This window comes from Nicotiana tomentosiformis, chromosome 1 (assembly GCF_000390325.3).
Source record: "Nicotiana tomentosiformis chromosome 1, ASM39032v3, whole genome shotgun sequence".
Taxonomy (NCBI): domain Eukaryota; kingdom Viridiplantae; phylum Streptophyta; class Magnoliopsida; order Solanales; family Solanaceae; genus Nicotiana; species Nicotiana tomentosiformis.
Window position 1 is genome coordinate 41,545,045 of NC_090812.1, and position 54,649 is coordinate 41,599,693.

A 54,649-nucleotide genomic window follows, 5' to 3' on the forward strand; every position below is an offset into this window, starting at 1 on the left:
TTTATTTTTATACGTAAAAGTTCTGTCTTTTATATATAAAAAATCTAAAAGTCATTTTCTTAAATTTAAAATTATAAAGAGACATAATATATAAATAACACGAGGAAATAACACCCAATCACCACTAATAAACAAAATAAAAACTTAGAAGATATAATTAATCGTACGTGATGTGCGCCGAAACTCAACATCATGTGGACAAACACACTGATACCAATCGGCCATACCAATCTAAAGCTACAATTTGAAGAAGTCCTAATATTTGGTCCAAACATTCCCCCTAAAAAAAGAAAAGAATAATTAAGGTCAATGAGGTAGTTCAGAAGAAATGATGTTACCTTGGCCTAACCAAAACGCCACATGTATTATTAACTGTGGGGGTTAATCCTTGTTGGACCTTACTTTAGTGTTTGCGTGGCACAAGACACCTATTTCTTGTTCCTTTGTTCCGTTCCTTTCACTTCATATAAGCAAAGACCAGAAGGATGTTCATGTCAGGCCATCTGTATAAGTAATAATTAACCCTCTTATCCTTATCCTCTACGCCAGATGGTTGTTGGTCATACTCTTCATCTCCGATCGTTACTTCTCTATGAATGCGGCCTTTTTAATTCATTATTCCATTCGTCTTAAATTGACCATTTTAGCTTGCAAAATATTTTATAAAAAAAATTGTCACTTTAGGAATTTAAAATTAAATTTGTTATTTATTTTCAACGATATTTTTTTATATTTAAAAAATAGTAATTCCTTTAATATTGTTCAATCTTATGAAATAAATATTTAATATGGGTAACTTAACAAATTATACTTTATATTTGTTGTTTTTTAAATAGGCGTGAAAAGTGTTAAAACGACAATTAAAATGAGATGAAAGGAGTATGTGTTTACGCACAAACTGGTTGACACTTTATTGCTATTTAATTAGGCTCTTTCATCTGTTTTACTTATCATTATTTTGTTGTAAATATTGTTTACCTTTAAAATCGGATAACAATTGAATTTGTAAGTGGTTTTAAGGATACACGGATTAACTTGATACAAAGTGATAAATTGAGTTGCAATAGAAATAAACAATGATAAAGTAAGTTCAAACCACACGAATTGGATAGTTTCAATTTCGGAAGGTTAGCCATGCTCGAGCCAGATGCGTTTTGAACAGTATCACGATATAGAAGAGCAAGAGCTTAAAGAGAAAAATAATAATGTATTGCTTTGGAATACGTGTTATAATGTGTTAAGTAAATCATCAAACCCCCTTTATATAGTAGAGGAGTCCTACTTTAGGTACAATTCTATAAAAGGTAAAAAATCTCTTGATTTGTCGATTGTCAGTTCCTCATTGATACGTGCCGAGATTCTCGCCGCAATATCCCACCAGTCACGGATATTTCAGTCTTTTGTTATGCTAACAACATTTCTTCGAGCTTGTTCAAGGCTAGGATCGATTCCAGCATCACGATTTCAGTCCTTTATTGCCATGTTCTGGACCTGACCTACCATGTCGTAGGCGAGCTCGATTTCGACCGTATACAGATAGTCCCTCATTTTTCGGAGAGTAGACAACGAGAAACGAAATGAGCTTCTGGTTCTTACTTCAACATCCCGCTACAGAAACGACAAAAACAAATAAAATGACTCGCCAGTCAAGTCTTAATAGCATTAAATGCATGTCAGCCGCTGGTCGACCATTACTGGATGTGAACCGCCACTAAAATACTATAAATACCTCTTCCTTTGTTCATTCCAACTTTACATTCAAACTTTCTACCCTTGACCTTTGAAATTTCAATATTTTCTAGCAGTTACACTTTGCTTATTTGAGATCCTTTGCAAGAAACCTTGTCCATTTCCATCTCAAGCAATTAAGTGTACTCCCTTAACTTCTTCTTTTCCCTCAATTTTCTGTCGTTTTCAAAGAAATGGCGAAGACTTCAAAAATCGTTCCCCAAAAAGAAACTCCTTCCATCTCGAGGCCAGCTACCGAGGAGACCGTTTCACATACTATTGTCGAGGAACCAGTACCGGAACCCCCATTGAAAATGCTTGTCCCTGGAGGATGCTCGGTAACCGCCGATTTCAAAGTTGAAAAACCTTCCCCCGTACAAGGCCGGTGTGAGGAGGTCTTGAGATACATATGCTCGATCAGCGAAGAAGTCCTCCCTACGGTCAAAAAGGATTGCAATCGGGTTGACAAGCATGTGCTGGTTCCCGGACCTGACGAAGACATCACCACCCACATCGAGGGATATTTAAGTGTTTACACTTATCCCTTTACACTGGGCCTATTGGATCCGTCATCATCAACTTCTGCAAAATATACGAAGTATGCCTCGATAAAATTCACCCCTCATTCTGGAGGATCGTGAACCTTCTTCGGTTCTTCGTGAGCAAGACGGATGGATGCTCGTTTACCATCGACCACCTCATGCACCTATACAGTCCCCGAATCTTTCAGGGGGGACTGGTCAAGCTCGCGCGTCGGGCCAGTAAAGCCCCGTTCTCGAGTATTGATGTATATCGGGATCGAGGCTGGCTAGGCCGTTTCGTCAGAGAAGTGGATATCGGGATTGAGCACATGTCGTTCCCCGAGAAGTGGAATATATCACGTAAGTAAAATTTTGTTTTCAAAATCTTATTTTACGCTTCTTTACTTCCTTCTTATCGGTGCTTTGTGGTGGTGCAGTTGTCGCTCGGGTCCCGAATGCAGTCCCTCGACTCAAGGAGTAGGTCGAGAACATCGTGTTAGAAAGGCCATATTCCGAGCGATCATGGCACGAACTTTCGAAGGGCCGGTGGGAGGCCCGCTCTCATGGTGAGATTCCTTTCCCGAGTAAGTAATATTCGGGTTCCTTACGTGTCATTAAGTTCTTACTTGTTTCATTTCCTTTTGTAAGTTTATCCAAGGACGTCACACCGAGGCCTTCATATGGTGGTGAGAACTTCCCCTCCAAGTCCCCTGCTTCGAGATAGGCTTAGTAGTCGAGTGAGTGATTTCGAACTCGAAATAATGTAGCCCGTAGGCTTAATAGTTGAGTGAGTGTTGCTTGAACTCGTTGATTTACCTTAAGCCTTTTGCGTAATAAATCTTGGATATAAGATATCGGTAAAGAAGAAATTTTTCTTTGCAAGTCATTGTACATGTGTCCATATTTTGTGTCAGGGCTCGGGGCAACTACATGAGCATGGTTCGTTTTGACCATTTAGCTCTTACAATTTTTCCTATCGAAACCCTGTTGTTATGAAGTAACTATATTGCATCGAACTTGATCTATTTGAGGGCTAATGCCCCCCAGTATTCGAGGTTGATTGTAAAGAGGCCTCAGATACTGTCGATTTATTTCTAAGTTAGCACGATCAATGGTTGCCTCATTAAAAACCTTACCGAAAAACTCATTTGGGATAAAACCGGTCTAAGGGAAAAAGAGTGCAACGCGTGCTTTCAGACCTAGGCCTTCGTATTAAAGAATCCATCTTAGCTCCTGATCGGACTCCTGCAGGGGTTAGTTTTGAAATATCAATGAATATGGGAGGGTCGTAGCTTAGCAGTAGTATCGTTTTAGGTGTGACATATTCCAATTGCTTGATAGTTGTTTGCTGTTTATGATACCGAGCTTATATGATCCTTTTCCGGCGTTTTCGAGAACCTGATACGGTCCTTCCCAGCTCGGTCCTAGTTTTCCTTCGTTTGGATTTCGGGTGCTGAGGGTGACTTTTCTTAACACCAAGTCCCCGAGTTTAAAATGGCGAAGCTTGGTTCTTCGATTATAGTATCTTTCGATTCGCTGCTTTTGGGCGGCCAATTGGACGAGAGCAGCTTCTCGTTTTTCATCTGATAATTCGAGGCTAGTGTTCACAGCCTCATTATTTGACTTTTCTATTGTATATCGAAACCTGACACTGGTTTCCCCGACTTCGACTATAATCAAGGCTTCGAAGCCATAAACTAAGGAGAATGGGGTTGCCCCCGTACTAGATTTTGATGTTGTTCGATATGCCCAAAGAACTTCGGGCAGAATTTCTCTCCATTTTCCCTTAGCTTCGTTCAGCCTTTTCTTTAGGTTTTGAATGATGGTTCTGTTCGTTGATTTGGCCTGTTCGTTCCTACTGGGGTAATACGGTGTTGATAATATCCTTTTTATTTTGTGGTCTTCGAGGAATTTCATCACTTTGCTACCGACAAACTGTTTCCCATTGTCACACACTATTTCTGCGGGTATCCCGAATCGGCATACTATATGATCCCAGATAAAGTCTATAACCTTTTTCTCTCTTATTCTCATGAACGCCTGTGCTTCAACCCATTTAGAGGAATAGTCAATCATAAATAAAATGAACTTAGCTTTAACTGGGGACGATGGCAAAAGGGCCGATGATATCTATTCCCCATTTCATGAATGGCCATGGGGGTAAGACCGATTGAAGTTGCTCTCCAGGTTGATGGATCATTGGTGCAAATCTTTGACATTTGTCACATTTTCGAACAAACTCCTTTGCATCTTTGTCCATATCTATCCAATAATAACCTGCCCTAATTACGTTTTGGACTAATGAATCGGCACCGGAGTGATTTCCACAAGTTCCCTCGTGCACCTCACGTAGGACATAGTCGGTGTCTCCTGGACCTAAGCATACTGCCAATGGTCCATCGAATGTCCTTCGGTATAATGTTCCATCCGCAGTTAATGTGAATCGAGCGGCTTTGGTTCGTAGGGCCCTCGAATTTTTAGGGTCCGATGGGAGTTTTCCATTTTTTAAGTATTCAATATACTTATTCCTCCAATCCCAGTTTATGCTTGTAGAATTTATCTCGGTATGACCTTCTTCGATCACGGACCTCGAGAGCTGAACGACAGTCCCTGAGCTTATCTCACCTTCCTTGACCGATGATCCCAAATTTGCAAGTGCATTGGCCTCGTTGTTTTGTTTTCGTGGAACATGCTATAAAGTCCATTCTTTGAAATGGTGCAAAGTGTCCTGCAGTTTGTCCAAATACCTTTTCATTCTATCTTCTCGAACTTCGAAGGTTTTATCTACTTGATTTACCACCAGCAAAGAGTCACACTTGGCTTCAATGACTTCTTCTCCCAAGCTTTTAGCTAGCTCGAGACCTGCAATCATGGCCTTATATTCGGCCTCATTGTTAGTCAACCTGGTAGTTTTGATAGATTGCCTAATAGTGTTACCCGTGGGTGGCTTTAAAACAATGCCTAGCCCGGACCCCTTCACATTCGAAGCCCCATCCGTAAAAAGGGTCCATACCCTCGATAACATACCCGATTTCAATAAGAGTTCTTTTTCAACTTCAGGTACGAGGGTCAGGGTGAAATCGGCCATGAAGTCCGCTAAAATTTGAGACTTGATGGCCATACGGGATTGATATTCGATATCGTACCCATTGAGTTCGACGGCCCATTTGGCCAATCGGCCTGATAATTCGGGCTTGTGCAAAATATTATGGAGTGGGTAAGTGGTCAATACGCATATGGGGTGACATTGCAAGTACGGTCTTAACTTTCTAGAGGCGCTTATCAGTGCAAGTGACAATTTTTCTAAGTGTGGATATCTAGTTTCTGCTTCTCCTAAGGTTCGACTTACATAATAGACGGAAAATTGCGTACCTTGCTCTTCTCGAACTAGGACACCACTTATCGCAATTTTCGATACTGCCAAGTACAAGCAAAGTTTTTTGTCTGGTTTTGGAGTATGAAGCAAATGTGGGCTCGATAGATATCATTTTAATTCCTCTAATGCTTGTTGGCATTCCGGGGTCCAATCGAAATCGTCCTTCTTTTTGAGTAGAGAGAAAATTTTGTGACTTCGATCTGACGACCTTGAAATGAATCAACCTAAGGCTGCAATCCGTCATGTTAGCCTCTGCATGGCTTTTACGCTGTCCACGATGGCGATGTCTTCGATGGCCTTGATTTTATCGAGGTTAATTTTGATTTCCCGATTTGACACCATGAAGCCGTGGAACTTTCCCGAACCGACCCCGAAAGCACATTTCTTGGGGTTGAGCTTCATGTTGTATTTCCTTAAAATCTCGAATATTTCCTGCAAATGGGTCAAATGGTCCTCTGCGTGCAGGGACTTAACTAGCATGTCATCAATATAAACTTCCATTGATTTACCTATTTGTTCCTCGAATATTTTAATTACTAGGCATTGGTAAGTAGCTCCTGCATTTTTTAGCCTGAAGGGCATCACATTATAACAATATGTTCCATACTTGGTGACAAATGAAGTCTTTTCCTGGTCTTTCAGGTTCATTTGGATTTGATTATACCCGGAATAGGAATCGAGAAAAGTAAGGATCTTGTGGCCGGTCGTGGCATCGATCATACGATTGATGTTAGGCAGTGGAAAAGAATCTTTGGGGCATGCCCTGTTTAAATCCTTGTAATCTACACACATTCTAAGTTTGTTCCCTTTCTTAGGGACTACAACTACATTGGCTAACCATTCGGGATATTTCACCTCCCGAATGGATCCTATTCTGAGAAGTTTAGTTAACCCGTCCTTTATTAATGCGTGCTTTACCTCGGATTGGGGCATTCTCTTTTGCTTTACTGGTTGGAACCTAGGGTACAGGCTTATCCGATGCATCGTTATATCCGGTGGGATCCCTGTTATATCTAAATGGGACCAAGCAAAACAATCCATGTTATCGATAAGAAATTGAATAAGTCTGTTCCTGAGTTTGGGGGTTAATCCCGTTCCCAGGTATACCTTTCGTTCGGGAAAATTCTCGATTAATATGACTTTCTCCAACTCTTCAATCGTTGATTGGGTAGCGTCGGAATTATCAGGAAGCACGAAGGATCGAGGAATCCTTTGATCATCATCTTCATCGATCTTCTGATATTCTGGTTGGGTTAAAGCTGGTGTCTATGATTGCTATTTGGCATCTTGTTCCCCTTTTGAGCTCGATCCCTTTATTGGTGAAGGCGAGGATATCAGATTCTCTTCCTTGACGACAACATTTCTCTTGCGGCCGGTTTCTCTCCGTACACTGTTATGACCCCCCTCGATGTTGGGAATTTAAGAACCCGGTGTAGGGTCGAAGGTACAACTTTCATGTTATGGATCCATAGCCTTCCAAAAAGGGCATTATACCTTATGTCACCTTCAATTACGTGGAACTTCGTTTCCTGGATGGTCCCGGCCACGTTTATCAGCAAAATTATCTCGCCTTTGGTAGTTTCACATGCCATATTGAATCCGTTTAGGACCAGGGTCGCGGGTACGATCTGGTCCTGTAGACCGAGTTGTTGTACGACCTTCAATCTAATGATGTTGGCTGAGCTACCTAGATCAATTAACACACGCTTAACTGTAGTTTTATTCATAAGTACGGATATTACCAGTGCATCGTTATGAGATTGTATGACTCCTTTTGCATCTTCATCATTGAAGGACAAAGTTCCTATGGGTGCGTAATCCTGAGTTCGAGATCATTTTTCTCTCACAATCGATGTCTTAGTGCATTTAAGCACCGGCCCTTGAGGGGTATCGACGCCGTTGATGATCATGTGAATGACGTGCTGTGGTTCTTCTTGTTCGTTTTGCTTGCCGAAATCCCTATTTTTGAAATGGTTCTTCGCCTTGTCGCTTAAACATTCTCGAAGGTGCCCTTTATTGAATAACCGGGCTACCTCCTCTCTTAGCTGCCATGCGGGCCATCAGATCGAAGGTTTCTCCTTTTTCTTCGAATTCATCCCTCAAGCGATAGAGTAAATCCGAAGATGGTGCTCAAGCGTTTAAGCTTTCTTTGGATTTACGCACCTACCTTCTCTTTGGTTTCTTCTTCTCCGAGCTCGGAGATCTCGGAGCCCTTTTTCTTTTCTTCTCATCACAACCCGAGGGGCAAGGGGCCTCCGAACCGGAGAGAGGCAAGACCGATTTGCCTCAAGTTAGGGAGGTCATGGTCGAAGCTTCCCGGGATGTGGGCAGTGCCCCAAAGGAAGCACATGGTGTGATAGACATCACTAAGTTGCCCTTGTTCACCGAGTCCATGTATAACAAGGCTCATACTGTGAAGGAATGTCCCATCGAGGGGGCCCACAGAGCGTACGACCCCTTCCGTGGCTTTTTTGATGGCGTGGATTCTACCGCCATAGAGGACGTCACCAGGTTAGGTGACTTGGAGGTGCCGAAGAAAAGTCCATATTTGGGAACAAGTAGGCCTTCCTCAAGCCAGAAACTGATCAACCGGTTCCAAGATCCGAGTGTGGACCCTAACTGAAAGCGATCGATCGTCATCTCCGTTCCGGAGGATGCTTAGGTCCTCTCTGCTCCCGTAGGGGTGGCCAGCTACCTTCGGTGTCTGGTGACCGAGGAAGACCAAGCTAAGATAAACTAGGTAGACGTGCCTTTCCTGTTCAATGAAGCACAACAGGCGCTAAACCGGGTAACTTCCAATATCTTTTGATGACTGCAATTTGTACTTAGACTAATTTTTAGGTGGTCCTAACACTTTTCTTTGTGTCTGCAGGCCTCAGTACCTTATGACAAAACTTTTCTTTGATATCGGAACGAGCTGAACCAGCTTGAGGCCGAGGTCCTAGGGCTCACTGAGAAGAGAAATACTTACAAACTTCTCAGCGAGCAGTATGAAGGGGAGGCTAAGAGCCTCCGAGCTGAGCTGGAGGTGGATCGGAAAGAGCATGCCGACCTGGCCGAGTATGTAAGAATATTCGAGGTCAATGACGATGAGCTAGACTCGGTGACTAATGGTCGGAATCCGCAGGTCCAACAGAAGATCAATCGGATCGACCAGCTCCGGGCAGAGATGGATGCGGTTAAGGCCGAGACTGAAGAATGGAGAGGCAGAATGATTCGTCTGGCCTCGAAAAAGGAGACGACTCAGGTGCAGCTGACTTCGGCTGAGGTCCAGCTTCGAGCGGCAAAGGAAAAGGCTGAGGTACAGGCCAAAAAGGTCAAGGAGCTACAGTCTCAACTAAGTGCGGTCGTCTCTGATCAAGAAAATCTTGCCAAGGAGCTTAAAATGACCAAGTCGTTGGTCTTGGTGGTTAAAGTCGATGCCGATGAGATGGTGGCCCAAAATAAGGTCGATGCTGAGGCATCCCAGGATCGAACGAAGGATATCGTCGAGCATGCGAGGCGACAATCCCGAAGGGGGGCCCTCAAGGAGATTCATGCTCGGGGTTTTGACTTGTCGGCCAAAATCAAGAGTGCTAAGGGGCTCGAAGCCGAGGCCAAGAAGTTGGCTTATCCCGAGGATGAAGAAGGCTTCGAGGGTTCGAGCGGATCTGAGGGTGGAGGAGACTCCGAAGACCCTGGCGATGAGGCGGGCTCCGGTGAAGAAAATGTCGTTTAAGTGCATTGTACATTTTATTTGTTTTTTGTATTTTTGTACTTTTGTACTTTTTTCTCAAGGACATTTGGCCCTTGTAACGGCTATATGTATATATAATACAAGGCTTCCTTTTCCTTTTGATAATTTTTGAGTTTTGTTTTCTTTTTCTTTATTCTTTATATATGCAAAGATCGAAATGCCTTAGCATGAAATAGTTAGGCCATATTCGGAGGTTCGAATAGGCCTTGCCTTCGATATTTTTCATTTAAGGCATCGTGGGGGTTCGGTATGACCGGAACCTTTCCCTAAAGTACTTATAACTTTTTAGATTATTGTTTGCCGAGGGTAGCCTTTAGAACCGTTTAAGAAATTTTTCAAGGCCTTGTTTTTTGTTATGGGTGTCGGACGTCTCCGAGCTGTTTTAATATGACCGTAGCCTTTTAGTTCGGGTGTTGCCTAGTGGGCTTGTCATCTCGAGTTATCCGGACTTGTCTAAGATAACAGTCCCCAAATGGGGATGGCCGTAGCTTTTGAGGTTCTGGCGCTGCCTAATAGGTCTTGTGCCCCCGGGCTCTGATAGCCCGGGCCGTCCGAGTTTGTTTTTGGACAGCAGTCCCCGAGTGGGAGTGATCATTTGAACCTGGATAAAGGCATCCCTTGGGCTCGATACCTTTAGGGGATCGAATGTAGGAAATTCATAAAGAAAAGAAAATTTTTAAGGGACAAGGTATTTATCCGCAAGGTAGAGACTTCCTTTTATTTCTGTGCATAATATATATGATTATACATATGTACAAGCTTTATGTCAGGTCTCGAGCAGTCTATGTGGGCACGATTCATTTGACCATTTGGCCCTTATAGTAAATCCTATCGATCGAGCCAAGACCATTCAATCACAAAGTTGCTTTCCTTGCTAAAGTCATTATCCGAGGGTAATGCCCCCAGTGTTCGGGGCCAATCGTAGAGAGGCCTCGAATACTATTGTAGTGATCATTGTTACCGGTTCATAACCGGCCTTCGATTCTAAGTTAGCACGATTTACTGTAGCCTCGTTAAAAACTTTGCCGGAAAACCCATTTGGGACAAAACCGATTCAAGGGAAAAAGAGTGTGACGCGTGCTTTCAGGCCTAAAAATTGTATCATTCTTTGATGGTTGCCTGCAAGTGTTAGTTCAAAATGCAAATAAATAAAAGGAATGAATGGGGTCGTACATTAGCAGTAGTATCGCTTCAAGTGAGTTATGTTCTAGTTGTTAGGTAGTCGTTCACTGTTCATTGCTCCGAGCTTGTATGATCACTTTCCGGTGATCTCGATAATTTGATATGCCCCTTCCCAGTTCGGCCCCAACTTCCCTTTGTTTGGGTTCCGAGTGCTTAGTGTGACCTTCCATAACACTAAGTCCACGATATTGAAGTGTCGAAGGTTGGCCCTTCGATTATAATATCTTGCGCTATTTTTGGGCGGCCAATCGGATAAGGGCAGCTTCGCGCCTTTTATCTAATAGCTCCAGGTTCGTGTTCATGGCTGATCTTGCCCAAATCACACCTAATCTTGGGGTTGTGAAGCGGTCGATTGCAATAATAATACCCAACTAGGAGTCGGGATCGAATCCACAGGGAGCATAGATGGGATTAAGTATATATTTGGACTAAGCACGTAAAGTGTCTAAGATGCAGTCTGATCATGGCCATCCCTTCACCACTATAAATTAGCGAGGAGTGGTCGATGCAATTTTACCCGATAGGTCGTGATCGACATCCACAGGGAGTTAATATTGGTTGGGAGTTGGGTTTCTACCTAATCTAGTTGTGCGTGTTATTTCCAATTACACTTCTAACTATGATTGGGATTGTTTCTATTCTACTTTTAACGCTGTTGATTACTAAAAATAATCTAAGTACAATATTTTTGTGAGAGTTTTTCAAATGATAAAAAGCACTAGGGAAGTGACTTCCGCCTAGGCGAATATCTAATGGGATTTAGAATATAGGACAAACTTGTTGTAATTGGGGTCGTGATATAACCTTCACACGTAAGTGCTCACTCTACACCTCTCGGTAGTTTGAGTGACTTTGCCCGATTTGGCTTTCTCAAGCCTAAATGGGTGTTCAAACAATGCAAGTGAAATTGGCTCAAGTCGGGTATTACTATCTCTAGGTTTAACCATTTAATTGAGGCTATCAATCTCTTGAATTCACCTTAATTCCTTGCTAGCCTATTTTTCCTAGACTTGGGCCCTCTTTCTCAAGAAGAGCCTAAGTCAAAAAGGCACGAAACAGTGTTTGCAATCACCAATTCTAATATTAAAGCATGAAACAAGCTAAATATCACTAACCCATAAATAATTAAACCCTAAAATTTAAGACCCATTAAATACCCACACTAGGGTTGGGTTACAACCCTAGCTAATGGATCTAGCTACTCATAATAATGATAGAAATCACAGATAGAGATGTAATATAAGCCATAAAAGTCAAATACAAGAACAAAATCTAAAGATAGAAGCTAAAACTACTTTAAAATTACTCAAAATGGTAAAGTACGGTTGTTCACGAGATCCCTAATACAAAATTTGACCTAAAAATGTGAAAAAGATCTATTTATACACATCTAAATTTTCTGGACAAAAATGCCCCTACGGAGGTTTCGCTGATAGCGTAAAAATAGGCGCCTTAGCGCTTTGATTTTTGCGTCCGCGCAATAACGAGCGCGGACCACGTTTCGTCAAATCTGGTCTTGGATTGGACTAGGTTTCGCGGACAACGTAAATACATTCGCGTCCTTGTCTGTGTCTGCGTCCGCGTTAGCTTCAATCGCGGCCACGTATTATGTTCGCGGACCGTGTTCCTCAGTTAGGTTTCACTTTCCAAGTCTCTGAACCTTTTATCACGCTCCCAGCGGAATTTTCACCGCGTCCGCGTCTGGTAACTTTGCGGCCGCGTAATTTAGACGTGTGCAACGTTCTTTGTTTGAGACAAGATTTCAAGGCCTCTGAACCTCGATCCTGGCTATCAGCGTAATTTCCCTCGCGGCCGCGCTTTTGTAGCACGGTCAGCGGTGGTGTTTTCTCTAGATTGCAGCTTCTCTGAACCTCTATCTCGCCAACCGCGGAATATTATCCGCCTCAGCGGTGAACCCTACGCGGCCGGGCTTTTCCATCGCGGTTTGTGTTTCAGTTTCAGCCTTTGGCTTGTGCAAGTTTGACTCCTTCATGAGCTTATTTTGGCTTCTTTGCCTCATTTTGACCAAATCCTACAAGCAAGCACATTATGTTAGTTTTCGGGACTACCTTTAGTATTTGTTTACCCAAACTTAAGCTTTTGCTTGTCCTCAAGCAAACAAGGTAATTCTCACCTCCGTAAGAAAAAGAAAGGAAAATATGAGCTGTCCTAAGGTGACTTCATCAAACATCAATTGGAACTAACAATTACCCTCAACACCAATGCATTATCAACAACATTATGCTACGACTTTTTGAGTTTCATAGGTCTAATGTGACACAAGAGCATCAAGAGTTGACTCAATTCATCAAGGAACCTCGCTCTCACGTAGGTCGTTGTGGATCCCAGACTCCTTCTCCTCTACTCTCCATGAGCTCATCTCACCTTATAGAATGTGACACTTAAAACCGGGATTGTAAAGAAGTGCGCTCATCACTCTCAAAAGAATGCCACAAGTCCGGCTCTAAGTACCATAGGCTTGCATTTCATGTAAATCACCACTAATGTAAGCTCACTCAACTTGAAATTCTATAGGGCTTTAGCGGGATGTAATGAAGGCTTTTTGGATCAAGGTTAGACCTAATGAACTACGATGGTATCATCTTTCCTTAAGCACTCTATTTTCTCAATTCGGCTCATGCTTTCTTGACTCTTTGAGTCAGTTTCTTCTTCCTTGAGGGAATTAGAGAAACACTTTGTCACTCTTTCTTCTCTATGACGATCATTGTTTTCCTTTTCTCATCATTCCAAGCCTTTCAACATTGTTTTCTTGAATCCTTTCAACCTTTGCTTTTCTTTTGACATGCTTCTTTTTGGTTTTTTTTAATCCTTTTCTTTGCCTTTCCTTTTCATAAATTCCTTTTGTTCTTTGCATCATTCATCATTTTGAAGTTCTTCCTCTCTCCCCCAAACTTATTTTTTTGACTATTGTTCATCATGAATGCTAAGGAAAGATTGGGTGCCAAGAGAGGGTCATTATAGAACGGATGAAGGCTTGTAATGTGGTTATTGAATGAAAAAGGCTTAGGCTCAAAGGAGTTGACTAAGGATATCATTGTGGTAGGCTATGGAAGTTTTCAAATTCACATGGAACCAAAGAGGGCCTATAATCACTTCTCAAGTCGAGCTACACTTAGAATTTCGCCTAGAAAAATATTCGGGGCAAGTTATAGACTTGTTGGCACGGGACATGGGCTTGCAATTCAAAACCTCACCTCTCAAGCTACTGGATTATTAAAGAGAATAGAGTCGAGGGCCCACAACAACCCTAGCTAAGATTGAAGATCACATATGGCCAACAGAAACCACTTGATGATAGTTTTAGTCAAATCAAGATTCTAAAGGTCACAACTAGAGCTAATCTCGTCAACAACTTGTCTCTAACCATGAGGTCGAAGGTAAATGTACTAGTGCGAAGTGAAGCTTACTTGAGTCACTTTTATTCATTACTACTATATATCAAAACAAAACAAAAAACAGACTCAATCCCTTAAGAAGGTTGTCACGCCATCCATCGTTGGGAAGAGCCACCCGGTTCACATAAATTCTATCTTTGGAAAGAACCGTGGCATTAAGAAAACCAAAGGCTTATTGATCACAAAAAATTATAAAAAGAGGCTACAAATTCAAAAAGAAACTACTAAATGAAATAAAAATCTAAGCTATTAAGGATAATTACAAAAGAAGTTATAAAGTAAAATACGGAAAGTAAACTGAATATGTACAATAGGGGATTAAAACGAATATACACAAAATGGGGATGAATATATACATGGAATGGTAATTTTATATACATACCAAAAGTGAAAAGTACGATAAGTAGAGAATAAAGAAAAATAGTATCAAAGTTATTACAGACCAATCATCAAAATCATCATATCAAAATAAGGCCACCCCCCAAATAAAAATTAGCATTGTCCACAATGCTACAAGAAAAAATAGAATAGAGGAGGGATATAGAGTAAAGAGAACTCCCTATGAGGCCTCTGTCTGCATGGGGTCACTGGTGGGGTCCTGTGGCTGGCCAGACTCATCGCCTCCCTCGGGGTCCTCCAGCTCAATCTCCAAGTCCTCCGTCTGGGGTATCACCACTCTCCTCACCGGATCTCTATCAGCCTCCTGCTCTGGTACCTGTGCTGGCTGAGCTGTCTGTGCTGCAGGGGCAGTCTCTCCCATAAGGAGATCTAGAGGAAAATCGCTGGCGAAAGTGAGCTTCTCCACCTCCTTCTTCAACTCTTCTTGACCCTTCTTCACTTTCCTCACTTGTTTACCCAGCTCCTTGATTACCTTTTCATGCGCACCCAGAGACTCCAGAATCTTCTTTTGGTTTTCAAGAATACTCTTCAATGACTCCTCCACTGATTGAGGCATCTGGAGCTGTGCTGGAACTGCCTGAGCTGCTACTGCACTGGATAAGGCAGATAGCTTTGATGTAGCTACCTGCATCCAGTTGTTGATGCCGGCCAAAGTTTGATTTACCCTCAGTGTATTCTGAGGGTAAGCTGATGAAGAAGGTACTGATGGTGGGATAGAAATAGATGGCCCGGAGGGTGGATGTGGCATGGCAGCAGATGACCCCTCGGCTGTGGAAGGCTCGGACCCAGTGTTCACTACCCCTGGCTCTTCAGACTGGCCAGTGGAGGTGGTGGCTTCGCCCTTGAACTTGGGGTTATCTAGACCCTAAAGGCTGTACCAGGAGAATGGCTTTTTTGGCTTCACTTTGGTGTCAAATTCCCTCCCTTCTACTCCCTGGTCCTCTAAGAACATGGTGAGGAAGTTTGGGAAGGGATATGAGCTTTCATTTTTGCCAATAGCTCTGGTGATAACTCTGGCCATAATGTTCCCCACATTCAACGGGAACCCCGCCATGATAGCCGCCACAATAATCGCCCGGGAGATCGGTATATCACTGTCATGCTGAGTGGGGTCTATCCGTCTGCACACAAAAGTGGACCACCCCTTTGCTTCAAAGCTCAAAGTATTCCTAAAGATTGGAACCCCAGGTGTAAGCCAAGCTGGAGTAGTCCCAGGAATGGCTATCACCGATTCAAGCCATGGGCGGGCTAATTCATCCAAATCTACCTTCTCTAGATAGAGCGACTCATCCTCATCATTAAACCTAGCATACTCATTTAAAGTCTTGCCATCAAACATAATCTTCCGGTTCCGGACCTTGGTAAAATATGTGCCCTTTTTGATATGGGCGACATTTGCATAGAACTCTTTGACCAAATACTCATTGCCTCTGGTAGCTTGCTGGTGAAGAACTTTCACCCCACTCTTTCATTGAACCGTCTCTTGACGTTGGGGTTGTGGGGTAGAAGATCTCTCTCAATGAAGTCCCTCTCAAGTGTGAGTGACCTCTGAGGCCACCATTCCTGGAACTTGTGGTAGGCCTTTTCACTGACGAATCGGTCTTGCCATACCGTCAGGTTCCTTGATCTTACCAACCCCTCAGTCTGAGTGTCACCACCTCTCCCGTCATCCGGGACATCGTCATCACTATCAACATTCATTCGGGCTGCTGCGGAGGCTGTAGGTGCAGAAGTTGGGGCAGGAGGTGTTAGAGTCTCACTACCTCCTTTTGAGCCAGACCCGGATAAAGAGGTAGATTCATTTACGATCCTGTAAGGCTGCGATTTTGCCTCTTGTTGGGTTTGGGCAGCCTCCCCCTCTGAAATCTCACGGGAGGGGACATATTCATTGGTCTCCGAAGTGTCTGGAGTGGGTCTCCGGAGGGTCTTTTTATTCCCAATGATTCTTTTAGGAGCTAAGGGTGTTGTCTGTTTTCCTCTCCCCCGGCCCCGGGAGGAATCTCCCCTCCCTTATTGTTTTTCTGGACCACCTCTAGATCTAACCATTATCTGCATACACAATCAGTGAAAGCTCATTAGTAATGTTATTCAATCAATTATGAAATGGAAGCAGATAAATGATCGCAGTGTTTCACAGAGCAGTGGTTCGCTACCAGCAAAAAAGGAATCGCGCCCGCAGACTGGCCACCACGGTCCGCTTAAAAAGGGACGCGGCCGCGAAAGACTGGGGTTCTGACTACCCAGTCTCTGAAGTTGAGCCACCGCTGAGAGAGAAAAATTGGGTGCGGCTGCGAAACAAGGAGCGTTGTTCGCGTAAAAACGAACGCGACCGCGGACCCCATTTAGCAACTCTCTGAAACGCAGAGACTAGGTCACAAAATTAGAACCGCAGCCGCGGGCCCCGAAAAAATCTCTGCGGCCGCGAAATAGTTAACCCATCTAGCACTCATATAATCAAGAATGCGGACCGCGAAGTTTGGATCGCGGTCCGCGGAATTCAAAATAGATGGGCACTGACAAAGAGTTTATGACCTAGGGTTGTCACTTAGCATAAACATTAGGCAATTAAGTGGTAAAATGAACAACCCCATCCCCCATTAGGCATGAAAATCAATTACCCACATGAATTAACCCTCAATTGTACATTATTTAGACTTAGGCTTGTAATAACCCTGACTAAAAGAAAAACAAAAATGGAACTAAAAGATAAGAAAAGAAAGAACTAAAATAAAGACTAAGAAATTTAGCATACCGGTTGTTTGATTTGTGGTAAAAATTAACTTCTTGATTAATGATATGAATTCAAGATGCAGACCAGAAGTAGATGAACAGTGTTGTATGGGTTTGAGAAGTGAGAGTTCAAAAAGGGTAAAAGGAGATGGGCCCTTCTATTTATACTAAGAACAGACGGACCCACCGACCTACTTGGGTGCGACCGCGGGATTTCACCGCGGTCCGCGCTCTTAGCCTTTTGAAAAGTTGCTGCCTGACCAACTCCACAGAGAGCGAAAAAAAATGTGCGGCTGTGAAACAAGCACCGCTGACTGCGAATTAACGACCGCGGATACAACTTCAGAGAGGTGTCATTCAACGCTTTCAAGTCCGCGTCCGCTACACATTTACGCCCCTACGAAATACCCGCTGACCGCAAAATTTTGAGCGTGGTCCGCGTAATTCCCACTCTTAGGCAATTTTTTCAGCAACAGTCCTGTACTGCATAAACAATTCCTACACAAAGCTCATAACCAGTTAGTTCAAAATAAAGCCTAATCTAAGAAGAAAATCAAAGAATAAAGAAAAACACATGGGTTGCCTCCCAAGAAGCGCATGATTTAATGTCACGGCACGACGTGTGTTACCAACATCATTGGAAATTGATCAAGGTTACCACATTGTTGTCATCAAACTTGCCGAGGTAATGCTTCACTCGGTGCCCATTAACTCTGAAGATTTTACCATTTTTGTTTTTCAAGTCAAGAGCACCAAACGGAGTCAAGTGCACCACCTCAAAAGGGCCACTCCATTTTGACTTGAGCTTTCCCGGAAATTGTCGTAACTGGGAGTTGAATAGAAGAATCAAGTCACACTCCTTGAATTCTTTGTTTCGGGCATATTTATCATGTAAGTACTTCATCTTGTCCTTATACAAGGACGAGCTGGAATAAGCACGAAATCGAAATTCATTAAGTTCATTGAGTTGCTCTACCCGGAGGTTGGCTGCTACATCCCATTCAAGGTTTAACTTTTTGAGTGCCCACATGGCCTTGTGCTCTAACTCAACCGGAAGATGGCATGCTTTCCCAAATACCAATCTGTACGGAGACATACCAATTGGAGTCTTGTACGTAATTCTATAAGCCCATAAAGTATCGTCGAGTTTCCTTGACCAATCCGTCCGGTTTGCATTGACAGTTTTTGATAATATGCTCTTAATCTCCCTATTGGAGACCTCAACTTATCCACTAGCCTAGGCATGATAAGGGGTTGACACCTTATGATTGACACCATACTTGGAGCTAAGAACCTTTGAAGCAGTTCTCGCCCCACCATGATGACCACCGTAAGGCGAGGAATGGCAAGCATCAAGAATATTCATTTGCTCCTCTTTCGGGACACATCTCCGGATCACACCATCATTGCAAATCTTGAAAAGATAGGGCTCGTCCCAATAATAATCCAAGCTGTTCCATTTGAGTTTCTTTATTTGGTTAGAAGAGAGCTCACTCGGGACAATGCTGGTCACAAGAAAGTTAGCCACATCGGCGAACCAAGGCATACCATTCAAAGACACGGAGAGGCGTTGTTCATCCGGGAACGTATCATTGATTTCGAGGCCATTATAGGGCCTTCCCTCCCCTTCTAAGCGGTACAAGTGGTCCGCCACTTAATTATCACTTCCTTTTCTAACAATGATTTCAAGGTCAAACTGTTGAAGCAGAAGAACCCATCTCATCAACCTAGCCTTCGAGTCTTTCTTGGTCATCAAGTAACGAAGTGCCGTATGATCGGTGTGCACAATCACTTTGGCACCCATGAGATATGGCCTGAACTTTTCCATGGCAAAGACAATGGCTAATAACTCTTTCTTGGTCACCGTATAATTGACTTGGGCGTCATTCAACGTTTTGCTTGCATAATAGACCGGATGAAATATCTTGTTGACCCTTTGCCCCAAAACTGCTCCTACCACAACGTCACTAGCATTGCACATGAGCTCAAATGGTAAGTTCCAATTGGGTGCGGTTATGATGGGAGTGGTTGTCAATTTATACTTGAGAAGCTCAAAAGCTTTCATGCAATCTTCATTGAACACAAACTTTGCATCCTTTTCTAGCAGTTTGCACAAGGGGTTCACCACTTTTGAGAAATCCTTAATGAACCTTCGGTAGAACCCCGCGTGCCCAAGAAAGCTCCTAACTCCCTTGACGGAAGTAGGAGGAGGGAGTTTTGAAATAACTTCAATCTTTGCTTTGTCCACTTCAATACCGTCCTTTGAGATCTTATCGCCGAGGACAATGCCCTTCTCAACCATAAAGTGGCATTTTTCCCAATTAAGCACGAGGTTGGTCTCTTCACTTCGGGCCAACACTTTGTCAAGATTATCCAAGCATTCTTCAAATGAGTCCCCCACAACACTAAAATCACCCATGAACACTTCGAGGACGTCCTCCACCATATCCGTAAATATTTCCATCATACACCGCCGAATGGTAGTCGGTGCATTACCCAAACCAAAAGGCATCCATGGGAATGCAAATGTGCCATACGGACATGTAAAGGTGATTTTCTCTTGGTCCTCCGGTGCAATGAGAATCTGGTTGTATCTTGAGTACCTATCCAAAAAGAAATAGTAGGCACGCCCAGCAAGTCTGTCCAATATCTGATCAAGAAATGGCAATGGAAAGTGGTCTTTGCGGGTCACTTTGTTCAGCTTTCTGTAGTCCATGCATACCCGCCATCCGGTCACGGTCCTAGTAGGGATCAACTCATTTTTTTCATTTGTCACAATAGTCATAACCCCCTTTTTTGGCACACATTGCACCGGTGAAGTCCATGCACTATCCGAAATATGATACACCACCACTGCATCAAGCTATTTGATAATTTCCTTCTTGACGACCTCTCGCAAAGCCTCGTTCAACCTCCGTTGATGTTCCACGGAGGGTTTTGTATCATCCTCAAGTATAATTTTATGCATGCAAAAGGCGGGGCTTATACCCCGAATCTCCATCCAATTGCCTTTTTTCTTCTTTGAAGCACCTCAAGAGTGGAGTTTACCTGCACTTTGGTTAAGCAAGCAGAAAGAATAATGGGTAATGTAGAAGATGGGCCCAAGAATTCATATTTGAGGTGAGAGGGTAGAGGCTTCAACTCCAATGTTGGTGGCTCCTCGATCAAGGGCTTTGTCGGTGGAGTCTTCCGATTTTCCAAGTCCAAGGAGAGTTTACGGGGTCCATATGATTAGGATCCCATTCCTTGCAAGGCATTTGCACATTCAACCAAGTCATCCCTTTCATCATCCTCATGGTTCAACAAAATAGCTTCCATAGGGTCTTCCACACTGATCATGGCACTCCTGTCATCAACTATCACCTACATCACAAGATCCACAAAAGAGCAAACTTCATTGCTATTTGGTTGCCTCATTGATTTGCATACGTGGAATACAACTTTTTCATCGCCCACTCGGAAAGTGAACTCCCCTGCTTCCACATCAACCAATGCCTTTCCTGTTGCTAGGAAAGGTCTCCCTAATATTATAGGCACCTCATAGTCGACTTCGCAGTCGTTTATCACAAAATCAGCAGGCAAAATAAACTTTCGACCTGGACTAGAACATCATCAATAATACCAAGCGGCCTTTTCATTGTTCGATCCGCCATTTGTAATCTCATGGAAGTAGCTCTTGGTTGCCCAATACCTAGTGTCTTGAACACTGAATATGGCATCAAATTAATACTGGCTCCCAGATCACACAAGGCTTTTGCAAAATCGGCGCTACCAATAGTGCATGAAATTGTAAATGCACCGGGATCTTCAAGCTTTGGAGCCATCGAGTGCACAATGGCACTCACTTGATGAGTCATTTTGATGGTCTCACAATTCATAGATTTCTTCTTAGTTACCAAGTCCTTCATGAACTTGGCATATCCCGGCATTTGTTCGAGAGCTTCCACCAAGGGCACATTGATTGACAAACTTTTCATCATCTCAATAAACTTCTTGAATTGGTTTTCATTATTTTTCTTTGCAAGCCTTTGGGGATACGGTGGAGGAGGCCTTGGCAAAAGGGCCTTGGCTTTAGGCACTACCGTTTTGGGTATGTCTATCATGTGTTCCCTAGACGGGTTCATATCATTTTGAGTCTCCTCCATGTTGTCATTGCTATCGGTATCACTTCATCATTCACATTCTCATCATTGGCTTGAATCTCATCATCTTCTTGCAACACAACATCTTCACTCACAATCTTATTTGGATTAGAAGTACTTGCATCTCTACCTCTACCGCTTTTTGTGGTCACCACCATAGCATGGCATGTATGGTTCCCACCCTTCGGGTTTACTACCGTATCACTTGGTAGTGCCCCCTTAGGGCGAGTATTTAATGCTTGAGAAATTTGACCCAATTGTACTTCCAAGTTGCGAATAGAGGTAGTATGGGAGGCTATTTGGGCATCGGAGTCAGCATTCCTTTCCAGCATTTGTTTGAACATATTCTATATCCGCCCCATCTTATTGTTTGATGAAATTTGACTTTGAGATGAATATGGAGGCGGATTGTTTAGTTGTTGATACATCGGGGCCTTTGAACGCCCCACCCCCGGTTGCCTTGATTATTATTATTCCAACCCCCTTGGTTTCCATTTCCGCCCCAATTGTTATTGTTGATCCCCCAATTCTGATTATTATTGTTTCCATTGTTCCAATTCCCTTAGCCTTGGTTGCCCCAATTTTGATTGTTCCCTTGCGATCTCCATTGTTGATTTGGAGCATTGCTCCGTTGACCTTGGTAGTTATTGGCATATAGTACTTCCTCACTTTGATCACCATAAGAATCGTCTTGATTGTCACCACTACCACTTTGCTCATATTGATCTTGATTGTTTTGCACTTGTTGACCATGTTGTCTCCTTCTGTTGACCATGACATTTACCCCTTCCATGGCATTTACTTGCTTTGTCCCTTGAACTTGCTGAAGCTGGGCCTTTGCTAACTGATTCATAGTATTTGTCAAATTAGCTATGGCTTGTCCGTGATCATGAAGTTTCTCGTGAAGATGGATGACATTAGGGTCACCCTGAGGAACATTTGCCCGATCTGCCAAGTTGAAGATGTGCCAGCCATCTCATCAAGTATGTCACAAGCATCGGCATAAGGCATCTTCATAAAATATCCCCTAGCTAATTGATTCACCACACACTGGTTGGTTGTGTTGATGCCCCTATAGAATGTTTGCAGAATCGTTGCTTCAGTCATATTATTATTTGGGCATTCCTTGACCATTGTCCGGTATCGCTCCCAGATTTCATGTAGGGGTTCGTTAGGTTCTTGTTTAAAGGCTAAGATCTCATCCCTCAATGTTGCCATATGATAAGTACATTTTACTTGATTTTTAAACATATAATTTCTTTGTAAAAACACAAAGAAAACTATCATATTTCTTCCATACTTTTATCTAAATCATGCAGGAAAGGTTAAAGAAGGATTGGTCTGAGAGCGAGAAGATTACAGAGAAAAAGGTAGAAAAACAGACAAGATAAAGTAGAGTAAAATATGGTGCTAAAGAAAGACATTGTATAAATGTGATCTACCATGACAAAGGACAACCGACTCACTGGCGGCTACAACAAACTATAACTGATCCATAACTAAGCTACAACAGAAAAGCATAACCAAGCATAACAAGGCCACAACCAACCATGACAGGTTCATATCCAGAAGTGTAATGAAAACTTTGTCATGGCTTGCCTATAAAAAGAGGCATCAATCGTGAGATGAAAAGGGGAGAGAAAAGAAATCTTAGAAGTGTAGTATCGAAAATCAAGTTTTAAGCAGAAAGTTGTTTCCTTTCTCTTTCTTCTTTAGTTTCTCTTCTTTTTCATCTTTTAGCCATTATATTGGCTTCATCTCTAGTTTTGAATAAATTGTAGTGTCGGAAATTACTCGAGTTCCTGTTATTAATTAAATAGGGGAAAATATTTTTTCGAATATTTCTTTCTATTTTCTTATTTAATGGGCAAAAATATTTCCGTTGTCAGTATTAGCTCCAATATGGAGTAACTTTTTTTATGTTGGGAGAATGACAGATCTTTAATATTTCTATATAATAATAGATATTATTCTATAATTTCACATGCTTGAGCTAAATTCTATTTTATGTTTATCTACTTTAGTGATAGATGTTCATATTTATGTAGTGATATCTATCTACATTATGTTATAATGAATTCTATATTTATTTATAATCGAGAGAGGCAAATACTGTAGTAATCTATTATAATAAGTAGGGTAACCGAAAGGGACTTACTAAAAAGAGCATTTTTTAGTTCAAGCTTTTATTTCTGGTTCTTTAATATTACTATTTTGATGATTAATTTGTATAACCGAAAGGAGTGCAACTAATTGTTCAACTTAAAAAATAATATATAAGTGTAATCGTGAGAGGCATTTATACATTTGCGAGAAATAGAAATTAAAGAATAAATATATCTACTATATAATAGAAATATAAAGTGAATTCACGATCCCAACATCTTTTTATATTTGTGAAAAAAAAAATATTTCTCCATTGCTTCATTTACGCATTTTTATTTAGTTAAATCACAACTCAACTCTTTCTAATTTTCTCAAATAGTAATTGAAATAAGAAACGTCTGTAGAATAGATAAACCAATCTCTGTGGGTTCGACATCTTTCTATACTATTATTTGATAGAGTACGAGTTTAAATTATATATACGTAAGAGACTCGTCAGAGACTCGTCAGACCCGGTGAGAAAAACTTGGTTGTAAACGTTTCTGCCAACTCATCCCATGTGTGTATGGAGTGGTTGGGTAGCCTCTCGAGCCAGTCCAAAGCTTTCCCTCTAAGTGAAAATGGGAAAAGTCTCAATCTCAGAGCGTCCTCCGACACATTCGTCTGCTTGCTCCCCCAACATACGTCTACAAAACCCTTTAGATGCTTGTATGCATTCTGATGAGGAGCTCCAGTGAAGAAGCCCCTTTGCTCCAATAGGGTCAGCATGATATTTGTAATTTGAAAATTGCCCGTCCAAATCCGAGGCGGGACAATTGCTCTTGCGTAACCTTCGTTGGGTAGCACCCGGTGTGCTGCCCGTGGAGGAGGTGGGGGAGGGTCTGGAATGTTTTCATTAGCCTGGCGGCCTCTTCTTTGAACTTGAGGTTCTAGATTAACCTTATCCTCACCATTGTCATCTACCTCCTCCCCCCGGAAGAATATGTGCGAGAGCATCATTATGAGCCATTTGGTACCTAAAGCGATAGATACACAAAAGTTAGAAAAATAGAAGGAAAAAAAAACAAGACACACAAATAGTTAGATAGATAGTCAGCACCATCTAACTCCCCGGCAACGGCACCAAAAAGTGATCGTGGCCAACCCTGTACCACTATAAAGTAGCGAGGACTGGTCGATACAGTTTTACCCGATAGGTCGGGATCGATATCCACAGAGAGTTAATATTGGTTGGGAGTTGGGTTTCTACCTAATATAGTTGTGCGTATTGTTTCCAATTACACTTCTAACCATGATTGTGATTGTTTCTATTTTACTTTTAACGTTGTTGATTACTAAAAATAATCTAAGTACAATATTTTTGTGAGAGTTTTTCAAATGATAAAAAGCACTAGGGAAATGACTTTCGCCTAAGCGAGTATCTAATGGGATTTAGAATCTAGGACAAACTTGTTGTAATTGGGGTCATGATATAACCTTCACACGTTAGTGCTCACTCTACACCTCTCGGTAGTTTGAGTGACTTTGCCCAATTTGGCTTTCTCAAGCCTAAATGGGTGTTCAAACAATGCAGGTGAAATTGGCTCAAGTCGGGTATTACTATCTCTAGGTTTAACCCTTTAATTGGGGCTATCAATCTATTAAATTCACCTCAATTCCTTGCTAGCCTATTTTTCCTAGACTTGGGCCCTATTTCTCAAGAAGAGCCTAAGTCAAAAAGGCACGAAACAGTGTTTGCAACCACCAATTCTACAATTAAAGCATGAAACAAGCTAAATATCACTAACTCATAAACAACTAAGCCCTAAAATTGAAGACCCATTAAATACCCACACTAGGGTTGGGTTACAACCCTAGCTAATGGGTCTAGCTACTCATAATAATGATAGAAATCACAGTTGAAGATGTAATATAAGCCATAAAAGTAAAATACAAGAACAAAATCTAAAGATAAAAGCTAAAACTACTCTAAAATTACTTAAAATAGTAAAGTACAGTTGTTCACGAGCTCCCTAATACAGAACTTGACCTAAAAATGTGAAAAAGATCTATTTATACACAGCTAAATTTTCTGGACAAAAATTCTCCTACGGAGGTTTTGCTGATAGCGTAAAAATGGGTGCCTCAGCGCTTGGATTTTTGCGTCCGCGCAATAATGAGCTCGGACCGTGTTTCTTCAAATCTGAGCTTGGACTGGACTAGGTTTCGCATACTGCGTAAATACATTCACAGCCGAGTTAGCTTTAATCGCGGCCGCGTATTATGTTCACGGATTGCGTTCCTCAGTTAGGTTTCACTTGCCAAGTCTCTCAACCTTTTATGACGCTCCCAGCGGAATTTCCACCGTATCCACGTCTGGTAACTTCGCGGTCGTGTAATTTAGATGCGGGTCACGTTCTTTGTTTGAGCCAAGATTTCAAGGCCTCTGAATCTTGATCCTCACTGTCAGCGTAATTTCCCTCGCGGTCGTGCCACTGGTTTCGCGGTCGCGCTTTTGTAGCGCGGTCAGCGGTGGTATTTTCTCTAGATTGCAGCTTCTCTGAACCTCTATTTCGCCGACCGTGGAATATTATCCGCCTCAGCGGTGAACCCTACGCGGCCGCGCTTTTCCATCGCGGTCCGCATTTCAGTTTTAGCCTTTGGCTTGTGTAAGTTTGACTCCTTCATGAGCTTATTTTGGATTTTTTGCCTCATTTTGACCAAATCCTGCAAGCAAGTACATTATGTTAGTTTTCGGGACTACCTTTAGCATTTTTTTACCCAAAACCTAAGCAAAATAGAGTAAATAATAGGCTAAAATCCCTAGTTATCACAGTTCCACAAACTGTGTTTTGATTCTACTTCTAAATTATGCTACGGTTTGCAAATGTAAAGCTAAAGAATAATATTTTTGGTATTGTTTTTCAAGTATGTAAAAGATCTAGGGTTGTGACTTCCACCTAGGTGTTTGCCTAACGGGGTATGGGCTTTAGAGCGGGTTTTTATTGGTCGGGGTGTATTATAACAATCAACACACAATTACCCACTCAATACCTCTTGGTAATAGAGTGATTTTGCCCAATTTGGCTTTCTCAAGTCTAAATGGGTAATGCACAAAATAGTTGATAGATGCTCAAGTCAGGTTTTACTATCTCTAGATTCAACCCTTTAATTGGGACTATCAATTTCTTGAGTTCATCCCAATTTCTTGTTGGCCAAGTTTTCCTAGACTAAGTCTCTCTTTCTCAAGTAGAGACTGAGTCAAATAGGCTTGAATCAATATTTGAACCCATTAATTCTACAATTATAACAAGAACTAGGCTAAATATTACACACACAACCATAAACAAGCCCTAAATCAAATACCTATTAGGTACCCACACTAGGGTTAGGTCACAACCCTAGCTACAAATTTAGCTACTCATAGTGGGTGATGAAGAAAATAAAGAAGAAAAGATGATTAAACTCATATTTAATGATAAATACATAAAAATTCAATGTAAAATTGACAAGCTAAGATAAAGTTTCCTAAAACAGTAAAGAAAAACGGCTGCCAACTTTCAGATGTTCAAAACTTAACCTAATTTCGTGAAAGTAGTCTATTTATACAAAGCTGAAATTTTCGGACAAAATTGCCCTTTAGAAGGTTCTGCGGCCGCACAATTCTGTGAGCGGTCCGCACTTTGCTGTAGCTCTTGACAAGAGTGGTTTCTGCGGCCTCACAATTCTGAACTGCGGCCGCACTTCTTGAGTTCTGCGGATCGCACAATTCCGGGTGCGGCCGCACATCTTGTGTTCTGCGGATCACATAATTATGGGTGCGGCCGCACAATTATAGTGCGATCCGTAGATCTTGATTGTCTTGAATTCCCAACTCTCTGAACCTTGACTTTTGCGGCCGCACAATTATTGTGTGGCTGCATAATTATTGTACGGTACGCACTTTGCATTGCAACACTGTCAAATTTTCTTTTTATTCTGCGGCCGCAGACAAAATTCTACGGTCCGCACTTTAGCCTTTTTGCTTGATTTTTTTCTTTGTTCAAAATCACTCCTTCTTGAGTTGAATTTCATCACTTTGGCTCATTTTCCAATACTCCTGCAAGTAAGCATATTTCATCAGTTTTTGGGAATACCTTTAAGCATTTTTGAACTAAAACGAAAGTCAAAAGGTACAAATAAGTAGTCAAAATTCTCACTTATCAATGGCCTCGTCGTTTGATTCCTCAGTTGCACATCGGAATCTGACACTTGGTTCTCCGACTTCGACCGGTATTAGAGCTTCGGCGCCGTAAACTAGCGAGAATGGGGTGGCCCTGGTACTCGACTTCGAGGTCGTACGATATGCCCATAGGACTACGGGCATGATTTCCTTCCATTTTCCTTTGGCGTCAGTTAATCTCTTTTTGAAGTTTTAGAGTATAGGTTTGTTGGTCGATTCTGCTTGTCCGTTCCCACTAGAGTGATAGGGTGTTGATAGGATCCTCTTGATCTTATTACTCTTCGAGAAACTTGCTCACTTTGCTGTCAATGAATTGTTTCCCGTTGTCGCACACGATCTCGGCTGGCATTCCGAACCGACATATGATGTGGTCCCAGATGAAATCGATGACTTCCTTCTCCCTGACCTTCTCGTATTCCTGGGCTTCCACCCACTTAGAAAAATAGTCAGTCATAAACAATATAAATTGAGCCTTATTGGGTTCCCAAGGAAGAGGGACAATGATGTGCATTCCCCACTTCATGAACGACCATGGTGACAAAACCGAATGCAGCAGCTCCATGGGTTGATGAATCATCGGAGCATGCCTTTGACATTCATCACATTTTCGTACAAACTCCTTTGCGTCCTTTTCCAATTCGATCCAGTAGTAGCCGTCTCTGATTACCTTTCGAATCAATGATTCGACGCTTGATGATTTCCGCAGGTGCCTTCGTGAATTTTCCTTAGAACGTACTCGGTATCTCCTGGTCCTAGACATATCGCGAGTGGTCCAGCGACCGTTCTTCTGAACAGGGTTCCGTCTTCGGACAAGCTAAATTGGGCTGCCTTCGTACGTAGGGCCCTCGATTCTTTTAGATCCGAGGGCAGTTTTCCGGTCTTCAGATATTCTATACATTTGTTTCTCCAGTCCCAAGTCAGGGCTCATTGAATTAATCTCGACGTGGACTTCTTCAACTACTGATCATGAGTTGTACGGCAGCCCCCGAGATGAACTCATCATCCTCGACCGCCGACCCCAGGTTAGCAAGGGCATCGACCTAACTGTTTTGATACCGAGGTACGTGTTGTAGAGTCCACTCCTTGAATCGATGTAATCTTACCTGCAACTTATCCAAGTACCTTTGCATTCGCTCCTCTCTGACCTCGAACGTCCCATTAACTTGGTTCACCACAAGGAGGGAGTCGCACTTAGCTTTGATTACCTCCACCCCCAAGCTTTTGGCTAGTTCGAGACCTGCAATCATGGCCTCATATTCGGCCTCGTTGTTAGTAAATTTTACAGTCCTAATAGATTGTCTAACTACATTCCCTATTGGTGGCTTCAATACGATGCCAAGTCCGGAACCTTTTGCGTTCGAGGCACCGTCCGTAAAGAGGGTCCAAATCCCCGAAGAAGCCCTCGAGTTTACCGATAACTCTCTTTCAACTTCGGGTATTAGGTCCGACATAAAGTCGACCACGAAGTCTGCCAAATTTGAGATTTAATGGTGGTCTGGGGTCGATATTCAATATCGTACCCGCTGATTTCCATGGCCCATTTGGCCAATCGTCCCGAGAATCGGGTATATGCATTATATTTTGCAATGGGTAAGTAGTTACGACACATATAGGATGACATTGAAAATATGGTTTCAGCTTCCTAGAAGCGCTTAGCAAAGCGAGCGCCAATTTTTCTAGGTGAGGGTACCTAGTTTCGGCCTCACCTAGAGTCCTGCTAAATAGGGTACCTTGCTCTTCCCGGACCAGGACTCCACTTACCGGTATCTCCGATACATCCAAGTACAAGTATAGTTGTTCGTCTGTCTTCGGCGTGTGAAGCAGCAGCGGGCTCGATAGATACCGCTTGAGTTCCTCCAAGGCCCGTTGGCACTCCGGGGTCCATGAGAAGTTATTCTTCTTCTTCAATAGTGAGAAGAATCGGTGGCTTTTATCGGAGGACCTCGAGATGAATCACTTCATGGCGGTTATGCATCCGGTTAATCTTTGCACGACCTTCACGTTGTCCACAACCGTGATATCTTCGATGGCTTTGATCTTGTCGGGGTTGATCTCGATTCCCCGGCTGGATACCATGAATCCGAGGAATTTACCTGATCCAACTCCATCCGCGCACTTCTCCGGGTTCATCTTCATATTGTATTTCTTAAATATGCTGAAGGTTTCTTTCAAATGTTTTAAATGTTCCTCTGCTCGCAGGGACTTAACTAACATATCGTCAATATAATCCTCCATTAATTTTCCTATTTGTTCCTCAAACATCTGGTTTACTAGGCGTTGGTAAGTGGCACGGGCATTTTTTAATACGAACGACATCATGTTATAGCAGTACATGCCGTACTTAGTGATGAAGGAGGTTTTTTCCTGATCGCCCAGGTTCATCCGTATTTGGTTGTACCCGGAGTAGGCATCGATAAAACTAAGGATCTCGTGATCGGCCGTGGCATCGATCATGCGATCGATGTTGGGCAAAGAGAAGGAGTCCTTGGGACAAGCCTTATTCAAATCCTTATGGTCCACACACATTCTAAATTTATCCCTTTTTTAGTTACTACCACTACGTTTGCTAACCAATTCGGGTATTTAACCTCCCGAATGGACCCTATTTTAAGGAGTTTAGATACCTCGTCCTTGATGAAAGCATGTTTGACCTCCGACTAGGGTCTCCTCTTCTTCTTGACCGAGTGGAACTTTGTGTCTAGCCTTAGCTTGTGAGTGGTTATCTCCGGTGGGATCCCTGGCATATCAAGGTAGGACCAAGGAAACAATCTTCGTTAGCTATAAGAAATTGAATGAGTTTTTTCCTGAGCTCGGGGCTTAACCCCGTGCCCAGGTATACCTTTCGATCGGGCAAGTGTTCAGTTAGTTCGACTTGCTCCAGTTCCTCGACCGTTGAATTTGTGGCGTTGGAATCGTCGGGAACTATGAAAGATCTGGGGACTCCGTAGTCGTCGTCCTCGTCTACCTCTCGTTCCTCCGATTCGGTCGAGGCTGGTGTCGGTGACTGCTATTTGGCCCTATCTTTGACCATCCGATTCGGATCCTCTGATGTTGAGAGTGTGGATGTCGGGATTACCTCATCCACTGCGAACATCTCCTTGGCGCCCGTTGTTCCCCATAAACCATTTTGAATCCTCCGGGTATTGGGAATTTCAGCACCCGGTGCAGTGTCGAGGGTATTGCCCTCATATTATGAATCCATGGTCTCCCAAACAAAGCGTTGTATCTCATATCCCCTTCGATTACATAGAACTTGGATTCCTGTATGGTTCCGGCGACGTTCACCGGTAATGGTATCTTCCCTTTAGTGGTCTTACATGCCATGTTGAACCCGTTCAGGACTCGGACCGCAGGTACGATCTGATCTTGTAGGCTGAGTTGTTCCACGACCCTTGATCTGATGATGTTGGCTGAGCTATCTGGATCAATTAACAGACGCTTAATTCGAGATTTATTTATGAGTACCAATATTATCAGTGCATCGTTGTGGGGATGCACGATCCCCTCAGCGTATTAGTCATTGAAAGACAAGGTTCATTCCGGTATGTAATCCCGAGTCCATTTTTTCCTTGTGATGGATACTTTAGTGCGCTTTAGCATCAGATCCCGGGGAATGTCGACTCCGTTGATGATCATGTTAATGACGTGCTGAGGCTCTTCCTGCTCAGTCTGCTTACTAGAATCCCTGTTCCTGAAGTGGTTCTTGGCCCGATCACTCAGGAATTCTTGGAGATGCCCATTGTTGAACAGTCGGGCCACCTCTTTCCTTAATTGTCGGTAGTCTTCTGTTTTGTGGTCATGAGTGCCGTGATATTTGCACATTAGGTTGGGATCCCTTTAGGCTGGATCGGATTATAAAGGTCTAGGCCACTTGGTATCTTTATGCATTTGATGGCAGATATGATAGCAGAGGCATCGGCATTAAAGTTGTACTCCGATAATCTTGGCGCTTCTTTAGGCCCGGCGGGCCTGTCGAAGCTGTTTTTGCTCATAAGTCCCTAGTTGCTCTGACCTCGATCACTTCTTCTTTCATTTCTCATAGAGTTCCGTCCGTACCCATTGCTTCTTCGGTCCACATTGTACGGCTGATACTAATCCCTTTTTGATCTCGGTTCATGATCGATGTCTCTCTTGACTCTGTCGATGGTTCTGACAGGATACACTGACCCAGAAGGGGCCCCAAGCTTATCGTCTTCGTCCCTGGTTTTTGATTGGTATCATTTATGGACATCGGCCCAAGTGATAACCAGATATTCCACCAAGTTTTGTTTCAACTGATGTGAAGACAACGAGCTCTGAATGTTGAGTCCTTTGATGAAAGCCTGAATGGCCCAATCATCAACGACCGGTGGCAGGTCCATCCATTTGAAACCGGGACACGAACTCCCTGAGCATCTCATTATCCTTCTGTTTTACTTTGAAAAGATCTGACTTCCTGGTATCGACCTTGATAGCCCCGGTGTGTGCTTTCACCAAAGAATCTGCAAGCATAGCAAATGAATCGATAGAATTAAGAGGTAAGTTGTGATACCATATTATAGCTCCTTTTGACAGGGTTTCTCCGAACGTTTTCAACAAGACAGACTCAATCTCATCATCCTCCAAGTCGTTCCCTTTGATGGCAAATGTGTAGGAGGTAACATGCTCGTTTGGGTCGGTCGTTCCATTATACTTAGGAATCTCGGGCATGCGGAACTTCTTAGGGATCGGCTTTGGAGCCGCGCTCGGAGGAAAAGGTTTTTGCACGAACTTCTTGGAATCCAGGCCTTTCAATATCGGCAGTGCGCCTGGGATTTGGTCGACCCTGGAATTGTAGGTTTTTACCTTTTTGTCATTAGCTTCGATTTTCTTCTCACCTGATTCTACCAATTTTGTCAATTCCTCGAGCATTTTTATGATCTCGGGGTTAGTCCCCGATTCGTTTTCATTCAACCTCTCTGCGACAGGTTCATCCCTGCGGGTGACTTCCCCGGACGGATCGGGTTTGATTCTGCTCGGTGAGCGGTTTTGGTTCTGTAACTGAGCTATCGCCACCTGTTGAGCCTGTAACATTTCGAAGATCATCCGTAAATTGTTCCCGTCTCCTCCAATATTTTGTGTTTTTTGAGCTGTCAATCGGGTTCCACCACGGACGCTATTCTCGGGATCGGTAGGTAGGTTTGCGTTGATAGCCATATGTGAACTAGCGTCAATCAGGTTCGAGACTGGAATTCTGATGGGATCAACGGGTGGTACCTCGTCATTGGGCACTATGTTATTATTTTCATCGTGATGGACAGACTCATTATCAACATGTAGGGGTCCTGGTTGAGAGTTTGACATTTTGAGCTTTAACCTGAAATTAGAAACACTTCAAAGAACAAGTGTAAAGTAGTGTGTGTTATGAAAATTTGTATCAAATAACCACTATTATCCTTAGCCGCACGGTTGGCGCCAAACTGTTTACCCTCAAAATCGGATAACAATTGAATTTGTAAGTGGTTTTAAGGATACGCGGATTAACTTGATACAAAGTGATAAATTGAGTTGCAATTGAAATAAACAATGATAAAGTGAGTTCAAACCACACGAATTGGATATTTTCAATTTCGGAAGGTTAGTCACCCTCGAGCCAGATGCGCTTTGATCAGTATCACGAGACAATAGAGCAAGAGCTTAAAGAGAAAAATAATAATGTATTACTTTGGAATGCGTATGATAATGTGTTAAGTGAATCATTAGACCCCCTTTATATAGTAGAGGAGTCTTATTTTAGGTACAATTTTATAAAAGGTAAAAAAATCCCTTGATTTGCCGATTGTCAGTTCCTCATTGATACGTGCCGAGATTCTCGCCGCAATATCCGACCGGTCATGGATATTTCGGTTTTCTGTTATGCTAATAACATTTCTTCGAGCTCGTTCGGGGCTAGGATCGATTCCGGCATCATGGCCTCGATATTCTCGAGGCGGGCGGCCTCGATCTTCAGTCCTTTGCCATGTTCCAGACCTGACCTAGTGTGTCGTAGGCGAGCTCGATTTCGACCGTATACAAATATATTTCGTGAAATGATACTATTATATTTAACATGACTTTATAGTAGTCAAAACAATTCTTTTACCATGTTTAAGATCATAATTACGTTCCAAAATTTTCTTTCTTAAATTGTATGTCAAATCAAACAAGATAAAAAAAAAAAAATGAAGGCAGGAGTGAGAATTAATTATATATTCACAAAAAATACGAAAGCTTGGAAGGTCACTTCCGGTTGTTTCTTAGGTATCCAAGAGACGATGATCTATACAAGACAGTGATATTCCATGCGAAGTGTCGAAATATACGTATCTTAATCAGCAGAATCATATAAACCTTGACACGCCCACCCGCTTTTAATCTAGGCTTAATTATTCAACCTACGTTAGAAATATTATCCTATTGATCGGTAACTTCTTAGAGTAATTTATTATGGTTCTAGTCTCCGCTTCACTAATTAGAATACTCCATATACACGGTTTTACTCCATATACACGGTTTTCTAAATTTTCAAAATGAAACAATTAAATAAAAAAATATAATCAGTCATCACGTTCACTCACAAAAAGCAGGGTTAAGGTTAAAATACTCGCATAAGGTTTGCTGTTAGTTTGAAGATGATTTTTCATTTCTTTCTTTAGGAGTATATACTAGAAAAGATTCTTCTTCTTTTCCTATTTGGTAAGCCGATGGAGTTAGAGGTAGACATATTTTTTTTTATTTGCATCATGCTCAGGGGAGGAAGAAAACGAACAAAAGAGAAAAAAACAAGTGGAGATCCATATCGTTTCATTTTTTATAGTAATACAGGCCATGGTCACCATCACCTATACTCAATTTTAACAAAGTAGAGAGTGGACGTGACTCGTCACCAACAGTTCTTTATGTTCTATATACTTTTAAAAATATGCATGGTTTCTAGAATGTGGTAGTTGAAATCTCCCTCCTCATTATGATTCGATTTGTATTTCTGTTGTTTTAACATGCGAGAAGTATAAAAATATGTCACTAGTAATTAATGTTATTCGTAAATAGTATATATAGTTGAAAATATGACACTAGCCTAGAACAAGGGTCTTCTTTTCTCTGGGTTGTAATTGCTACACCTCTGTTTTTTTCTCATTCTTACTTTCACTTAACAATCGGATACAATGCGGAATCATACAGACAAAACATAGAAAAGAATATTATGTTAAAACTAAGTGAACTTCTATTAACAAAACCGCAGCTTAGGTTTAGCATGACCATATAATTGGAAAATGTATTTCATTCAATTTGTCCGAATTTGGGCATTTTGAACTGTCCATATATCTTTTGACAAGTTATTCTGGGTACAACCCAAATTCAAGAGTTTGCTTGCAAAAAGTAAGCTATTTTTTGCAAATTGAAGTCTGGCCATAAAATTTTGGCTTTTAGGTAAAATTATTTGAACTTCAAACGAACTATTGAAATTATAATTTGATTATTGACAAATTAAAGTTTGAATTCGATTTTCACTCACAAAATTCACATTTTTTTTTTCAAATAAAACATGTCTATACACAATTTATCTTTCAGGAATGTTTCTTTCAAGTTCAACTTAAATATTCTTTTTTCAACTGTAACCAAAATGCTACTAAATTTGCATTGGGACACTGTTGTGCGGCAAGAATATCCCTATTCCCACCATGTAATAACTTATTCACGGAATATTTATATCAATCAAATAAATCTATCTATCACACATATCTTTATAAACATAATTATTATTAAACTATATTTTCTCCGTTTTAATTTAAATGACACACTTTCTTTATTAGTTCGTTTAAAAAAGAATGACACATTTCTATATTTAAAAATAATTTAACATTAAACTTTTTATTTTACCCTTAACTTTGTGACAAATCAAAGTACATAATCTAAATTGAAACGGAGGGAGTACTGGTTAATTAATTAATATTTTCACCATAATTTATTATTGTACTAAAGTATGAAAATTTAAGTATAATTTAAACACCGGATACGAAATAAATTGTTATCCTCTCCTTCCCTTCAATAGATGCCTTCTAAATACATGGAGAAGTTCAGAAGAATGTCTGTCAGCCCAAAATTGAGATAAACATGTTTCTAATAAAGTATGTTTGATAATGAAAGGAGCACAGTTCCATACCCACGAATCTTCTTATAGAAACGTATAAGCAGAAGACGTTGATATAGCCAAAAGAAACAGAGAAGGGGGAAAAGAGTATCGGCAAATCCCCAAGGGTGTTTGAAAGATAACATGGCACAAAGACACAGCTTCCATTTGAACTATAGATTTTTTTTAAAATATTTAACTTTTTGTAGTAAAATAAATATTCAAATATAATTTTAACTTGTAAAAATTATTTTTTAATATATATTATTAAAAAAATTATTTTAAATTTCAATCAAATATATGCCCAAATGCTAGCATAGTACAGGGGCTTCGACGGACATCTGTATATGGAAAAAGCAGTTGGTCCCCGCAGCAGTTGGCACGTGTCCTCTTTCACTACAAATTGGAATTCGCTTTCCCACTTCTAAAGCAACAGCCACCAATTTTTTGCCACTTCATGATATTGTTTTTGTTTTGGGGCCAGGTGGCTACTTTCTGTTGGTCTACGTGTGACACCTGTTTCATGTTTTGTCTTCTGGCAACTGATTTTATTGGTTCACTGCTTTCAAATTTCAATTCTTTGATTTTTTTTCCTTCTCATTTGTATTTATCTTTCTTAAAGTATTATTAGTCCTAGAATTAAGTATAGAGTAGTAAAGTGGACAACTAGATTTTAGAAGAAAGAACTTAAGAGGGGCACGTAGCTGCAGGTGGCGGCTCAGCTCGACTTGCTTTCTTCCCCGGCTTAGCGCCTTAGCCAAATCCTATTTCCTTTTTTAATTCTTCATTGATAAAATTCAAATATCAGACCTCTAATTTAATAACGTCACATGTACTTTTCGCATGTATATGTCAAAAAAACAAATAAGTAGTATATATTGTCTACTCGTAAAACGGTACCGTTGAATTTATACGTGGTTTCTAAACAAATAAATTAATTCAATCTTGAAATAACAAGATAAATGAAGAAATATATAATACTTAGCCTTGATAGGAAGACGAAATGACAGAAATAAAGACTCTGGTAGTAAAGACTTCGGGCGCAGCAGTATTAAGAACAAGAACAGAAAATAAGAAGGTAAAATTAATTAGAGTTTTGAGTATATTGTAGTATAAGTTTGCCAGAAAATTTGTGTCCTTACAATGATAACAGAGCTCACTATTTATAGCTACGTCTAGGAAAGGAGGTCCTAGGATCGTGCCCTTCTTTAATGTCAATTATGAGGGTCATTGATGAAGATGTAACAGTGAGCATAAATGGCAAACTCCTTGTAACGGGCAACGTACTTAATGCTGTGGAATATTCTCCATTAAATGCTATCGGGCGAAGCGTATTTATTGCATCCTTATGAGTATTATTCTTTCTAGTGAGAGACGAGATCGTTGCCTTCGGTTTTGACTATCCCCCATCTTAGGTTCCACGTGTCCCTCTTTTGGGCGGCCACGTAGCATAGCATATTTTACCTTATTCGGGCGTTGCAAACTTCCGCAATTGATGATATGTGGATGGTACAACTTTCATTTCGTGCAACCACGGCCTTCCCAGAATAATGTTATATCACATATCACCATCTACCACTTCGAAAAGAGTTGCTTTCATTACTCCTTCGGTATTTGTGGGTAACAAAATCTCTTATTCGGGTTGTCACGCTCGCGAGATTGAATCCGACGAGGAGTTTTGTGGCTGGAATGATGCTTCCGGTGAGCTTAGCTTGCTCCAATACTCTCCATTGTATGATATTGGCCGAACTTCCTGGATTCACTAGAACACGTTTAATCTTAAAATCTAGCACATTTAAAGAAATTACTAGTGCGTCATTGTACGACAGTAGCAATCCGTCTACGTCCTCCTCCGTGAAAGTGATATCGTCTGCGGCGACTTCCCGGAGCCTTTTTCTATGGGTTATTGATACTTTTGTCTTTTTTGCTGCCGAAAAGGTAACCATGTTGATCTTGTTCCCCCCAAAGATCATGTTGATCGTTTGGCGCGAGGGATCTTCTCCGACTTTCGAGTATTTCGCGTTGTCCCAGTTTCAACCATAATTATTCTTAGCTCGGCCACTCAAGAGTTCTCTGAGATGACCATTCTTCAACAATGTTGCCACTTCATCCCGGAGGTATCGGCAGTCCCCTGTCCGGTGGCCATTCGTCTTGTGGAATTCACACCACAAGTTGGGATCCATATGGCTGGGATAAGATCTCATTGGTTTCGGGAACCGTGCTTCTTTGATGTTTCTTCTAGCTGACACCAACTCCACTACACTGACGTTGAAAATGTATTATGACAGCTAGGGGTAGGAAGGATCTCGCGCCCCTGACGCTTATTTATCCTGCAATGATCTATTGTTCCGACCGCGATCAGTCATTCTGTCGATGGCGAACCTGTCAGCTGACCGAAAGCCTCTTCCGCGACCTTCGGTCCATTCGTTAGAAAAAATTGGCCACTTGAAGACCGTATGGTCGTGTCAAAATCTTCTTTTGATTTTTCTCTGTTCTTCTCCCGTCCTTTTGTCGACGATGGAAATCCAACCTAATCATCTTCGATCCTTATCTTTGATTCGTACTGGTTGTGGACATCCGCCCAAGTCGTTAGTTGAAACTCAAACAGGTTTTCCTTCAACTTTCAAAAAGTGTCTGAACTTCTCGGATTCAGTCCCTTGATAAATGCTTCAGCCGCCCATTCATCCGGGACAGCTGGGAGCAACATTCTCTCCTTCTGGAATCGAGTAACGAACTCTCCTAACAACTCAGATTCTCCTTACACAAACCTGAATATGTCACCCTTTCGGGCCTGTACTTTTTTGGCCCCGGTATGAGCCCGGATGAAAGAGTCTGCGAGCATCTCAAAAGAGTCTATGGAATGCTCGAATAACAGTAAATACCACGTCAAAGCTCCCCTCGTGAGAGTCTCTATAAAAGTTTTCAGCAAAACAGATTCAATTTCGTGGGAGCTAAATCATTTTCCTTCATCGATGTTGTATAGGTGGCAATATGCTCCTGAGGGTTTGAAGTTCCGTCATACTTTGGCACATCAAGCATTTTAAACCGCTTCGGGATTAATTCTGGTGTCGCACTTAGCTTGTATGGCAATTGAGTATACTTCTTTGTGTCTAGACCTTTCAGCATCGGTGGTGCGCCCAGGATTTGGTTCATGTGGGCGTTCACTTCCCTCATAAACCGTAAGAGTTCATTCTTGAAGGGATTTTTTTTGTTATTGGGACCGGATCCGCTCCCCCAGCCCCATCGGAGTCAACTTTACCCCTCAGGATGTTGTTGTCGACCCTCTGCGTTGTTTGATTCGAGGGAGTGCCGGAAGGAACCGGATCTCATCTATTCGTATTATTTGAAGCCCCCGATAGCGCCTGCATCAACTCCGTCATAACCTTTTCCTGTCGCTTGAGGTGCCTAGAATGATTGCATGTTATTCTTGTACGACCCTTACCGCGTCAACGACATTTTCCTCTTCAGCATCATCGGGAGTTGTCTCCCGAACATGTCGAGGATATTGCCTGTCATGCACCGGTGTGGCGTCATTTCTCTTGTTGTGGGTGTCACTGATTGAGTCCTCGAAATGAGGTTGATTCTCTTGAACCTCGGGATTGTGTGTGTTGTTAACATCGCTATCTGACATTTCTTATGATTTTTACTAAGACAAAATAATCAAAATATGTTAGTAGAAAAAGCGAGGATCAACTTAATTGTACGGTTGTCTAGGCTCCACGGTAGACGCCAAACTGTTTACCCGTAAAATAGTACAAGTGAATTTATACATGATTTCTAAATAAGTGAATTAATTTAATCTTGAAATAGCAAGATAATTGAAGAAATATATAACACTTAGCCTTGATAGGTAGACGAAATGACAGAAATAAAAACTCTGATAGTGAAGCCCCTGGCGCAACAGTAATAAGATCAAGAATAAAAAATAAGAAGGTAAAATTAATTAGAGCTTTGAGTAGATTGTAGTATTAGTTTGTCAGAAAATTCGTGTCCTTACAATGATAAAAGAGCTCACTATTTATAGCTACGTCTAGGAAAAGAGGTCCTAGGATCGTGCCCTTCTTTAATGTCAATTATGAGGGTCATTGATGAAATTATAACGGTGAGCATAGATGTCAAAATGTAACGGGTAATATACTTAATGTTGTAGAATATTCTCTATTAAATGTCACCGGGCGAAGAGTATTTATTGCATCCTTATGAGCGTTATTCTTTCCGATAACAGACGGGACCGTTGCCTTCGGTTTTAACTATCCCCGTCTTAGATTCCACGTGTCCCTTTTGTGAGCGGCCACGTAGCATAGCATATTTAACCCTATACCATGACAACTTTATATCTCTTTTACTTATTTTTTAAGATTGTCTTAACAATCAAAAGAATGTTGAGAAATTTCGTTAACGTTCTTTCATTTGTTTGTAGAATTCTCAACTAGGAGTTATTAGTATGTTGGACACACTGGCGAATTCATGATTAATTTAAGTTATACGAGCTTATTTGTTTTTAGATTTTTAACATTGAACCCATTATATTTAAGTTATGAGTTCATATTTATTATTTACTATAATTTTAGTAGATTTTTATATGTAAATTTTTACTTAACATTGAAAGTATTGGATTCAGATGAACTTGGTACTACTTAGTTACATCCGCCATTGGTTAGACGAGAGATGTGCACTTAGGGACACAAAATAAACCCTAAAATCTTGATGATGAGATGCTTGATAAATATTAACTATGCCGTAATTTCAAAGAAATTTGGATCAGAATAGCAAAAAGAAACCAGCTAGACAATGAATTTAGCTAGTAAGCATGAGATGCTTCTTCACATGCAATAAGTGGCATGGTTCGAATTATTTTAGGGTACAGTAAGTAGTTTTTTTGTTGATTGTAAATAGAAAACGATATTATACAACGTAATGCGTAGTAAATGTATGTATGTATATATATATATATATATATATATATATATATATATATATATATATATATATATATATATATATATATATATATATAAATTAGAAAAAAAAATGAGTGATCTTAAAAGACAATATAAACTAATTAAATTATATTTATCATTCAACAGAAAAAGAAAAAAAAAGAAAATTGTCACATATAGCTGGATATCCCCTTCTTGACCGGACCTATAAGAGTTCTGACAAACTAACATATCAAGGTAGACGGCGTTAGCAATTTCAACAGAAATCTTTTGTTTCATATCATATACTCCATTATAATATATGGGCGATGAAACAAAGACATGCAAAAGTAAGATAAATACAAAGAACAAAAAGGTGTCAATTAATGAAAATATATAGAATGTTGATAATTACATAGAGTAAAAACGTGAATCACGTAGCCGACACCCATATATGATAATATAATTAGGAGGGAACAGTTGAATGAAGACAACGATGATTATAAAGATGACAAGTAAACACCACAACTTTAAACTCCACTAAAGCTTGATAAATCATAGAATATAGTATTAGGATTGGTAGAGTACTTGGCTCCTTGCTAACAATAAGCCAGCCAACAAACTACAAGCCCCAACTGGGACGCCCCCTGTTTATTGGAGAAAAAAAAACCAATAACAGTGGAGAAACAACAGAGTGATCAGAGGTTCAAGGAATAAGCAATAAACAACGATCATAAGTTTACGAAAAGGAAGTAATATTATGATATAGGACCCACCCCTTCTTCTGTCCATATAAAAAGCATGGGGCACAAGTTGATAATTCCCCCACCAGACCTCTTAACACCATAAATATACTATTCTATCAACTGTGTCAGAGGTACATGATCGTTCCAATTCCAATCCACACACATAAATAAATATATATATCCCAACTCCAGCAATTTCACAAACTCTAATTTCCTCTTCTTTCCAATTGCATCACTTTTGGTGTTAGATTTGGCGCATGATTGAATCTTGAGAAGATGTTTGATGGAGGGGAATTTTCTTGTACTTCTTCAGCAGCTGCTCTTAATTCTGCAGAGTGTTTCAGTAGTAGCAGCTTTAGCAGTTTACCATCCTCAAAGAAGAAGAAGGTTAATAATAAGAATACGAGGAGGTTCAGCGATGAGCAGATTAAATCATTAGAAACCATGTTCGAGAACGAGACTAAACTGGAGCCAAGAAAGAAACTGCAGTTGGCACGAGAACTGGGATTGCAACCTCGTCAGGTTGCAATTTGGTTTCAGAACAAGAGAGCTCGATGGAAATCCAAGCAACTCGAGAGGGATTACAACATACTTAAGTCCAATTTTGACCATCTTGCTTCCCAGTACAACTCCTTAAAGAAAGAAAACCAATCCTTGCTTTTGCAGGTACTTAATTACACAAATTAATTTCCTTTTTAGCTCCAATTACTCAGACTCCCCCAACTCTAATATGATATTTTCTGTGCAGTTGCAAAAGCTGAATGATCTGATGCAGAAAGAAAGGGGACAGTATTGTTCAATTGGCTTTGATCAGGAGTCGTATAACAGAGACGATAATACTATTAAGAATAAGGAAATGGAAGGGAAGCCAAGCTTGTCATTTGACTTATCAGAACATGGAGTTAATGGTGTAATTTCAGATGATGACAGTAGTATAAAGGCTGATTATTTCGGCTTGGATGAAGAATCTGATCATCTACTGAAAATGGTAGAAGCAGGGGATAGTTCTTTAACTTCCCCTGAAAACTGGGGCAGCCTAGAGGATGATGGTCTCTTGGACCAGCAACCTAATAGTAGTAATTATGATCAGTGGTGGGATTTCTGGTCTTGAACCTTACTTATTATTGGACCATAGACAAAAATATACCCATCTAAACCGTTGGCTTTGAGGGGGAAGTTTATAACATATAACCAGATGCCAGCGTCTGTACATTTAGTCCTTACTTTCACACCATAAGTGGCTGAGTGACATAGTTGAGTTTACCTCAGCTTACGGCCATAGCACTACTATGGAGAGAAAAAACTGAATGCTTTTACCATAATAGAGGATTTGCGACCAGAAGCCCTTTTCTACTGGAAAATTGTAGTCTCGCTCAATCTTGTACTAGTATTAGTAGTGGATCTCGATAGTGGTTTTAGTAGATGGTTTGTCTTGAAATATGCTAGTAATTAATAGACCCGAATAACTGAGAAGAATTTGCAGCAGCTTGTATTCAAAAATAACAAAGAAAGTCACCAAACAGAAGCATTAAAAAGATTTTGAACTGAAAATTTGCATTTCCATTACAGTTGTGATAATGTTATTGCAATTATTAGTCACCAACTCTTAATTTTTATCAGTTGCAGCCCTCAAAATAAAGTTGGTACAGTAGCATATGAAGCCTGGCCAAATCCTGCACTATAATTCGTGATTCTACAAAGGAAAAGAGGATGCTGCTAATTATTACTAGTATAGACTTGGTGGCTAAAAAGCTAAGTGGCTTAAGTTTCAATTACTATTGTTTATGTAGCTAAGTTTGGGTTATCTCAGGACTCTTCTTTCATATAAAACGGTACCAGTAGAAAGAACAGTCAAGTCTTCATACCTTTCATGAACACATTTTCTAAAACAAATACTAGTTAGCTAAGTGAAATGTTAGTATTTTGTAGAATTAAATCGATGTGTCATGACTCAAAACTTTACACCGCAAAAGGCACCTAGTGGGCAAAATCACCAGAAGAATCCTATATCTTATATGCAGAGACTATTAAGCATTTATAACAATGAATAAGGCGATGCACTTATACAATTCGGGGTCCTTTGGTAGCCGGTTAGAGAGGAGTTATTCATGTATTAAAATTAGGATAACTTTATACATTATTTGGATAAAAGAAGGGGAAAAAATAATCTCTACATAGAAGCTAGCATAAGTTATACAATGTTTGGTTGTTTTTTCCTCTTTTCTACATAAAATGTAGTATTGCTACTATAATGTTTGGTTCATGTTTTCCTTTTCCGCATAACTAATACATGTATAAGTGATGAGGGAATCTATGTATTATTTATGCAGGGTAGAAGGTGGAATAACTTATACATGTATTAGTAATACTTGTATTAAAACACAAAATGACAAGAATACCCTTTATTCAAACTTGTATTTTTTTGTTTAAAAATATATATATATTTAAGCTACACTAACAGTTTTAATAAAATAAAGTAAGCTAATAATAAATAACACTACATTATATTTATATTATTAATCCCCGCATAACTAATGAATGCATAACTAATCCCAACATAACTCAAACTTGCATAACTTATCCCTGCATAACTAATACATGCATAACTAATCCCTGCATTACATATTCATGCATAACTAATAGGCAGAATACATCGACAGCCCATTAAACTTGTCCTCATTTTTCACTTAAGCACTCTATCTTAAGTCCGTTCCATTTGAACACTCCAACCACATCTCATATGTGCCATTTAGACACAAAATTTATAGGCAGCCAAACACAAAAGACGCATGTAATTCACACGCCAGAGTGACGAATAAGACAAGGACACGTGGATTTAACTTAAACAAATTTAAAAAAAAAAAAAAAAAACTGACCCATCCCTTGGTCATCTTCCCCGGCGGTCCCCCTCCTTCCGCCCTCTTCCCGACGACTCCCCTACTTTGTTTTCGAAAAACTCTCCACCTCCTTCGTTTTCTTCCCCAGATCTGATGTGAAACGAGAAAGCAAGAAATGCGTTTAGATCTCATAAAAAATTCTCAAATCTGAAACGACTTTGCCAAATTTTCAGATCGGAAATGAACTTGTTCGGCCAAAAAACTTTTACTTCGTTAGAAACTTTGTAAGTTGCAAATCCTTAAAATTGTCTCTAAAAGCTAAAAACCTTTGTAACCCACGAGTAACCTTTATAAGTTATAGATCTCCTTTGCCATCATTCATTTTCTCTCTTCTCACAGCTCGTCGGAAAGTTCTCCATCGCATTCGTCGGAATACAGTAGGCCAGGAGGAATAGAGAAAGGGGGTGAGTAGAGGAGTTGATTATATCGGTGGAGATAGAATGGCATGAACAATGGAAAATTAAAAGAAACATTTATCGGAAAGTATTTTCGGTAAAAACTATTCATTTTCTAGCAAGAAAGATGAGGAGCTTGTTTTTTGGACCATGTCACGCGCCTGAAAAATGTGAAGAACACTTGCCTTGCCATGTCAGCTTTTTGTGTCTAAATGGCACATATGAGATGTGATTGAAGTGTTCAAATGAAACGGACTTAAGATAGAGTGTCTAAGTGAAAAGGGAAGACAAGTTTAATGGTCTGCCGATATATTCTGCCTAACTAATACATACATAATTAATACGTGTATAACTAATACCTGCATAACTCTAACCGGCAACCAAATGACCCCTTAAAACACCCTACTAATATTAGTTAGACAGAATATATATCAACGGTTCAAGTATCATGCTGAACAAATAAACATAAAGTCTTAGATTCAAAACTAAAACGATCTGGTTAGTGCGTGACGATGAAATTAACATCTGAATCTGTAAAATGTAAAAGTGAAGGGTGAGTGTATAGACGTCTTCCCGTAACTGTTAGGATGCGAGTTTTATAAACTAACGCACATGCTTTGGATTTACTTATCTGAACACTGAGAACTGGTAATGATAAGAATACTGTTGACAATTTAATCATACGACAGTTTGGCCGAGTGGTCTAAGGCGCCAGATTTAGGCTCTGGTCCGAAAGGGCGTGGGTTCAAATCCCACAGCTGTCATTTTGTGTTTGGTCTTTTCTTTTTCTGTATCTTGGTGGCAGTACTTTTCAAGAAGTGGACACAGATTATTCTTTTCCTCTCCCAAGTTTTACACCTAAAAACCTTTTATCTATTTATTTTCAAGAAAGGAAAGCTGCATTTTCACTCCTTAATAAATAGTAAAAATTAAAGGTTATGTTAGGTATTTTATCTTTTATATGACAGAATTTTAAGGTATAATAGGGTTGAATTTGCCTTCAAATTAACTGAGAGGTTCCCATCAAAGATGTAATAACCCTTCTTTTTCCTTGCTAATCCCTTAATGCAAGTAGGAAGCATAATGAGAAATGGAAGCACAGCTAGTATTTTTTTTTCTTCCTATTTTTGTTCCTTGGGTTTATACTTTATACAAAACACCGCCTAGATTTTATCAACTGGACTGAAATAGTCTAGCTTTAAGAAGCCAAATCTTTGGGCACAAAGCCAAATCCTCGAGTTTTTCCTATCCTAATTTCTTACTTTAAGTAAAGTGACTTTTTGGTGTATTGCTTTTGAGAAAGCAAGGTAAGAAGCTAGAGTAGGTATTTTTATGGCTGATGAGTAATGACAGGCGGCAATTTAGTTAATTTAAAAAGAAAGCAAAACCATTTGATTATAAGATTATGTTAGTGGCTAAATATCCATTCAATGGGAAGTTCCTTTCAGGAAAGTTTAGTTTGATTCAAGGTTGATCACTGTTATAACTTATAAGATACTCTACTCCTCTTTATACAACAACTACCAGCTTCTAATAGTAAGAAAGGATGATGAATAATTTAATTGCAAAATAAATAAATAAATAATCCTTGGCATATACGTAGCGGTGAATTCAAGATTTTTAAATTATGGACGCTCAACTATTTTTAATCTAAAAACTACTACTAAGATTGGATGCTCAATTAATATATAAGTTTGAATTACTAATTTTTTTATATTAGTATTAGTATGTGGCTACAAAATAGATGGGTGCTTGAGCACATATAAGACATAAAATAGATCCACCACTGCAGTACATTAGTAGTTGTTAGGATCGGGAACCCCGATAGTACGGAATTTAGTCAAACAACGGTATAATGACAATAATAAAGACAATGGAAGTTGATAATAACAGCAATTAAAAAATATAAAGAAGACACAAATTTAACATGGTTCGGTCAAGGTGACCTACGTCCACAAGCGGAGAGGAGCAATTTTACTATAACAACAAGAGTACAAAAGAGAGTACAAAATTAGAGTAAATACTTTAATTAATCCCAAATACCCCAAGAGAATAACCTCACAAGATCACTCCAAAGAAAGGGTTCACACAAGTGTTTCCCAATACTCACTCTCTTACAAAATACTTTATAATGAAATAAAGGAGGAGAAAGAAAGACAAGAGTGAAAAGCTCTTGAATTGGTGTGTTTTCAAATGAGGAGAAACTACTCTATTTATAGCAAGAAATCCTTGGCCTAATAATGGATATTATGTCATGGCAAATGTCATGATCCACAAATTTGTTATAATGGATATTATGTCATTGCAAATGTCATGAACCACAAATTTGTTATAATGGATATTATGTCATGGCAAATGTCATGAAAATTTGGCCATATTACAAATCTCCACCTTGGCCTAATTTCGGCTTATATATAGTAAATTTGCTCCACCTTCTCCGCAAAAACCCCAATGGGCAAAATCATTCTTCATAAATGCCAATCAAGTTCAGGCAAAGCTTGAACTTGGATACTGGAAGAGGTTTTGTGAACATGTCAGCAGGATTGTCTCTAGTGTTGATCTTCTGAACAGAGACTTTTCTTTCAGCAATGGTTTCTCGGATGAAATGATACTTTATATCAATGTGCTTCGTCCTCTCATGATACATTTGATCTTTAGTCAAGTGAATGTCACTTTGACTATCACAGAAAATGATAATACCACCTTGGTGTAAACTGAGTTCCGCAAATAGACCCCTTCAACCATAAAGCTTCTTTGATCGCCTCGATCACTGCCATATATTCTGCTTCGGTAGTAGATAAAGTTACTACATATTGTAATGTAGCTTTCCAACTAATAGCACAACCACCGATGCAAAATACATAGCCTGTCAGTGATCTTCTTTTGTCAAGATAACCTGAATAATCTGAGTCTACAAAACCAACCAAAGTGTTAGTATTTCTCCCAAACTCCAAACATATGTTTGAAGTACCTCCCAAGTATCTGAGAATCCATTTCACAGCATGTCAATGTGCTTTACCAGGGCAAGCCATATACCGGCTTACCACGCTCACTCCTGCCCAAAAGGCGTTTGTCAACCCAGAATTTGAAATCATGCAACGAGCCCTTTCCAAAAGAGTTCTATTCATCCTTTCTGCCACACCATTTTGCTGAGGTGTCATTCTCACAGTACGATGTCGAGCAATTCTTTCATTCTTGCAAAATTCATTGAATTCATCATTACAAAATTCCAAGCCATTATCTGTTCTAAGCCGCTTAACCTGTTTTCCTGTTTGCTTCTCAATCAAAAATTTTCATTGTTTGAAATTTAAGAAAACATCACTTTTATTTTTCAGGAAATAAACCCAAACTTTCCTTGAATAATCATCAATGAAAGTTAACATATACCTGGCACCACCTTTTGATGGGGTACGTGAAGGACCCCAAAGATCTGAATGAATATAATCCAAAGTACCTTTGTTCTATAAATCGCTGGAGATTTGAAGCTGACTCTTTTCTGTTTTCCGAACACACAATGTTCACAGAACTCCATATTTCCGGTACTTTGGCCACATAAGAGACCTCTTTTGCTGAGGATGGAAAGACTTTTTTCACTCATATGCCCCAATCACATATGCCACAATTTGGTGATGTCAGAATCTGATTTATCTGATATTAAAACTGCAGCAGCACCTGTAACAGTAGATCCCAAAAGAGTATACAATGTACCGGATCTGCGTGCTTTCATGATCACAAGAGCACCATGAGAAATTTTCAGAACTCCACCTTCACCTATGTACTTGCACCCAAGAGATTCTAGAGTGCCCAAAGAGATGAGATTTTTCTTCAAGTCAGGAACATATCTAACATCGGTGAGAGTTCTCACCACACCATCGTGCATTTTGATTCGGACTGTACCTTTTCCAAAAACTTTGCAGGCAGCATTGTTCCCCATCAAGACAACTCCACCTCCAATAGATTCATATGTGATAAATAAATCCCGACTGGGACACATATGATAAGAACAACCCGAATCTAAGATCCACTCATTGTTAGATTTGAAACTATTATTAGTTGCTAAAAAAATAGTTCCCTCAGTCTCATCAGTAGCTACACTTGCTTCAACAGTGTCAGTATTTTTGTGCTCATTTTTCTTTTCTGTATGCTTTTCTTTGTTTTTCAATTTAAAGCATTCAGAAATAATGTGACATTTCTTATGACAATATTTGCACATGACATTTCTGTATCTGGATTTTGACCTTGATTTAGGTTTCTCACTACCTGAATCTTTCTTATTGGATCTACCTCTTATGAATAAGCCTTCCCCTTGGTTCCCACTAGTTTCCCCAGTAATATCTCTATCTATTTGTTCTTTTGATTTCAAAATAGATTTGATATCTTTATAAAAGATATTATCCTTTCCATAAAGCATAGTATCTCTTATATATTTAAACGGTTGGGGTAAGGAAACAAGCAATAACACAGCTTGATCCTCATCTTTGATTTCAGCATCTATGTTACTTAAATCCATAAGAAGAGAATCAAAAGTATCAAGATGAGTAAGTATAGAGGTACCTTCAACCATACGAAAAGTGTAGAGTTTTTGCTTTAGGTAAAGCCTGTTTTCTACTGTTCTTTTCATATATAAGGTTTTAAGCTTTTCCCATATGCCTTTGGCTGAGCTTTCTGCTGCAACTTCACGCAAAACCTCATTTGAAAGATTTAAAATAATACCTGCTTTTGCCTTTTTATCTATGACCGCAAACTCCTCGTCCGCCATTTTATCCGGCATCTTCTCATTTCCTTGCAGTGCCAAATCTAAGTCATCCTGAATTAGGATAGCTTCCATCTTTAATTGCCACATTCCAAAGTTTGTACTTCGGTCAAATTTCTCAACATAAGACTTTAGAGTCATTTTGGCTATTTAAATTAACCCGGTTAGATCTGGCTCTGATACCAATTTCTAGGATCGGAAACCCGGGTAGTGCGAAATTTAGCCAAACAATGGTATAATGACAATAACAAAGATAATGAAAGTTGATAATAACGGCAATTAAAAAATATAAAGAAGACACAATTTTAACGTGGTTCGGTCAAAGTGACCTACGTCCACAAGCAGAGAGGAGCAATTTCACTATACCAATAAGAGTACAAAATTAGAGTAAATACTCTAATTAATCCCAAATACCCCAAGAGAATAACCTCACAAGATCACTCCAAAGAAAGGGTTCACACAAGTTTTTCCCAACACTCACTCTCTTACAAAATACTTTATAAAAAAATCTCTTGAATTTGTGTATTTTCAAATGAGGAGAAACTCCTCTATTTATAGCAAGAAATCATTGGCCTAATAATGGATATTATGTCATGGCAAATATCATGACCCACAAATTTGTTATAATGGATATTATGTCATGGCAAATGTCATGAACCACAAATTTGTTATAATGGATATTATGTCATGGCAAATATCATGAAAATTTGGCCATATTACAGTAGTTATGAGTAGTGAGTAGTGAGTAGTGAGAGCATCAATAGTGACAACATTTGAACCTATAATCTCTTCAATTTTTCCACCTTGACAAATTAACAACAATAACAATCCACTAAAATCTCACAAGTGGAGTCTGAGGAGAGTAGTGTGTACGCAGACCTTACCCCTATCCCAATGGAGTAGAGAGCATGCTTTTGATAGACCTTCGGCTCGAGAAGACGGAAAAGACAAAAAGAGACAATATACTAAAATATAGATGAAATGCAAGAACAAAAATCAGAAAGTAAGGCCCGGTGCTATGAAAAACGAAAAGATAGTGTGAACACAATATTAACCACTAGCAGTTAAGGCCAACACTATCAAACTCGTCTTACCCCCGGTACGAAGTAGAAAAAAAAATTCCACTACCTTCTAACATACAACCCTAATGTTCGACCTCCACACCTTCCTATCAAGAGCCATGTCTTCGAAAATTTGTATTCACGCCATATCCTGTCTGATCACCTCTCCCCAATATTTCTTAGGCCGCCCTCTACCTCTTCTCGTACCTGCCAAAGACAACCGCTCGCACCTCTTCATCGGAGTGTCAGGGCTTCTCCTCCGCACGTGCCCAAACTATCTGAGCCTCGCTTCCCGCATCTTGTCATCCATAGGAGCCACGCCCAACTTCTCCCGAATAACTTCATTCATAATCTTATCCATCCTAGTGTACCCGCACATCCACCTCAACATCCTCATTTATGATACTTTCATATTCTGGATATGAGAGTTCTGAACTAGCCAATACTCTGCCCCATACAATATGGCCGGTCTAACTACCGCTCTATAAAACTTACCTTTGAGTATTGGTAGCATTTTCTTATCACACAGGACTCCAGATGCTAACCTTTATTTCATCCTCGTCGATCTCTCCGTCCCCCGAGATAATCTACCCAAGGTACTTAAAACTATCTCTCTTGGGGATGGCATGTGATCCAAGCATCACGTCCATGCCCACTTCCCTTGACTCAGCGCTGAACTTGTACTCCAGGTATTATGTCTTAGTCCTGCTCAACTTGAAACCCTTAGACTTAAGGGCTTGTCTCCAAACCTCCGACCTCTCGTTAACATCGCCTTGCGTCTCATCAATTAGAACTATGTCATCATCAAATAACATACACCATCGCACCTCCCCTTGAATATGGTGTGTCAGTGCGTCCATCACTAGGGCAAATAAGAATAGGCTGAGCGCAGATTCTTGGTGTAACCCCATAACAACGGAAAAATTCTCTGAGTCACCTCCCATTGTCCTAACCCGAGTTTTAGCTCCATCATACATGTTCTTGATTGCCCTAATGTAAGCTACCGGCACGCTTTTTGCCTCCAGGCATCTCAAGAGAGCATCCCTAGGAACCTTGTCAAACACTTTCTCCAGGTCAATAAACACTATGTGCAAATCCTTCTTCCTATCCCTGTATTATTCCACCAACCTCCTAATAAGGTGGACAACTTCCATAGTCGAATGACCCGACATGAACCCGAACTTGTTGTCGGATATAGATATAGTCCTTCCCACCCTCACTTCCACTACCCTCTCCCAAACCTTCATGATATGGCTAAGTAACTTGATACCCCTATAGTTATTACAACACTGGATATCACCTTTGTTCTTGTACAACAGAACCACCGTACTCCATCTCCACTAATCCGGCATCCTCTTCGTCCTGAAAATAATATTAAACAACCCAGTCAGCCACTCCAAACCTGCTCTACCCACACACCTCCAAAATACCGAAATCTCGTCTGGCCCGGTCGCTCTGCCCCTACTCATCTTACGCATAGCCCTCACGACCTCCTCAACCTTAATGAGTATACAATATCTAAAGTCTCGGAGCCTCTCCAAAAGCCCTATATCACCTAACATAATATCCCGGTCCCCCTCTTCATTAAGTCTATGAAAGTAAGTCTGCCATCTCTGTTTAGTCTGAGCCTCCCCCGTCAATACTCTACCATCCTCATCCTTGATGCACCTCACTTGGTCCAGGTCCCAAGCCTTCTCTCTAGTCTTAGCCAGCTGTAATAACTTTTTATCCTCGCTTTTTCCCCGCAGCTCCTCCTACAGACGACCAAACGCCGCAGCCTTAGCCTTCGTGACCGTCAACTTTGCCTCCTTCATCGCTATCTTATACCTCTCTATGTTCGCTATCCTCTCCTCCTAGCCTATGCTCCCTACTAACTTCATGTATGCTACCTTCTTATTAATGGGATTAGTGCATAAAATGCTGACATTATTATTTTTTATTAGAAGATTTAATGGCTGTATTTTAGGACTAAAATTTGCCGATGACATTTGTCCGTAAAGATATAAGAACGGAACCACCGTATTCCACCTCCATTAATCCGACATCCTCTTCGTCCTGAAAATAATATTAAATAGCCCAGTCAACCACTCCAAACCTGCTCTACCCACACACCTCCAAAATACCAGAATCTCGTTTGGCCCGATCGCTCTGCCCCTACTCATCTTACGCATAGCCCTCACGACCTCCTCAACCTTAATGTGTATACAATACCTAAAGTCTCAGAGCCTCTCCAAAAGCCCTATATCACCTAACACAATATCCTGGTCCCCCTCTTCATTAAGTCGATGAAAGTAAGTCTGTCATTTCTGTTTAATCTGAGCCTCCCCCGTCAATACTCTACCGTCCTCGTCCGTAATGCACCTCACTTGGTTCAGGTCCCAAGCCTTCTTCTCTCTAGTCTTAGCCAGCCGTAATAACTTTTTATCCTCTCTTTTTCCCCAGCTCCTCCTACAGACGACCAAACGCCACAGCCTTAGCCTCCGTGACCGTCAACTTTGTCTCCTTCCTCGCTATCTTATACCTCTCTTTGTTCGCTCTCCTCTCCTCCTTGCATGTGCTCCCTACTAACTTCAGGTACGCTGCCTTCTTATTAATGGGATTAGTGCATAAAATGCTAACATTATTATTTTTTATTAGAAGATTTAATGGCTGTATTTTAGGACTAAAATTTGCCGATGACATTTGTCCGTAAAGATATAAGAATGCTTATATCAAGATATCGCTCAATTCACTCGTAGTAATTTTCTCGTTTCCGATTTTAAAATGATAGTTATTTCCAAAAAAATATTTAAAAGGTGGATGCCGCTTCACATGGGTTAATTAACTTAATTTTCTTTTGTTGCAAGTACTGTAAAAGCTTTTCAGAAGTTAATTAATTTTTCCCTACCAATGTTCCTGGATTTTTAAATAGTTGTATGATATTCCAATGCACTCAATATCCGATTGCATACCAATAAAGATTCTTAGATCAACCAATTGTATAATCAATAAACTGCAAATTTGTATAAGAATGGGACATATAATCTACTTTGTCAAAAAGCAATTTCTTCTTATATCTAATTTTATTAGGAAAAAACTGTAGACTACTCAATGTCATTGTGATATGTGTAGACACCGAAATTTTAACGGATCAAGCTCATACGAATTTTGGATTAAATCCTAAATTCAAGATACTATAAAATGACTCTTGAAATTCTAGGAGTCTATTAGGGTTGCTTAGAGACTACTCTACCAAAATCCTAACTTGGAGGCTAATCTATCATAACCCCAGATCACTCCTTTAAAAAAGGGTTATTACCTTAAAAAAATATCTCAAAAATGGAGATCATCTTGAAAATTTCATAAAATCATGGGATATTCACAAAGAAACCAAAATATGACCGAAAACTTCTTGATAATTAAAGAGTTCAAGAAAACCCACAACACCCTTTAATGGAGACATCCTTTCTTGGGAATCAAATACTTTTCAAGGAGGTCTAGATCATCCTATGTTCGAAAAACGCGATGCTCAAGCCCTTGAATCACAGAGATAATCAAGAGAGAAGAATCAAAAAAAAAAATAGAATTATATTCACCATTGATCAATAAAATTAATTTTTTCTTATTTTGTGATTGCAGTTCATTTATAGCACTATGAAAATTTGTTGCAAACAATATGCAAAGAGTAAGAAAGATGAACTAGTTTAATATCATGATGATGATAATTACCCAATAAAAAAAAATTATACATGATGATATGATGACGAGAAGTAAAGTATAGTATATTACCAACGTATATAATATATATGATAACTTGATGATCACATTATAATTCCATGAGGTACTTATACTGAACACATGCACACAAAGGACTGATCTACCATCGAATATAAAAACAAAAAATATATGTTATCATAGTATAAAGTTTTCATATTCAACTTCTTTTTCATTAACGTAAAGATTTTTGTGAGCTAATTTCATGTCACTGATATATAAAATTCTGTTAATAAACCATGTTGACAAGGTGATTTGCTCTGATGGTAAGCACCTCCACCTCCAACCAAGAGATTGTGAGTTCGAATCACCCCAAGAGCAAGGTGGGGAGTTCTTGGAGGGAAGGATACCGAGGGTCTATTGGAAACAGCGCCCCTCTACTCAAGAGTAGGGTAAGGTCTGCGTGTTGTTGTTAATAATCCATGCAATAACAAAAATGGAGAAAACATTAGTCGACCTA

The 54,649-nt window shown here is 40.3% G+C and overlaps 2 protein-coding genes, 1 long non-coding RNA gene and 1 other non-coding gene across 4 annotated transcripts; 2 read left to right on the forward strand and 2 right to left on the reverse strand.

Moving 5' to 3' along the window:
• Positions 1–20,319: 20,319 nt before the first annotated feature.
• On the reverse strand, positions 20,320–20,945 carry LOC138906189 (uncharacterized). The gene is made up of 3 exons (XM_070194716.1): positions 20,711–20,945; positions 20,518–20,609; positions 20,320–20,451 (listed from the first exon to the last, which is right to left on the reverse strand). Exons 1-3 carry the CDS (start codon positions 20,943–20,945, stop codon positions 20,320–20,322), a joined length of 459 nt encoding a protein of 152 aa, XP_070050817.1.
• A 20,298-nt stretch (positions 20,946–41,243) lies between these two features.
• Positions 41,244–42,881, forward strand: LOC104084979 (homeobox-leucine zipper protein ATHB-12). Its single transcript, XM_009588943.4, has 2 exons — positions 41,244–41,996; positions 42,079–42,881. The coding sequence occupies exons 1-2, from the start codon at positions 41,607–41,609 to the stop codon at positions 42,439–42,441; spliced, it is 753 nt and encodes a 250-aa protein (XP_009587238.1). The 5' UTR covers positions 41,244–41,606; the 3' UTR covers positions 42,442–42,881.
• Positions 42,882–43,865: 984 nt separating this feature from the next.
• Positions 43,866–44,916, reverse strand: LOC108943161 (uncharacterized). The gene is made up of 2 exons (XR_001967056.3): positions 44,514–44,916; positions 43,866–44,317 (listed from the first exon to the last, which is right to left on the reverse strand). It is a non-coding gene; the product is annotated as an uncharacterized lncRNA (long non-coding RNA).
• A 390-nt stretch (positions 44,917–45,306) lies between these two features.
• Positions 45,307–45,386, forward strand: TRNAL-UAG (transfer RNA leucine (anticodon UAG)). The gene has a single exon. It is a non-coding gene; the product is annotated as a tRNA-Leu (tRNA).
• Positions 45,387–54,649: the final 9,263 nt, after the last annotated feature.

Excerpts from the sequence above, each read along its gene's own strand:
- LOC138906189 (XM_070194716.1), bottom strand. The coding sequence starts at position 20,945 with ATGACTCATCAAGTGAGTGCCATTGTGCACTCGATGGCTCCAAAGCTT. Across the intron at positions 20,610-20,710 it reads AACAATGAAAAGGCCGCTTG|GGAGACCTTTCCTAGCAACA; the intron begins GTATTATTGATG and ends CTATAATATTAG. Across the intron at positions 20,452-20,517 it reads ATGAAAAAGTTGTATTCCAC|GTGATAGTTGATGACAGGAG; the intron begins GTATGCAAATCA and ends CTTGTGATGTAG.
- LOC104084979 (XM_009588943.4), top strand. The coding sequence starts at position 41,607 with ATGTTTGATGGAGGGGAATTTTCTTGTACTTCTTCAGCAGCTGCTCTT. Across the intron at positions 41,997-42,078 it reads ACCAATCCTTGCTTTTGCAG|TTGCAAAAGCTGAATGATCT; the intron begins GTACTTAATTAC and ends TTTTCTGTGCAG.